Raw genomic sequence first — 60,948 nt, 5'->3', positions numbered from 1 at the left:
TGGCAATTCCTCCTGCAAGTCTCGTTCATTTCATAGGTGAGCCATGCAGATGCATTCCCAAAACAGATGTGCCCCGCGCCGCAGTGCCTCCGCCGGGTGTTTGTTAGCAGGCAGGTTGCGATCTCTACGGCTGCTTTCCCCACAGGTAGGCTTCCATTCAGCTACACTCCACATAGACGTGTTTCAAAGCAGATGTGTCCCATCGGCGTTCTTACACATCCGCGCAGATGTCTTCTTTACACGTTAGCTCTCATGCAGGTGTGTCCCACATAGGTGTTTTTTCCTTAGAGGCTCCCCATCCCCGTCTGCCCAGGAGAAGAGTGCTTCATACACCGATGTCTCCATGCCTTGTGTGTTTCCACACCTGGACAATTCTACAGGTGTGCCGGCAGTGCAGGTGAGAGACCGCTTTTACACCTGCGCGCTTACACTTCTTTTTACGCCTTCCGATTGTAGGATTGGGTTCCCGTTACAGGTGCGTCCGTGGCGCGGCCCCGCCCCCGCTAGGCCCCGCCCTCTCATCTAGGCTCAGGTGCAGAAGCCGGAAGTGCGCTCCCCTCCCAGGTGAGTGACTAAACTTTCCGGGTCACGTGAGCGGGCGGAGCTGGAACAGTGCGACCCAGCCACTGACCGACGTACCGAGGGTTCGAGCGAAGGACCGGCATCCAGACCCGGAACAAGGTCGAAGGCGCCCGGACCAGGTAGGGAGGCAGGTCTTGCGGCTGGGTCTGCCGCCCCCTCCCCCCTCCCCTCCCCTTCCCCTTACCCTAGCCCAGGAACGCACCGCCCCGAGTTAATCTTTAATCTCTGACCTCTGGCGGCGGGGCGGGGCGGGACTCGCGGGTGGCCGGCACGGGTCGCTCTTTCCAGGGGCCTGTGCCTGGATCCGGCTCCCTCCCCCACGCCCTGGCCTTTCTCCTTCAGCTCCCAGGTGCGGGGTCGAAGGTACCCCCGTCCGGAGATGCGGTAGGAGAGGCGCCCGCGACAAGCCCCTTCCCTGTGCCACCAGCCTGTCACCCGGCCCATGGCGAGCCCGAGCCTGGGGCCGCTCCTGGCGCTCGGCCTGCCAGTGCTGCTGGCCCGCTGGGGCCGGGTCGGGGGGCAAGGTAGGTACCGGTCCGTGGTGCTGGGGGTCTGGGCTCTGAAGAGCTGTGTCCATGGAACACTGAGAGGTCAAGAACCCAGAGCGGGCATGTGATGCCTTGGGAGCAGGAGTCGATAGAGTCAGAGCTGGAGGGTTAGAATTTCTGTGTCCTTCCTTGGACGGTTGGAGTTGGTCTAGGAGAATTCCTGAGTTGGGTGGAATTGTGAGCTGCCGGGAGAGGAGGCCTGCGGGCCGGAGTCTCAGTAAGGTTGAGGACTTTGGGGAAATGCGAATCAGGAGGAAGCCTGCCTGGGGCTTTAGACCCAGGTTGAGCAGACTGGCCTAAGGTGTGGACCCTGCCTTTCTGCCCTCTATTCTAGTTTCGGGTGCCTGGGGGGAGGTGTGTGAGTCAGACACTCCGGGGAAGTACAGGATCCGCCCAGCTCCTTAAGGCCTGAGGGAGGGCCGGGGAGGTGGGTTGTGGGGGGGAAGGGTTGGGTTTCCGGACACTATCCATTATAATAGCCCCCAACTCAGTGCAAACTGCAAACTGCTGTTGGTTGATTACAGTGGGGCCATCCCCTTCATGGAGGGTACCCACAGAATGAAAGACTCAGAAGGGCAGAGTTCTAGTGAGGGGAAATGCCCAGGGATGATGAAGATGTTTCCAGATGGGAAGGAATAGATGGGTGTTCATTCATCTTCTCTGGGGCTTCCCAGATGGCTCAGCGGGTAAAGAATCCACCTGCCATGAAGGAGCTGTGGGTTCGATCCCTGGGCCAGGAAGGTCCCATGGAGGAGGAAATGGCAACCCACTCTAGTATTCTTGCCTGAAAAATCTGGTGGACAGAGGAACAGCTTAGCAACTGAGCAACTTAGCATTGTCTTCTCTACCACTCCCCAGCAGTTTCTATGACGCCGAACACTTCCACAAGTGTGAACACCACCACTCCGCCTTCTGGCCCCAGCCCTGGCTCCAATGGAGCCCTGGTGAGTTGAGTTGGGAGGGTGGTATACAGGGGAGGAGGGCAGAAGGGATTTTATTGAGGAGTCCCTCAGGTAGCAGATGGGAGGGCCTAGACTTTCAGGGGTGACTGGTTGGGTTTGGTGGGGGGAGGCATTGGAGAACCCTGTGGGAGAGACCAGAAGGCCAATTTGGCAAATGAGGAGACCGAGAATGCCTGGAAGGGAGTGAGCAAGAATACCCTGTCTGGCAAGGTCAGGAGCCCCCTGTGCCTCTCAGGCAGGGAGAGAGGGGAGCTAGAAGCTTGGGTGTGGCAGGCACTTGGAAGGAGGACCCCAGACACAGCAGGTGGAAGAGGCTGGGAGCCCAGGTATGATAGATGGGGATCAGGAACCCTGGGGGAAGGAACCCAGTCACCCAAGGCGGCAGGTGTTGGGGGAGGGGATTACCATCCCCAGAGGCTTCTTGCGGTCAGGGGGTGGACAGGATGTCCAGGTTCAGGGGTAACTCACACCCGTCGCCCCTCCCCCGCAGTCACAGGAGGCCACCACTGCCATCATCGTGGTTTTCTCCCTCCTGGCTGCCCTGCTCCTGGCTGTGGGTCTGGTCCTGCTGGTGCGGAAGCTACGGGAGAAGAGGCAAACAGAGGGCACCTACCGGCCCAGCAGTGAGGAGCAGGTGGGTGCCCGAGCTCCACCGCCCCCCAACCTCAAGCTGCCGCCCGAGGAGCGGCTCATCTGAAGGCTGGGGCTGGCCGCAGCCACCACCACTGCTCAGGACTGCCCGGCGCTCACTCTCTCACAGCCACCGAGACACCGGCCTCTGATGGTTCCGGAGGACTTGGGGGGCCACGGGGCACCTGCTGGGCGGGCCCTGCGCAGCATGCCGCCTCTGCTTGACTCTGCCTGCAGTCGGGGTGCCAGGGCTGGGGACCCACCTCCTCGCTTGCTGCACCATCGGTTATCTGTCCCGCTGCCGCACAGGCCCGACACTCCCCCCCTCTCCTTTCCTTTCAGTTCTCCCACGCAGCTGAGGCCCGGGCTCCCCAGGACTCCAAGGAGACGGTGCGGGGCTGCCTGCCCATCTAGGTCCCCTTCCTCTACCCATCACCCTTCCTGGTTGTGTGATGTTGGGGGAAGGCAGAGCCCTCCCTGGGCAATCAAACCCACCCAGTGCTTAACAATAGAAGGGAAGAAGGTGCTTCTAAGACTGTGTCCTTGATGGCAGGGGACACTGAGGCTGCTCACTTTACACATATATCTATATAGTGGGTGGTGAGATATTATAAGACCTTCCTGTGGGCTGGTAGGAGTAGGAATTAGCCTAGATGAAGGAGACTCCTACAGGGCACATAGGCTGTTGGGAGAGGAATTCTAAGTTCTCAAGGTTCCTAGGGGCTGGGAGGGCTTCCTGGAAGGGAGGGGCTTTTAGCTGCACCTAAGAACCAGCCTGAGGTTGCCTCAGGAGGGGAGGTGGTGAGTGGTGTGGGTTTCTGAGCAAAAGAGGGCTCCCAGATAAACTCCTCAGGAAAACCCAGCTTTGGGCTCTTGAGGCTTTATTAACAAGGGGCCAGAGTCTCTCCCAGACCTTTGGTCCTTAACCTTCAAAACACTTTTTAAGCTCAGCGACTCTGGGTCCACTCCTGGCCTGGGGTTCCTGCCAGTTGCTTGCAGGTGCAGCTGGTGACCTGGGGGCTTCTGGCTCCTCGAGGGGCTGGAGGTGAACTGTGAGCAGGCCCTCTGAAGGTGGGGCTCTGGGGTTCTCTGGAGAACCCAGATCCGAGACAGAATCAAGGGCTTGGGATGTCCAGGTAACACCCAAGTTGGGCTCAGGTTGGGGGCTTTCTGGAGGGCTGGGCTGGCTGGGTGCTGCCAAGAGCTGGGAGCAGGGGTCCTCCTGGGCTGTGGATTCTTCAGTTGCTTCATGGGGAGGGGAGAAGCAGAGAGGCTGGGGCTCTGTGGGAGAGGATCCAGGGTCCTCTTTGCTGCTGGGGTCTGCAGAAACTGTCAAAGACTGGGATGGAGACTCGATTTCTGGGCTGGCCTCTGAGGGCAGTTGGCAAGTGGGGTGCTTCCCGGAGCTTGTGGCATCTGAAGGCTGGGGGTTGTGCAGAGGCAGCAGGGACAGGGACTGGGACTCTGGCAGTTTGTCGTCGTCTGCTTGCCAACTTGATCTTCCCGGTATGTCAGGCTGGGTGGGGACGGGAGATGGGCAGGTTGCTGGCTTTTGGATGAAGCAGGTGCTGGCAGGTTGGATGGACAAATGAGGAAGGACTTGGGGGCCAGGGAGTGGGGGCCTCACCAGGCTGAGGCAGCTGTCCAAGTCTTCTCTGTGGCAGCAGTCTAAACTCTGGCTGGGCCGCAGGCTACCGGTCCGCATGGTTCTCGTGCTCAGGCTGTCCAATATCTCACTTAGCAGATCCAGTTCTTCTCCAGACCCCAGGAAGCTGCCGTCTAGCGCTTCCTCTGCCCACGGGTCCTGAGCATCCTCTGGGCTCAGGGAGGGTGTCCTGGGTGAGGATGGGCAGCCTCAGGTTTCTGCCCCAGACCAGCTGCCCTGAAGTGTCTGGAGTCCAGGGACCCACTTTCCCATCAGTCCTGGCCCCCACTTCCAACACTATCCAGCCCCCCACCCCCTGCCTTGGAGTCTTACCTCTCTTCCAGGGACTCAGAAGGTTTCTCTTCCAGCCTGAGTCTCCTGCTAGGACCACTCCTAGGGCGAAGGGGCCGGTTCTGCAAAGGACATATTTGGGGGCTGGGGGTGGGGCCTCAGGAGCTACAGAATCGGGGGGGCTCTGTAAATGGGAGGTGGTGTGGGCATCCCATTTGGGGGTAGTTGAGATGTCTGGTTGGAGGCAGGGAATGGGGAGAAGGACTTGGTGATAATTCCAGGAGTGTGCATTGGCACTAGGTGTGAGGGGGCTTACCTGTCCAAAGTGCTGGGTGATAGGCAGGCGCTGCTGCAGGCGATCTGAGCGGCTGGTGAGAGAAGGGGCCCTCAAGGAGCCCCCTCTCTGCAGGCCAGAGTCCCCTTCCTAGGAAGAGAGTGGGTAAGCCAGGAATGCTTCCCCCCACTGCCCCCTGGCGTTGGCCACTGACTTTACCTTGTACATGAGAAGACTCTGCACACCCTTCAAGCCACTCTTCGCCTATGGAGGAGCCAAAAGAGTGATTTGACACGGGCATTTGAGAACCGGGCCCTCCACCTCCGAGGACAGATTCGTCTTGCCATCTGCTCATGGGTGTCTCAAAATACATTCAGAATCCCCCTGTACCAGCTAAGGAGTCAATATAGACATGGCTCTTTGACTAATACAAAAGGAATATTCCCCGAGGAGATAACCCCCAAATGAAACAGGGAGTGGCAAAGCTGGAACGCCATAAAAAATCAGTGTGTTCAAAAGCCGAGCAAAGAATAAAAATTCAACAGACGGTTCTGAACTGCGGGAGCTGGTCCCAGGAAACTTTTGGATTTGGGAGAAAAACAAAACACTAAGCATGGAAGCAGGAATGTTAGTGTCTCAGAAGGAATACCCCAAGATGTTTGCCAAAGAATCCTGGTGATCATTTTTAAATAGGAAAGACGTGATCTGACAAATGTGAAAGAACACAGTCAATGGAAAATAAAAGTAGGAAACATTGCAAGTGGTTTAACTGTTGGTTCAGTTCTGATAAATTGTCCTCTAAACGGGAGGTTAAAACATCCTCTGGCTTGGTCACCCTGGTAACTGGTCTGTCCACCCCAGCCTCACCGAGCGGTACATGTTCTTGACAGCTGGTTGGGTCTTGGCCTTGACGGAGTGCAGAAGGGCACCACCCCCTTTCTGTGGAGAGAAAGCCAAGGAAGAGAGGCATAGGCATGTGGGGTTATCCCAGATCCCCCTGCCCACCTGGGCTGTGTGTTGCTGGAAAAACTCTTCTCCCTCTCTGAATCTTCTTTTTTATTAAATAAATTAAAAAACTGAGTTATAATTTACACACCATACAAGTCACTTGCCTTAGTTGCACAACTCAATGATTTTTGGTAGGTTTACAGTGGTTGCATAACTATCACCATAGGCATAGAGGTTTTTTGTTTGTTGTGTGCTTTTTGTGTGTGGGGGGGATGTGGGATTTTAGTTCTCTGACCAGGGATCAAACTCCCCTGCCCTCTGCATTGGAAGCGCAGAGTCCTAACTGTTGGACCGCCAGGAAAGTCCCTCTCCCTGAGTCTTGATTTTTTTCACCTCTTTCTATAAATGGGTATACTGAGGATGGCTATGGGTTTAATCTTGCGATAAACACTAAAAGTGGTGGTACTACCTTCAGGTTGTCTGCCCAAAGCTGGTAGGAGCGGAGTGTCCCTGCAGAGAAGAGAGCAGAGAGCATAGCATTTTCAGGGTGGGTGGGCTTAAGCGGGGGCACTGGTGGGGTGGGGGCTCTGAGGCCAGGTGCAGAGCTTACCTGAGGAGGCCCCACTACAAGTGATCTCCTGCTCGAAGAGGTCTGAGAAGCCTTCACCTGTGTTCAGCTTCTCTAGTCGGCCTTCGATGAACTGGGGGTGTGGGAGAAACAGGAAATCAGGGTGCCCAAAACATTAGAATGCGAATTCTAGGGATCTACTCCCATCAAGACATAGAAGACATCCTTGGCCCCACCCTTCCCCAACATGAGGCCCCAGGAGTCTGGAGCCCACCTCAACAAGCCAGAGGTCCGCCCCTCCCCACCCCAAGTCAGGATCTGTCTTCAGGGACCAGACTGTTGCTCACAGGGTCGGAGAAGTAAGACTGCCACTCCACACATGCCTGCCACCTCTCAGTGACCCTGGGAAGAGGTCGACTCCACCTCCAGGGACCCTAGAAGCCAGTTCGCCCTGAAGGACACTGAAGTTCATCCAACTTTCTCCCAAGAACCCAAAAGTCCGGTTCCCCCTCCCCCTCCTCCCATCCCTAGGGTCCAAGAGGCAAGTCTGCCTCCCTTCTCCGCAAAGGGAGTCTGATACGAACTTCCATCCTCCATCCAGGAGGCCCCCACGTTAGGACTCCATAATTTGGTTCCAGCCCAATCTCCTCAGGGACCTAGAAGTAAAGCTTATCCCTAGGAACTCAGGTCAGGGGCTTCCATTTTTAGAGATCGAAGAATTCATGCCTCTTCCACCCGGGAGACCCTGCAGTAGGGGGTCCGGCGGGGCCAACTCTTGCCCCGCCTACTGAAGCCAGGCGTCCATCCCTCTAGCCCCAGCTCCGCCCTCTGGGATGCGCGCATCAGCGCCCCTAGCCCCGCCCCTCCGGCCTCAGCCCCGCCCCCAAGGCTCGGGCCCACCTGTTTGAATAGCTGCAGGTGGACAGCCCGCCGGTGGAAGGCCTGCAGCGGCGCCCCGGGTTTCTGGGCCAAGAAGGCTTCTTCACTGAAGGTGACAGGCTGGCCCTGGAAAAAGGACTCGAATTCTAAGCTCCTCGCGGCTCTCCTGGATCCCTTATTCTGCCTCCCTTATTCTACCGTTCCTCTGCGCGGCGAACACTGATGGAGTGCCTCTGTGTGCTTGAACTCCAGCAGGACTTCATGGGCAGCAGGGAGGACCTGGGCTTTTACCCGGAGGGAGGTGGCAGATGGGACCTGACTCATGCTCCCAAGTGACTTCTGGAGGTTGCGAGGAGGTCAGACTACGGAGCGCGAGGGTGAGAACCCGGAGAGGGGACTTATAGAGACTCGATGAGAGCGCTGATCCAGGCAACGAACAAGGGGGCCAGACTGGAGTGGAGACGGAGGAGGACGAGAAATGCACAGTTTCCGGCTGAGCGCAAGGGCAGAGCTGACTGGAACATCAGATTCTCAAATGATCGAACTCCCCGACAACCTCTTTATAGAACAGTTGTGAGAAACTGGGGGTAGGGGTGGGAGGGTGTCAGGGTTGAAAGTCAGCAGATCAAAGCCCTGGCTTCAACACCCACCTGCTGTGGGTTTTCGCCAAGCCTTGGTTTTTTCATATGTAACTGGGGCCATAATAGTATCCCTCTCATTGTATTGTTATGAGCATTGAGATAATAAGAGCAACTGTAAAACTTAGTGTTTATCTACTGAGACGTGCCAAGCACTGTCCGAGCATTTCAGACACTTAGGACCTTTTTGGGTGGGTACAATTGGGGTCCCGTTTTACAGATGAGCAAACAGAAGCGCTAGAGAAGGAAATGGCAACCCACTCCAGTATTCTTGCCTGGAGAAACCCATGGACAGGGGAGCCTGGAGGGCTATAGTCCATGGGGTCGCAGAGTCGGACACGACTGAAGCAACTTAGCACGCAAACGGAAGTTCAAAGTAAGCACTCCGTAAAAACTGGGTATTATTATTCTGAATCCTGCAGGCACCCACGGGGCTTCTTCCTTCTCGTTCCTGCTACTCACCGGGCTGCAGACTAGGGCATCGCGGTACCCTCCGAAGAGCAGGGACTGGGCTTTGAGGAAGAGACGGGACACCCCTTCCCCAGGGGCCAGGGCGACCTTCCTTAGCCGCAGCCTCAGTAGAGACACCTAGGGGACGAGGGGGCAGCGCTGAGCAGGCAGGTGCAGAGCCTCGCCAGCCGGATGTGGCAGGAGGCTGGGGAGAGGGTGACACTGACCACGTCCGAGGGCAGGGCCTCCACGTCGTCGAAAGGTGTCTCCAAAGTATTGGAGTCCAAGTTCATCATCACGACGTCCTCCAGGGCTTTCTCCCGCACTCTCTGCATTGGGGAGTCGGAGGGGGTGGCCGCTCAGGGCCCGAGGATCTCGGGAGGGGAAGGGTACACACTCCGCACCCCCCTCCCCGGTGCCATCCTAGGCCCACTCCCTCTTACCTCAGCGAGACTGGCATGCACTCCGATGAGGTAGGGCATAGGCGCACTGCGGACGACCGAGGGAGCCCGGTCACGCAGGCGCCGCCCCCGGGTCCCCAGGACCCCAGGCTTCTTCCCCAAGCCCTGCCCCCTCCCCAGGCCCCGCCCCTCACCAGCAGTAGTCCAGTAAATGCGGCGGCAGCGTGGGAATCAGCACGTGCTCCCAGTGCATGGGATACAGGAGAGCGCAGGACGCGTGGACACAGGAGGTCAGCTGGGGACGGGTGGAGGGGACCCCTTGGAGTCAGAGCCTGGACTCCCAGCTTCAAGGATTCCTCGCTGGGACGGTGGCTCCCCCGACTTCCTTCCTCGCGTCCTCAGTCTCCTGTCTCCCTCCACCCCCTTCCTCAGCGAATACTGGGTTAGAAGTGAAAACTCAAACGCTTTCACGTGAAGGCCAATAATTCTGCAAACTACAGTGCTGGGGGCAGGTGGTGCCAGGACTCGGCACGTGTTAGTCTCTTTCTCTCTAGGGGGCGAAGCTAATATTCAACTCTCCGGATCACTCTCCTTTAGGGGTAGGACAGCCACCCAGCCCACCAACCCCATCCTGAAAAAAGCAGAATTGAGCCGGACCTGGTCCCGCCTCTAGGGGTGGAGCAACGGTTAGCGTCACTGACCCCACCCCTAAAGACGTGGAGCTAGAATTCAGTCCCTCCCTGGTCCCGCCCCTAGGGGTGGGGCCAGCTTGCAGCCTCCAAATCCACCGTCCTTCCTCGCTAGGGGCGGAGCTAGAATTTAGGCCGCCTGCGCTCACCCTTCGTGGGGCGGAGCCAGTCTTGTTCCGGCCCGTAGTGGGTGGAGCCTGGACTCAGCGCACCAAAGCCAGACTATACAGCATCCCACTCGGATTTCCCCCAACAAGGTGGAACCAGGGTTCAACGCAACCATGACCTTCAAAGGCGCAGAGCCAGGACTTTGTCCTCGGGTCTCGCCTAATGGGGTTAGAGCTAGGAATCCGCCCCAGTTGTCCCACCCCTAGAGGCCAAGCGAGGCCTCTGTCCCTCCCTGGCCCGGCGACCCCCGCCTCACTGTGCTCAGTTTGCTAGATGTGAGCAGGACCCTTCGCTCTGCCAGGAGGGCGGCGAACAGTCCCACGATGTTCTCGTCGGTCACCGCCACCACCAGCTCCGTTAGGTTCCTCTGAAGAAAACAGACAGATGCTGGACACGAGGGACCACAGGATCTCACAGCCCCCTCCTGGTTTCTGGACCTCTACCCTCCCCGAGAACTCCCTCCCGGGGTCTCTACTCACATTCTCAGGAATGGATGGCAGGCGGCCGGAGTCGGGGGCCACGAAGCAGGACAGCTAGCGAGGGATTGGGGGAACAGGGGGAGGGGGAGGACCGATCAGTCAGTGTATTTTCCTCACGTGGATCCCAACCTTCCAGGGTTCCCCATCTCTGCTCACCGACATGTTCTTCCCAGGGACAGGGGGCTGCAGGCCTTGTGCACTGGCAATCCTCACTCCACTGCCCTGGGGGAGAGGTGTAGAGTGTACTCCTCAGGGCCTGGGTACAGCCTATCCCGCCACTGGAGGTCCGCCGTTGCCCAGGGGTGAGGAGTACTCACCAGCTCTAGACCTATTGAGGCCTGGGTCCCAGGAAGGGGCTGCTGCAGCAGATTCAGAAGAAGTTCATCCACCTCTGAGACCTGGGTGGGGGTGGGATGTCTGAGCCAGGACGTGGGTTGGGGACTCTGAGGGTCTTGACTCAGGCTGGGTGGTCTGGGAGGAGTTAAGGGGCCCTGACCTGGGTGAGGCTGAGGGCTTGGGTGGGGGGGGGGGGCTGGGACTTCTGCAGAAATGACAGGGAGGGTTGGTCTCACTTGGTTTTGGGCCAGGAGGTCCCCCACTGTGTTCAGCAGCTTGTAGAACACCTCAAACCAAGGCAGGTGGCTGTGGAGAGTGGACACAGTTTCCATGTAGTGCCCCTGGGCAGAGGCCCCAACCCCCACCCCCAGACCCCCATCTCCCACACCTGAGGATACAGAGACAGCTGAGAGCACCAGCCCGCAGGCGGCAGAAACCAAACCTGCGAGTGCCGGTCAGATCCGTGAGCGCGAAGGTGAAATGCTGTACAGCGGTGCTGGGGGGCTCCCTGGGGGCAGGAAAGGCTCTCAGAGACCTGGGCATCCCACCCCTGTGAACCCCGCTCCCCTCCATGCCCCTGACAGTGCTCCTTATACTGTGTCCATCAGTCAGGGGCCCTGGGCGTATAGGTCCCTAGTTGACAGGGTCCCTGGTTCTCTGAGTCCCTGGGTCCCTCTATCCCTGGTTCTCTGAGTCCCTGGATCCCTCAAGTCCCTTGTTCTCTGAGTCCGTGGATCCCAAAGCCCCTGAATCTCCAAGCCTCTGGGTCCCTGAGCCCCTGGGCCCCTCAGTCCCTGGATCCCCCCAGTACCTGGATCCCTGAGGCCCTGGGTCCCTGAGTCCCTGGATCCCTGAGCCCCTGGGCCCCTCAGTCCCTGGATCCCCTCAGTACCTGGATCCCTGAGGCCCTGGGTCCCTGAGTCCCTGGATCCCTGAGCCCCAGGGTCCCTGAGTCCCTGGATCTCTGAGCCCTTGAGGCCCTGGGTCCTTGAGGCCCTGGATCCCTGAGGCCCTGGATTCCTGGACCCCTGGATTCCTGGGTCCCTGAATCCCTGGGTAAATGAGTCCCTTGGTGTATAGGTCTCTATTTGTCAGAGTCCCTGGATGTCTGAGTCCCTAGGCCCCTGAATTTCAGATCCCTGGGCATATGAGCTCTGGTGTCTGAGTCTCTGGGTGTTTGGATCCCTGGGTCCTCGGAGGTCTGCTACCTTCCATACCTTTCCACATCAAAAGGGAAGCAGAATTTAGGCACCATCTGCATAGATTCCTGGGGATGAAGAGAAGCACACACTGCTTGGCCACTCGGGTTGGGGCCCACTGCAGAGCTCCCGGTGGTGGTCCGGGTCTGAGACACTGGGTCCCCTCCCCCCGGGGAACAGGCCCTGGCCCCGGGGGAAGAAAGGAGCCAGCCTGCATACCTGGTCCTGGAAGTCTGGGGGGAACTGCCGCAGGATGGGGGGATCTGCAGGGAAAATGAGCTACTAAGTGCAGGGCCCCAGGCCCACCCTCCATCTCCCCTCCTCCAGCGACGGCCCCTGACTCACCTTCTTGCAGGGTGGCAGGGTAGGCTGCTTCGAAGAACCAATCAAACAGGGCAGGGGGACCCCCTCTGTGGGACAGAAAAGGGTTTAGTGGGTCCAGGGACTTGCTTCTGTGTGTGCCCGCACATGTGTGTGATTGTGTGTGTGTGTGTGTGTATGTATGTGTGTGCAATTCTATACTGTGTCTGCCTGAAAAGATCGGACTCTCCAGGTAAGACTGTGTGCATGTGTGACTGAGCCAGTGTGAAGGCGAATAACATCCTCCTTTTCTTGCACAGCCAGTCGGGTCACTGGGTATACGGGCGAGGCCCTGCCCCAAGACTTCATGGGGGCCTGGGGACTGACCCCAGGTTTCCTATCAAAGGAAAGAGGGCAGTGTGCCCTGCCCTGATCCTCCTGAGCAGCCTGCCATCTCTGTCTTCCTCCCCTGACCCTCTCCCTCCACCCACCGTGCAGAGGCTTCAGGGACTGAGCTCAGAGAGAGAGAGACAGAGAAAGAGGTTGGGGAGGAAGTGCAGACACACGGTCCCAGACATGGGGACCTCCTCATGCTGAGCTTCATCCTCACACTGACATAAATCCCACACAATCAATCATACACACACAGACACGCAGAGTCCCCCTTCCCCCACTGCTGACCCCGGAAGCTAGACTCCCCATCACTGAGATGTATCAAAAGGCACATGCTCAGAGGAACAAACTTAATCATACAGAGGGAGAGGGAGAGAGAGACCTGAGTGGCCTGAATGTGCCTGAGAACAGAGTCCAAACTGTAGGCCAGCTGAGTCCTGCTCTGATTCCATCTACCTGCCCCTGTGGCCCACGGTCCCTCCCGGGCCTGCCCCAGCCCTCAGCCCCAACCCAGGCCTGGTCTGGGAATCTTGGTCCAGAGGATGGGAGAGGGGGCAGCTCTTACTCGGCTGTGGATCCCATGGTCCCTGGAGGGCTGGCCCAGCAGGACCCTTTCCCCAGGGGTCCTGGGTGCCTGTGCTTTCTCGGGGCTGGGCCCTGAGCCGTCTCAGCTTCCTGTGTGGCTGAGAGAGGAAGTTTAATGGGTGACGTCCCCAGAGGAAGGCTCCTGCCCCCACCCACTGTGAGAGACCCAGGCGTCCTGCCTTCTAGCCTTCCGCAGGATGGGTGGGCAAGTGGTCTGTAGGCTCAGAGGCCAGAACCCCCCACCCCCCAGGTCTGCCAGGCTGGGCCATGTGTGGTCCCCACCATCACACCCAAACCTTCCCTTCTCTGTAGCAGCCCAGGACTCACAGCTTGCCTAAAATGCTTCCTCTTCCTTCAGCTCTTTTCACTTTGGTCCATCTGCACTGGCCATTCCTTATGGTACCGCCAGAGGGAGCCAGGATGGAGAGTGGACACGGGGGGCGCCAGGAAGGTGGATGGACAGCAGACAGAACTCAGGCACCAACAGGCAACACACACATGGCCAGGAAGTGACCTCCACAAACAGGCCAGAACAGTCACAGACCGCAGACAGACACAGAGAGATACCCAATTATAAAGGCAGCACACAAGGTGACGAGTACAGAGGGACAACACACACATAAAAAGTCCTTGTCCATCCAGATGACAGGTGCAGGGGGATAACACACAGCTTGCACCCAGCAAACAGCTCCAGACAGAGACAACAGACACACACACAGACACCACAGTTGTCAATACAAATGGAATATCAGAGAAACAGACCCAGGCAAGAGACAGAAATGCACAGGGCACAGATGTAGAGTAGTACCAAAGGGACAGACATGGTCAGGGCCCAACCTCAAGTCAGATTCATAGCCAGACATAGTCACACACACACAGAGAGACACAGCCAGACACACCCGAACAGTGTTGCAGACTCAGAAACAGACAGACACCTAGGTGGACAGATGTCATGTTGAAAAACAAAGATCCGTAGACACACCAAGGCAGGAGACATGTATGGTCATGCACATACATGCAAAATCCCACAGACCGGGACTTCCCTGGTGGTCCAGTGGCTAAGAATCTACCCTCCCAAATGCGGAAGGCTTGGGTTCAATCCCTGGTCAAGGAGCTAGATCCCACATACCACAACTAAGAGTTTGCATGCCACAATAAAGACCCAGTGCAGCCAAATGAAATGAATACATATTTTTTAAAAAATTCCAGAGAGTCAAAATGCAGCAAAGTCTTCAAGACTCCTAGGCTCCCTGCAAGATATTGAGAATGTCTGTGTGGATAGAGGCATGCATTTCCACGAGTCCACATGTGGCCTGGCGTGGCCTGGGGTATCTGGGGTTGAACATGGTGTCCGTGTGCCTGTAGAATTTGTGTCTACTCCATCAGGCTGAGTGAGAATGTGGATGACTGGGGATTTTCCTTCTGTGCCTGTCCATATGACTGTGGGTGCAAGGGTATTTCCACTCTAGGTGGTGGGGGGTTAAGTTAGTGCATAAGCATATGAACACACACACAGATATATACACACATATTCAGCCCTCCAAAGCCTCCAGCCAAGATGTAGATGGATGAGGCTGATCACAGCTTGGTCCCCTCTTTCTAAAGGGAGCTGGATCCCAGTCAGGGCTGGGGATCAGGGGTACAAAATACCCGGGTCATCCCTCTCTGCTTCACCCTTTGGGGCCTTGCTATAGAGTGCATATTTGTGGGGCCCCCTGAATTTACATGCTGAATCTCTCTCTTTGTTTTGGTGTGGGCAGCCAGGCTTGATGGATCCAAGTTCCCTGACAAGGCATTGAACCCAGGGCCGTGGCAGTGACATCTCGGAGTCCTAACCACTGGACAACCAGGGAACTCTCAATGCTAAATCTTTACCCCTAAGGTGATGGTATTAGCAGGTGGGGAGTGGGTCTTTGGAAAAATGACTACATCATGAGGGTGAACCCCATGAATTGGATTAGTCTCCTCTTAACCCTGAATTTTTGTTAGAAAGACTGAAGCTGAAGCTCCAATACTTTGGCCACCAGATATGAAGAGCCGACTCACTGGAAAAGACCCTGATGCAGGGAAAGGTTGAGGGCAGGAGGAGAAGGGGGCAACAGAGGATGAGCTGGTTAGATAGCATCACTGACTTGATGGACATGAGTTTGTGCAAACTCTGGGAAATAGTAAAGGACAGAGAAGCCTGGTGCACTGCAGTTCACGGGATCGCAAAGAATCAGAAATGACTTAGCGGCTGAACACCACCACCACCAACAGACTCATAAAAGAGATGCCAGAGAGATCCATCACGCCTGCCACCATGTGAGGACATGGCAAGAAGACTGCCATCAGTGAACCAGGAAGCAGGCTCTCACCATAACTTCCGGCACCTTGATCTTGGACTTCCAGTTTCCAAACTGTTTCCAAAGAAACGTTTGTTATTGATAAGCCACCCAGTCCATAGTGTTCTGTTAACGGCTGGAAGGAACTAAGGCATAACCTTTGCAGACATATTTCAAATCCTTCTTCATTTCTGAAACTCACTCCAATGCAATCCAATGGCAAACCCATGGGGTGGGAAAGAGAGAAGAGCTCATGCTCCTTTGTGAAAGGGGGACCCTATCTGTCCTTGTTTCTGCATCTTTTTTTTTGGCTCTGCTGTGCAGCATGCAGGATCTTAGTTCCCTGACCAGGGATTGAACCTGTGCCCTGTGCAGTGGAAGCATGGAGTTTTAACCTCTGAACCCCCAGAGAAGTCCCCTCTTTCTGCATTTGCATCATAAGTAAACATGGTGCTTGTTTCAGAGATCCCATGAAGGTTTAATGAGAGATTTCACGTGATATATTTATCACGTGATATAAAGTCACGCCTGAATCAAGCTTTTCATGTGTTCTGTCCATGATTAGGGGAGACAGGTCAGGGAATTGGTTAAGAGAGTAATTTTGGAGTCAGAGATACTTGAGTTCAAGACCTGACTTAGTTCTTTAACATCTCTGTGACCTTAGGCAAGTCATTTGACCTCTCTGTATTAGTTTTGTCTGGCTATGTAATCTATTACCCTATAGTTTGTGGCTTAAAAGAACACACATTTAGGGACTTCCCTGGTGGTCCAGTGGCTAAGACTCTGCACTCGCAATGCAGGGGGCCTGGGTTCAATCCTTGGTCAGGGAACTAGATCCTACATACCGCAACTAAGCATTCACATGCCACTGCTGAAGATCCCACGTGCCGCAATGAATGTGTTACAAAGATCCCGACCTGACACAGCCAAATAAATGATAAATATAAAAAAGCACACATTTATTATCTGACAGTTTCTATGGGGGCCAGGACTCTGAACACCGCCGAGTCAGGTCCTGTACTGCGGGGTCTCTTTGCTGTAATAAGGTGTCAGCGAGGCTGTGGTCCCTTCTGATGCCTCAACCAAAAAAGGATCTGCCTCCAAGCTCACAGTGGCTGTTGGCAGGTGTCAGTTTATTGTGGACGGAGCACCCCAGTTCCTTGCTGGCTGTCGACCAGAGGCTACGCTCAGGTTTTTTTTTTTTTTTTTTTTTTTGCCATGGGGACCTTCCCAACCTACTTCTTGCTTCCCCACAACAAGCAAGCTGAAAAGGCAATAGAGAACTCATCAAGGCAGAAGTCACAGGCTTTTGTAAGGCAGTCTCAGAAGGAGCATCCCATTGCCTTTGTCGTATCCTGTTGAGCAGAAGAAATCTCCAGGTCCAGCCTGTGCTCAATGGGAGGGGAGAACACAAGGGCATGAAGAGAGAGACGGGCATCATTGAGGGTCATCTTAGAAGCCAACTTCCACCTTCCCTGTGTCTTTGTTTTCTTGTTTTATCTTTAAAATTAAAAAAAATAATAATTTAGGGACTTCCCTGGTGGTCCAGTGATTAAGAATCCATCTTGCAATGCAGGGGATGAAGGTTCGATCCTTGGTCAGGGAACTAAGATCCCACCTGCCTCAGAGCAACTAAGTCCCCACATCACAACTACTGAGCCTGAGAGCCACATCTAGAGAGCCTATGCGTCGCAATGAAAATCCCACGTGCCAGAACTAAGATTCAACACAACCAAATAAATATTTTTAAAATGAAAAAAAAATTCTGGTCACCACATGATTAGTGGGATTTTAGTTCCCCGATCAGGGACTGAATTTCTGCCCAGGCGGTGAAGTTCAGGTTCAGGGACTGAATCTCACCCCTGCAGTAAAATCAGAGTCCCAGTGACTGGACCACCAGGGACATCCCTGTTTCCTTCCTTTGAAAGTGAGAAAAGATGGGAATTCTCTGGCATTCCAGTGGTTACAACTCTGTGCTTTCACTGTGGAGGGCAAGGGTTCAAACCCTGGTCAGGGACTAAGATCCCGCAAGCCACGTGGTACAGCCAATAAATAAATGAATACACTTCATCCATCTTTATTTATTTATTTTAAAAATAATTTTATTTATTTTTAGCTATGCTGGGTCTTCACTGGTGTTTCTCTAGTTGCAGCAAGCAGGAGCTATTGTCTAGTTGCTGTAGTTGTGGCTCCTGGGCCCTAGAGCACAGGCTCAGTAGTTGTGGCTTATGGGCTTAGGTGCTCTGTGGCATGTGGGATCATCTCGGACGGGGGATCGAACCCATGTCTCCTGCACTGGCAGGCAGATTCTTTACCGCTAAGCCACCAGGGAAGCCCCATACATCTTTATTTAGTTTTTTTTAAAGGAGGAAAAGAATACACCTCACAGTGTGTTGTGGAGTCTCATTGATTCACTTGCTCCTTCATTCAGCAAATAATTACTGAATGTCTGTGTGGCATAAGCTGGTCTACACATGTGGTGAGCAAGGTAGACAAGGTTCCTTGAAGCTTACCTTTCAGTGGGGAGGGAAGGGGACAGACAAAAGAAACTAGAAATAGACAAGATAATTTGCATTAGTGAGAGGTGCTATGAGGGAAACACCTGATAGGAGAAAACAGAGGGAAAGGGACTAGGTATAATTTAGAGTTGCCAGGGCAAGGCTGCTCTGAGGAGGTGTCCTTTGACCTGAAACCTGTGGAGAAGGAGGACCCAGCCCTGTGCACACCTGGGGGAAGAAGGAGCAGGAACTGCACGTGAAAAGGCGCTGCAGCTGCATTGAGCTAAGCACACAAAGGCCACTGTAGTTTCACCTGCAGGAGGGAGGGGGAAGGTGAGGAGGTTGCCGTCATCAAAGTAGAGACCAAGGTGAGAAGTCTGGGTTTCAGTCTGAGTAAGATGGGAGTTGTGGGTGGGAGGGTTATTATTTGCATACAAAGGCTCCTCTGACTGCTGTGGGAGGAGGACAGTGCCCGCTGGGGGAGGGGGTGGAGGCGGGAGTGGGGGTGGGGTGGCAGGCAGCAGGGAGCCCAGGGAAGTGAGGAAGGCGATTGACTGGGTGAGCAACAATGGCAGCTTAGACCAGAGTGTAGATGGGAGGAGTGAACTCGCTCAGTTGTGTCTGACTCTTTGTGACCCCCATGGAGCCTGCCAGGCTCCTCCATCCATGGGATTCTCCAGGCAAGAATACCAGAGTGGGTTGGGAAGGAGAGGAGGGGTTAAAGTCCGGACACATTTTGGAGACAGAGACAACTGGATTCAGCAAAAGATCCGAAGAATGTTTTGGGTCTAGAAAACAATGAATCAAGGCTGACTTCTTTTTTTAATCTTTTACTTTTTAAAAATTTATTTTTAATTGGAAGATAATTGCTTTACAAGAGCTTCCCTGTTGGCTCAGTGGTAACCAATCTGCCTGCAATGCAGGAGACTTGGGAAATGTGGGTTTGATCCATGGGTCAGGAAGATCCCCTGGAGGAGGGCACGACAACCCACTCCAGTATCTTGCCTGGGAAATGCCATGGACAGAGGAGCCTGGTGGGCCACAGTCCACGAGGTTGCAAAGAGTCGGACATGACTTGGTGGCTAGACAACAACAATAGGGAGTTTTTCTGTGGCCAGGTTATATTTAGGATAAGAAAGACAGCCAAGCTTGCTGCCTAGTTCATCATCTTTCTGCTCCACCGTCCAGTGATGTGATGAGCCTGCTGAGATGGGGATGGTTGCAGGCTGGATTCCCCAGGCTGTCTTCCTCCTGGCTATAGTGGGACCCAGGGAGGGGGCTGGGGCCCCATCTGGAGCTGCTGGTCCAGTGGAAGAGCTGGGTGGGAAAAGTGAGTTGGCTTTCAGCATCCCTCACTTTCTTTCTGTCTCTCTCCCTCCTAGTTTGCCTTCCTGTGTACCAGAAGCTGGGGGAAAAACTACATTGCCCAGAGTTCTTTGCAGCTTTGGTTCTGGATGCTAATTAGGTTCTACCCATGAGCAATGCTCCTGAGAGATCTGGAATGTAGAAGTGAGACAGAACAGTGTGTGTGTGTTTAATTATTTTAAAATAGTTTTAAGTTCATTTTAATTAATTTTGTTCAGTGTCCTAGTGGATCTATCTCTGTCATTTTGTGGGTGTTGGGGTGGCGTGTTTTTTTTTGGGGGGTGGTGGTGGTGTTTTTTAACTCAGTTATTTCCGGTGGCAGCCCTCTGATTCTCCAGTCTGCAGAGGAAGCTGCTCCCAGGGTGGTGTTCCAACCTACTCTAGGGCTACACCAAAGAGGGCCTCATAGGCAGCAATATCAGCATCACTTGGGAGCTTGTTAAAAATGCAGTTTCTCCCCTTCCTCTTGCCCCTTACTGAATCAGAGATTATAAGGTGGAACTCAGGAAGCTGCGTTCATACAAAGCTTTCCTGGTGACTCTGCTGTGCTGAGTCACTCAGTCACGTCCGACTCTATGCGATCTCATGGACTGTAGCCCGCCAGGCTCCTCTGTGCATGGAATTCTCCAGGCAAGAATACTGGAGAGAGTTGCCATTGCCTTCCTCCAGAGGATCTTCTGGACCCAGGCATTGAACCCACTTCTTTTGTCTCCTGCATTGGTAGGTGGGTTCTTTACCACTAGCGCCACCTGGGAAGTCCCCTGGCACATCAAATTTAAGGGGCATTGGCTTACAACCCTCTCTCTCAGCCCCTCCAGAGATGCTGTAAGCCCCTAAACCCTCCTCTAAATGAATTATACAGCCTCCAAGTGGATGCCTGGGAGCTCAGCAGGGTCCTCCTGCTGAGTATCCACTCCCTTTCTACTTATTATGCCTGGAGTTTCCCACAATGAACACTGGCTGATAAAGTGCCATCAGAGTTCTTGACCTAAACTATCAGTTTGAATCCCAGGTCACTGCTTCATAACCAAGGGATCATGGGCAAGAAACTGTGCTGCAAATTGTAATTTCTAAAGATGGTCATAGTTGTAGCTTCTGTTCCACATGCTGTTCTAGAATCTTGCTACTCAACCCTCAAGAGTTGGAGTCTACAGCCTATCCTCTGGAACCTGGACAGGCCTTTGTGAACACTTCAATTTAGAGCAAGTGACCTCTAAAGGTGTTAGAAAAATGCAATAGGAAGTTTGCTGTTGGAGGAACCCAGCCTGGGCAGATCATGGAGAGGTCCTGACACCCTCCTTCTACCTGCCCCTGCTGAGCTCCCAGGAATCCACTCGGCAGCTATGTGAGAGTCAGTCACCTTGAAAGGAGACCCCTCAGCCTCCAAGAATATTCTGTAGCTGATGCCACAGGGAGCACCAATAGGTTACCTTTCCAAGCCCTGCCCAAATTGCAGATTTGGGAGCAAAATAAAAAACTGCTGTTGCTTTAAGCCCCTAAATTTTGGGGGGGTGTTTAGTTTGTATGCAGCAAAGGCTAACTGATACACTGTCTGAAAGCTCAAGTCTTTTTTTTTTTTTGGCCATGCCATGCAGCTTGTGGGATCTTAGTTCCCCAACGAGGGATTGAACCTGTGCCCTGTGCAGTGAAGGCAAGGAGTCCTAACCTCTGGATCACCCAGAGGTGATTAGGTTCGTTGTGCTATCTACACTTAGTTGCTCAGTCATGTCTGACTCTTTGCGACCCCAAGGACTGTGGCCCACCATCCTATTTCGTCCATGGGGAGTTTCCAGGCAAGAATACTGGAGTGGGTTGCCATGCCCTCCTCCACAGGATCTTCCTGACCCAGGAATTGAACCGGAGTCTCCTGCATAGCAGGCAGATTTTTTTACCAGCTGAGCTACCAGGGAAGCCTGATTAGGTTCATTGGTAGAAACTGCATCCAAACCAGGGAAATTTCTAAAAGCTCAGATCTTACAGGGTTGGTGAGAGGGTTATAAGACATGTATCAGGCCTTCAAAGTGCTTCAGTGTTAGTGACCATTACTCTGGCATGACTGCCCGAGGCACTACCCACAGCTACCATCTCCCCAGCATCCTTTTCTAGAGGCTCCCCCTTCAACTTTCCATACTTGCAAGATGCCCCACAGAGAGTGGTGGCACCTCCATCACTAAGCACCCACCCAGTACCAGGTACTATGCCCTGAGTCCTTACAAAAATCCTTGAGGTGTGGCATGGGAGGAAAACATGAGCCCATTTTACAGGTGAGGGAGTCGAGGCTCAGAGTGGGCAAGCGTCTTGCTCAACACTACAGGGTGAGTTGGTAGCATAACCCGGTCTTACTCTGCAATCACTGTCCACCCCCAGATTAAAAGTCCTTTCAGCTCCCAACTCCATCCCACAGGGAGAGGAGGGGCAATGAAAAATACACTTGGCAGAACATGGCAGGATAATTAATTTATTGAGAGTGAGGCAGTGGGGAAGGTCAGGGAACAGCCTCTCTTGCCCACATGCTCCAGGGCTTCTTTCTCCCCAGCAGCACCCTTGAAAAGCCAAGGTTGGCAGGAGCTGAGGGGAGTGAATTTAGAGAAGTGGGGCTCAGGGGATCCAGAGAGAAGGAGGGATTGGAGGGTGGGTGGAGCTTGTGGGGTAAAAGGTGAGGCACATTGGGAGAAGACAGGCTCAGAGGGAGGGGGCAAATAAGTCAGGGTTTATAGGTCTGTGGGTGTAAAGGGGGGTGGGGGGGCCTGAGGGGAGGTCAAAGGTGGAGAGGTCAGGGGTGAAGGAGGGGTCACGGAATTAAAGGTGGGACTTGTGGGGTCGGAAGTGAAGCAGGACTCATGGGGAGGGTGTTCAACGTGGGAGAGCTCAAGGGCGGGGATAAAGTGGGGCTCAAGGGTCAACGGTTGGCCAGGGGAAGAGGTGCAAGGTTGTAGGGTCAGGGGTGAGTCAGGCTGGGAGGTGAAGCGGGAATTCTCCGAGGTCAAAGGTTAGCCTCTTAGGGTGTGGAGGTGAAGTGATGGAGGCGCCCTAGGCCACCTCCTCCTCGGCCTCCTCCTCAAACTCGCCCTCCTCGGCCGTGGCGTCCTGGTACTGCTGGTACTCGGACACCAGGTCGTTCATGTTGCTCTCGGCCTCAGTGAACTCCATCTCGTCCATGCCCTCGCCCGTGTACCAGTGCAGGAAGGCCTTGCGCCGGAACATGGCCGTGAACTGCTCCGAGATGCGCTTAAACAGCTCCTGGATGGCCGTGCTGTTGCCAATGAAGGTGGCGGCCATCTTCAGGCCGCGGGGCGGGATGTCGCACACGGCCGTCTTCACGTTGTTGGGGATCCACTCCACGAAGTAGCTGCTGTTCTTGCTCTGCACGCTCAGCATCTGCTCATCCACCTCCTTCATGGACATGCGGCCCCGGAAGACGGCGGCCACGGTCAGGTAGCGGCCGTGGCGTGGGTCGCACGCGGCCATCATGTTCTTGGCATCGAACATCTGCTGGGTCAGCTCGGGGACGGTCAGTGCCCGGTACTGCTGGCTGCCCCGGCTGGTCAGTGGGGCGAAGCCGGGCATGAAGAAGTGCAGGCGTGGGAAGGGCACCATGTTCACGGCCAGCTTGCGCAGGTCGGCGTTGAGCTGGCCCGGGAAGCGCAGGCAGGTGGTGACCCCGCTCATGGTGGCCGACACCAGGTGGTTGAGGTCCCCGTAGGTGGGGGTGGTTAGTTTCAGGGTGCGGAAGCAGATGTCATACAAGGCTTCATTGTCGATGCAGTAGGTCTCGTCCGTGTTCTCCACCAGCTGGTGCACGGACAGGGTGGCGTTGTAGGGCTCCACCACCGTGTCCGACACCTTGGGTGACGGCACCACGCTGAAGGTGTTCATGATGCGGTCGGGGAACTCCTCGCGGATCTTGCTGATGAGGAGGGTCCCCATTCCAGACCCTGTACCCCCGCCCAGGGAGTGGGTCAGCTGGAAGCCCTGCAGGCAGTCACAACTCTCAGCCTCCTTCCGAACCACGTCCAGGACGGCGTCCACCAGTTCGGCACCCTCTGTGTAGTGGCCTTTGGCCCAGTTGTTGCCGGCTCCAGACTGGCCTGAAGAAGGAAAGGGAAGGGACACCCAGGCTGATATGGGGAAATCCCACGCTCCACCCCACTCCCTGTCATCTAGTAGTTAATTCGTAATAAGAAAATTATTACTATTACTATTTATTACGAGCTGGTCTTTGGGTTACATCCTTGCTTCCCATCACCCAGCAGCTAGAAGGATTTTTTTGGGAAAGAATTATTTTTATTTATTTGGCTGCACAGTCAGTTTCAGTGTGTGGGATCTGTTTCCTGATCAAGGATTGAACCTGGGCCCTCTGCATTGGGAGCACGGCGTCTTAGCCATTGGACCACCAGGGAAGTCCTGGCTAGAAGGATTCTGATGAAACCTAAATCATGTTCCACCTTAGCTCAAAACCACCCCCACTTCCTCTCTTTCAGTAAAAGCTCCAGTCCTCTCTGAGTCCCACAAGACCACCCCCGCCATACCCTTCCCTCCTCCCTCTCTCCCCCTCGCTCATTCCGCTCTAGACACACAGGCCTCCTGGCTGTTCCTCCAACACACCGAGCCTGGTCCTGCCCCAGGGCCTTGGCATGGGCTGTACTCTCTGCCTGGAGTGCTGTTCCCTCAGATATCTACATGGTTCCTCCCTCTTTCCCCTCCTTTAGGACTTAGAGGCTCTGCCTGACTAATCTATACAACTGCAAATCCTCCCCATTTCTAATTCCTCTTCCATACTTGATTTTTCTCCATGGCACTGATAAACTTGTTCTTTTTTTAAAAAAATTATTATGCTTATTGTCTGTAATCTTGCAGGGGAATGCAAGCTCCAGAGGACAAGGATTAGGATTAGACTATCAGCTGGTATTTTTGTGAACCGGTAATATTTCTTCTTGCCCCTTCTCTGCTTCCAACCTGGTCCGGCCCCCTTATCACCCATCTGGATCAGAACAGTGGCTTCTGCGCTGGTTCCCCCAGCAGCAGCCTACAGCCTCTCCACCATCTGTTCTCCTTGAAGCCACTAGAGGGCGCCTGTGAAAACCCGTGTCGGGTGCCACCCCTCCTCTGCCCGCGGCCCCTCCAGGGCTCCCATCTCCCTGGGATAAAAACCAGTATCCCATGCAAGGCACAAGGTCCTACACAACCGGCGCCATCCCCTCCGTGTCCTCCCCTTCCCCCGCTCACATGGGCCTCCTCACTGTTCCTGCCCCAGGGCCATTGCACCTGCTGGTGCTGTTGCCGCCGCCTGGAATGCTCTCTCTCAGGTATGACTGAAACTCTCATCAGATCTCTGTCCAATGTCACCTCATCCAAAAGAAAAGGATTTGAAGTGGCGGTCTGGCTCCTGAGTCCACACTTTTACCACCACCTCCCCTACCTCATCTCTCAGAGGCCACAGGATCTTTTGGCCCAAGTGAAGCCACCCTTGATCATCCAAGAATCCCTCACATCCTTTGGCCAACTTCACGTAGTCTCTCCATAGCCATTTCCTGAGGATTTATTGTGAGCCCCACCCACACAGAATCATCTTTATCTTCCTGAATCTTTCTCAAATCAGACAGGGGAAGTCACTTGTCCAAGGTCACACAGCTTGTCCTGTCAATCCCTAGACTCCAGATTAAACTACTGTGTACTAAGGAGGAGAGGTGCTGGGGGGGAGGGACAGCCTGGGCTCTGAAGTCAGGTGGGGGAGTGCATTTAGCTTGACCTAGTGCATTTGCTAAGTTGTCTCAGTCATGTCTGACTCTTTGCAACCCTATGGACTGTAGCCTGCCAGGCTCCTCTGTCCATGGGGTTCTCCAGGCAAGAATACTGGAGTGGGTTGCCATACCCTCTCTTCCAGGGGATCTTCTTGACCCAGGGATTGAACTTGGTCTCCCTTGTCTCCTGCATTGGCAGGTGGGTTCTTTACCACTAGCGCCACCTTGGAAGTCCCTGGGAACCTTGCCCGAGAAGTATGAGGAAAGTTTTCCTAGAAGGTTGTTCAGTGTGTGCATGCCCTTGAACTTGAGGGCTGCAAATGTGTCCATTGTCTTTGCCTATGCTGCTCCCTCTGTCTTGCACACCTTTCCTCTTTTCATTGACCTTTGTTTAGCCCAAGTCCCACTCATCTTTTAGGCTGAAGACATCAAGAGTGATCCTGATAATAAAGCCTACAACAAAACATCAAATGCTTATGAATTTTTTCCTCTGTGCTAGGCATTGTTCTGAGTTCCTTATACATATTAGTGGCTTTAAGCCTCTCAGTCTTGAAAAGAAAGTCTCTGTATTAACCCTGTTTTAAAGATCAAGAGACTGAGGCACAGGAAGATTGTAGGGCCTTTCCAAAATCACCCAGTGGATTCAATCAGTGATTGAGTTTGACTTTTTTTTTTCCTTCTCTTCCCATTTATTTATCTTCCCAGCTCCCTCCAGCAGGATGTCAGCTGCAGGGGTGGACAGAAAGCTTTGTTTGTTTTGCTCTTGGCTATATTCCCAGGGTGGGTACAGAAGGGCCTGGGGTATGCAGTAAGTGCTTAATAAGTATTTGTCAACTGCATGAAGTGGCAGAGCTGGGATCTGAACGCTGCAGTCTGGCTCAGGTCCATGGGTTAAATTAAAATGCCACCTCCTCTGGGAAGCCTTCTCTACCCTGCACTTCGCCTGTTGTGTCAGATGCCTCCCCTGGATTCCCACAGTGGCCTGTGTATCCGCTTTCCCCGCTGGGCTCTGAGTTCCTCAGTCTAGATGCTAGGTGGAGAATTTTCACCAAGCATGTGGAAGTGAAAGAATTGGGGGGAGGGGGGCGCTTCCCTGCCTGTGCCTCACGGTGACTCACCAAACACAAAATTGTCAGGACGAAAGATCTGGCCGAAGGGGCCAGAGCGGACAGAGTCCATGGTGCCCGGCTCAAGGTCCACCAGGACAGCTCTGGGCACGTAATTTCCTCCTGCAGAGAAGCAGATGGACAGCAGCTTGGTTAACTCCAGGAACCAGTGCCCAGGCCCCTCCCAGGCCCTCTCCACCCCCACTCTGGCCAGGTGCCTCTGCCCCTTACCAGTGGCCTCATTGTAGTACACGTTGATTCTCTCCAGCTGGAGGTCACTGTCCCCGTGGTATGTGCCCGTGGGGTCAATGCCATGCTCATCGCTGATCACCTCCCAAAACTAGAGAGGGGGAGGGAGAAAGGACCAAGAAGGGGTGTCAATGGCCAGGCCTTCCCCCACCTCCGTCTTCTGAGCTCAGGACCCCCAATCACCTCCCTGGTTGCCATCTGTCCCCCAGCAAGGTGAGTGGGGGGCCGGGACGCAGAGTGGGCAGGCGAGGATGAGGCAGCAAGTACGGAGCGGTGGGGGCGGGGTGAAGCAGATTCAACACCCCAGCCAAGACGGCCGGTGGGGGCAGCTCTCCCGGGCTGCTGCCGTGGGCAGGGGCGGGGTCTCTTTGTGCCTGTGGAGGGGCCAGCGGGCCAGCTGTGAGGCCAGCTGTGGCGAGCGGACAGAGGCCGGGCCCCACCCCCATCAGCTCTTTGTTTCCCAGCTTGGCCCTGCCCTTCGCGCCCCTCCCCCACCGTCCCTGGGGTGCTGGCTTCCTGGGGGACCTGGCCCCCCCACAGGCCCGGGGTGGAGGAGCTCTGCGGGGCTCAGTGGACCGCGCTCGGCATCCTCCCCGGGCCCGGTTGCCCCGCGCACCTTGGCTCCGATCTGGTTGCCGCACTGGCCGGCCTGCAGGTGCACAATCTCCCGCATGGCGGTTGCGCTGATGCTGGACGCGGCGGCGCTGGTGCTGATGCTGCGAAGGCGGCGGCGAAGCACGGTCCCTGCGCCCCCGGGGCGCCTCTATATGAGCAGGCGGGGCTCGCGTCACGGCCCGGTCACCGGCCCGCTCCGCCCCCTGGTCCCGCCCCGGGACGGAGGGTGCGGGGAGGGAAGGATATCCCTCCCCTGCCTCCCGGAGACCCCCGTTTCCCCCCAGCTCCAGGCAGTGGGGGCGAGGCCTCTCGGGCGCCTCAGTACCCCGTTCCTCCGTCCCACCCCTCCCGCCACCAGCCGGGCCTGGCAACCTGGGATTTGTCGGGATTGGGCGGGGAGGGGAGGGGAGCAGCGGAGAGGGAGGGAGAGAGCCCCGTAAACGTGCAGCGGGGAGATTCAGCCGCTCCCCTCCCCAACCCCCGCCGCGAACGACCCTGCCTCAGTTTCTCCGGCCCAAGCCTCCCTTCCCATCCCGTTTCGTTGTCATTCTCCAGAAACGCTCGCCTTAACCACGAGGGCTCGTGGTGGCGGCCGCACTGGCCGCTCCAGAGGAGCCGACTGTTTGGGGAGGTGGGAGGCGGTCGGTTCCTGCTGGACTTCTCTTGAAGCTGCGTAGTAAGTAAAACCGCGATTTGCCTTCCCTGTTCGACTGAGGATGCTTCTGGAAGCCGACGGAGGTGTGTGTGTGTGTGTGTGTGTGTGTGTGTGTTGGCGGGGCGGGCTGTGCGCTCCCCCCCGGACACCTCTATTGGGCTCTGAGTCTGTCGCAGGTGGGGTCATCCTCAGCGTTGCCTGAGGTCGAAATCAGTGATTAAGACTTACAGATGGATTACAGATTGCAGGGGAGTAGAGGGCCCCTCCAAGGTGGGGGTTGCCTTGCTGCCCCCAACTCGGCACCTCCCTGTTCCATTGTTACAATTTATTACAAGTCATCGCCCTGCCTTTGCATTTCTAATTAGTGCATGACCTTGCACAGGTCACTTGGCCTCCCCCTGCTGAATTTCCTGCGAGATGGAACCTTCAAGAATGCCTGCCCTCTAGGCAGTTGGGAGGGTCCCAAAGCCGGCCCCAGGGTCCCCCGGCAGAGCGAACAATAAGTTGTAGCTATTGGTATTACAATTATTATTGTGACACTGGGCTAGACTTCCAGTGCTGCCCCTCTTGGGGCCAGCTTCTGCTGGCAGCCTCCCGCTGTGACATCCCGGGAAGCCTCCACATCCTCTGTGGCTTCTGGCTACTTCGGGGTAGGGGTGGGGTTGGCCAGGCCCTTGGACTGGGACCTCACAGTTCTCACCAGTGGCTTCCGATTTTGTGGTTCTCCACCGGGCAGGGACATTTGGCAATGTCTGGGGACGTTTTTAGTTATGCCTAAATGGTTTGCGTGTGCGTGTGTGTGTGTGTGTGTGTGTGTGTGTGTGTGTGTGTGTGTGCATGCTACTGGCACCTGTAAGTGGATGTTGCTGAACACAGGGTGCACAGATAGGACAGGCTCCCTCCACTATAAGAATTATCTGGTCCAAATATCAATAGGGCTCAAGGCCAGGGATCAATCCCCAACCCCCAGGGTCTAATGCCTGATGATCTGAGGTGGAGCTGATGTAATAGTAATAGAAATAAAGTGCACAAGAAATGTGATGTGCTTGAATTGTCCCCAAACCTTCCGCCGACCTGTCCTGGTCCATAGAAAAATTGTCTTCTATGAAACCAGTCCCTGGTGCCAAAAAGCCTGGGGACTGCTGTTCAAGGCTAAGAAATCCCGTGTTAATTATTTGAGAAAAAAACAAGATTGAGTGGGATCTTTAGGTTCACACTAGACACCAGAGCAATGCAGGAGACCTGGGTTTGATCTCTGGTTAGGGAAGATCCCCTGGAGAAGGAAAGGGCAAGCCACTCCAGTATTCTTGCCTGGAAAATTCCAGGCAAGGAATTTTCAAAGGAGCAGAGGTGCCTGGCATGCTACAGTACGTGGGGTTGCAAGGGGTCGGTCATGACTGAACGACTAACACAACAACAAGACACCAAAATAAATTCCTGATGGATCAGATCATACAAATAGGGGTGACCCCCCTCCCCCTCCCCCCAGGATCTGTGAATTACTTCCTCTCTCTCTGATTTAAATGTGGGTAGCATCCTGGGACTTCAGTAGGTCACATAATTATGGAGCACATTCTCTTGGGGGAGCTCCACAGAATCCCCTAACCCAGAAATTCTCAGCTGGGGGTGACTCCCCCTCCTTTACAACCTGGGGTTGTGATTGGCACCCAGTGGGTGGAGTCTGTGGAGGCTGCTCACTGGCCTACAGTGCACTGAAATGGCCCCTGCAGCGAAGAATTATCTGGCCCCAAAAACCAACGGCAATAACCAAAGTTGAGAAACGTGACTGAGACTTTCCAGATTATCAGACATTGTTATAATTGATCCCTGGGATATGGTTTCCAGATTGATATACGAAGTCTATCAATCCATGTTAATATCTCTCAAGAATTCATAAACCTGGTGTTGACATTTCATTCTTTAATATAGCAAGAAAACATAAAAATATAAAAGTGGAAGTGGCCCTGCTGGGAGGGGCTAATTTGGGGTTCAGCCCCAGGAAAATGGGACTTCCTGTGTCACCCCTCCAGGGCAGGGCTGATCTGGGGTCAGGACAGAGCTCCAAACAGGTGGGGCTTCCTGGACTAGCCCACCTGGGAAGGGACAGCCCCGCCGGGGGAGCACAGGCCCTGGAAAGCAGAGGGTGCCCTCTGTCTTCCTCTGTGTCAGGGCATGCCTTGGGGTCCCTGAGGGTCCTCGGGGGAGGAATACAGAGAGGGAAAGTGGGGAGGAAAGTGGTACCCACGCAGAGCATAGGTGGTTCTGGGACTTGTCATTGCCTGAGATGTAGAAAACCTGCAGGGATGAAGCCAAGAGAGGTTGTGGGCTGACATCACCTTCCTTCCATGGCCATTCTCCCACCCCAGTCTGGCCTCTCCTGCATTCCCGTCCTGGGAGATGAGGAGTGCCAGGCATACCCAGGGGCTCCCAGACAAGCAGACCCTCCCTGCACCCAGGTGTCCCACGGCATCACTTACTACCCAGAAAGCCATCAGAGCTCCCTGCAAGAAGCCGACCAAAGCATCATAGGGGTGGTGCCAGTGGTCCAAAACCCGGAGGTAGCCGGAGAGCAGAGCCAGGCACAAGAAAAGGAGCTGGATGGTGGGCCGTAAGAGCCAGGTTTTCCGTCCCCAGGAACCGGCCTGTATGTAGAACTGGAAGGCGGGTGGCAGTGCCTTGAAACCCTGGGAGAGGGTAATCAGAGGGACTCCACCCCGGGGCTACATTTTTGTGCCCACCCGTGTTTTCTACCTGAACCTGCCAGTTTTGTATGGAAATATATTTCAGCTTCTAAAGAGGGTAGGGGCTGTGTCCATCACTGTAAGAGAACTGTGTGCTCTTAACTACATGCTAGCATTGGGAGAATTGTTAGGTGGTGAATGATTTCCTAAGAGTCAGGTGAGACCCTCCGGGCAGGCACTGCCACTTCCTGCCAGGGTCAGGTCTCCGATTGAAGCAGGTCGGCCTCATTGGCGCACCCTCAAGGAGCAGAGTTTGGGCTCTTGATTTTGAAATGGAAAACAGAAAAAAAAAAAAAAATCCCATCAGGTGAAATTTACTTCCTTGAGATGAGCAAGCAGAATGGGACAGCAGTGCTTGTATGTTTCAGGGAGAGATCAGCTGTGGGCACTTGAGGGACACTTAAGAGGTGGGGGAATTCCCCGAGATCTAGACTATTCTGTTCACAAAATTGTCCACTCTGTCCAAAAATCAGAGCAAGGCTGGCCTCTGAGGTGTGTGTGGTCTGTCTGTGCACGTTGGCATGTTGGCGTGCACCCAGTCCCCCAACCACCGCCCCATCCTGGGGACGAAGTGAGTCTGTTTTGCTTGTTATTAATGATTAATAGTGACCTTTAGGCCAGCTCCTGTTCTAAGTGCTTTGAGGGTATCAGCTCATCTATGTGTTAACTCATGAAACCACAACCCTAGGAGGCTAGTGCTATTTCCATACAGATGAGGAAACAGAGTTTCAAGGTCTCACCCAATGTCACACAAAGTTGAGGCTGGGAATAGAACATGTACATTCCACCTCCAAAACTCTGCACTTTTATCACTACAGGAAGCTGTAATTACTTTGTCTTAAAATACAAAGGGGCAGGGGTGGTTTGGGGGAGCTGGCAGTTGAACCCACTGTCCCTCAGGGAGAAAACATTGCTGGTGTGGAGGCAGCTGTGTGATCATCACGTGCCCCCGTGGCTGGAGCCTCTGTATTGTTGTGTCTGCCCACCACCGAGCTTGGGTGCTTTGGGCTGGCTCTAATCCGCTTCTGCCACCCAAGTCTATGCCCCTGGGTTGTTGGCCCCTTCCCAGAGGCAACTCCCTCCGCCCCCCTGCTTCCCTTCCTGCCATTTTATTACCTAAATCTTACTCAGCTGGGTCTGGGGTGACTTCCCTTCCTGCTGTCCTTGGTGGAGCCCAGTCCTGGGCACAGACCCAGCCTGGCATGAGCCCTCTCCAGCTGCAGGGGCAGGGGCCGGGGGCACAGAGGGTTCTGCAAGTTGCTATTCTGGGACCAGGATGCTGAATGAATCTTAAGAGGAGATGGGCCCACCCCACTCTTGCCCTCCTGACTCTGGGGGAACACACAAGCCCTGTGGGAGCTGTGCCTGGCACTGCGGGCACCGACCATGGGATGGTGGGGGCGGGGGGAACAATGGAGCATTTTCTGGCCTTGCTGGGTGTGCAGCTCACCTCCCACCAACACTCACCACCGGATACACCATGCAGTACATCCCCAAGGAGGCGTTCTCAGACTAGAAGGACATCCTGAGGGATGGGCAGGGGGAGTATGGATATCAGCTGGGGGTGGGGTGGGGTGGGGTGGGGTGGGGGCACCTCCTGGGTTCCCCTCCCTGACCACCCACTCGCCTGGCATTGAGGACATCTTCAGGATGCCCTGTGCAGCTGTAGTTGGTGATGTAGCCGTTCTCACAGTCAAAGGAGGTTGGATCGGGCAGGCACGTGGCCAGGAAGTGGGGCCACAGTTGACCTGTGGTCATCTTGGCGATACTGGTCAGGGAGAAGCTGCCCAGGCTGCCAAAGATGAAGGCGCCCAGCTGCTTGTAGATCATGGCCACGTAAGTGGTGCTCATGAAGGCTGGCGAGCTCAGCTGCAGGCCCCTGACCTCAATCAGCTCTCCCAGGCTGATCTGTGGGGCCGAAGTGGATGGGTGAAGGGGTCACTGCTGAGGGCAGGGGGTGCAAGGAGGGAGGGAAATCCTCCATGCTTTATTGCATATGGAAGGGAGGCTGTTGTTTCCCACCAAACCAGCCAAAGTGTGGGTCTTCTCATTCCATCACACACACACACAAATGGGTAACTTCTCCCACCCCTTGTGTCTGAAATGGGCAAGACTCCTAAGCCAAGGAATATGGCTTCCCGTTATCACCAGGGAAACGGGGGGGGGGGGGTCCCATATCTGAAAGGGGTAGGATTTCGATATACTAGGAAAAGAGGCAGGGCATGGCCCTAGCTTATATCAGACATAGGTAGGATTTTCTGCCCTACATCTGAAAGGAGTGGGACTTCCTATTACACCAGGAGAAGAGGTGGGACATCTCCTTAGTTTATGTCAGACATAGGCAGGATTTCCTGTCCCATATCTAAAAAGGGCAGGAGTTCCTGTCATACCAGGAAAAGAGGTGGGACATCTCCCTAATTTATGTCATACATAGGCAGGATTTCCTGTCTCATATCTGAAAAGGGCAGGACTTCCTGTTATACCAGGAAAAGAGGACAGACTTCCACCCAAATGCTGGAAAATTGTAGAACATCCCCTGTCACCAGGAGGAAGAAGCAGGATGTTCCATGTTTGAAAGGAGGTTTCCCACCTTCCCAGGGGGCAGGGCTGCTTCCTGCCTTCTGCATAAAGGGTGGGTGGGGGCTTCCCAGTCTACTGGGGGGAGGCGGGGCTGAACTTCCTGTTCCATGCCTAAAGCAGAGAGGGGGTTCTTTCTGTTATAGTAAGTCAAAAGTGGGGGCTTACCCTGTCCTCAAGGAAAGGGGTTTTATGCCATTGAGCAGTGAAATGTCCCATTTCAGTAGGAAAAAGAGGTGGTATTTACTCCCGCTTTAGATCTATAATCCGTGGGGGTTTCCATTTTGCCAGAAAAAGGGGTGAACTTGCTCATAGTGTGTCACCACAGCCTGAGGTGAAAGTGGCCAGCCTCTTACCGTGAAGATGGAGATGAAGAAGCCCATCTTCATGAGTGCCGAGTCTTCGATGATATAATGGGCCATCCGGGGGTACTGGATGGTGGTGTCATTGCAAAAGAAGCCCTGGATGTGGGGTTCCAGCAAACCGGTCTCACTCAGCACAACGGGGAGGCTGACTGCAGGGGGTGGAGATGACCCCACTCATGGACGGGTCACCTGAGGTTGACTCTCCTTAGGCCTTCTGCCAGGCTGTCCTCCCAGCATCTCCACAGCCTGGACACGGGGACATGGGCAGGGAGGACAGTCTGGCCAGGAGGCCAGAGGAGGCCAGAGCCCCAGAGACCCATTCACAGGTGGGGTCTTGGGAATGAGGTGGGTAAGGGGTAAGGATAATGATGGAAGGGATAAGGGTGGAAGGGCTCACTCTTTCCGTATGTGTGTGTGTGTCCTCATGAATGCATGTATATGTGTATGACTGTGGCTCTGCATGTCTTGTGTGTGAATGTGTATGTGTGCTGATGGATACCTATGTCTATGTCATGTGTATGTGGTGTGAATAGGTGTTTGTGGTGCTCATGAGTACATGTCTGAGTGTGTGTATGAGAGAGAGAGAAAAAAAGGAGGTTATACATTGTGTCCGTGGATGTGTGGGTTGCGCTGGTGTGTGTGGTCCTGTCTGGTATCTGTGTCTCTTCCATGCCTATGTGGATGGTTCTGTGGCTGATCGAGCTGGGAGAAAATGGTAGCAAAGTTGTGTGTGAGCAGCATCTGAGGCGCCTCACCTGACACTACCATCCTGAAGTCAGGCAGACCAGGGGGCCTGTCTTCCAGCAGGTATAGGCCTACTCATTCTAAAAGCCTATACCAGGCCTCCCTCCATGTCTTGACTCTGTCATCCACTGAAGCCTAGTGGAGTCAGGCAGCTGGAACCTAATCTCTCACCATCCCCAGCTCCCTCTCTGGGCTGGAAGGGCCAAGCTAGCATCCCAGCCTGGCCTCCTCATCCCAGCAAAGGAGCTTTGGTCACTAGTTCTACACACTGGGGAGCTGAGGGTATTGGTCTGTGCCAGTCACACATCTGGACCCCAAGCAAGCTCAAGTCACATGGGTACCCACACACCCAGAATCTGACACATACAATTATACAACCACACAGTCTGACCCAGACACCCAGATTCAGATGTACACACACAGACATATAACAGTATACCCACAATACACATAGGCCCATATAGACCCAGACATAAAGCTGGCTACACAAATACCATTGGATGGACCACCTCCCCAGATGCATAGTCACAGGCTCCCATAGATCAAGTGCATGCATAGGAGTCACCCACAGTGAACTCCCCCGCCCCCCCTCACCAAGCCAGTACAGCATGCAACACTGCAATACACTATGCAACTCAGAGACCCAAAGGGACACACACATACATACACACATGTGTATACACACACAGAATTATACATTCACATGGATATAAGTGCAACCAGACCAGCCCCAGACATACAGATAGACCCAGGGGCTTGCACACGACATACACATAGTCAAAACGTACACAGAGATATATATAGTAGAAACATACCTCCCACCAGACACATAGACAGACCCAGATACACAACTCAAGAAGACTTACAGCACATAAAGTCATATGCAAGACTGAAAAAAAAAAAGATGTGCAGCTGGATGCTGACCCCAGCATCCAGATTCAGGATGACAGGCAAGCACACAAAAGCCATTCTTGTGGAGAGTCCCCTTCTGCTCCCTTTGCGCAGAGTCTCATTGACCCAGACATCCCAGAAATATGCTGATGACACAAATGTGAAGACACACAGCCCAAGCACACACATTAGGGCAGGCAGCCAGCCCCAGGCCTAGCAAACCTCAGATAAAGACACACAGGAAGACAGACTCCCTCCAAGGCTTCTTGGGTGTCCACATGGGGCAGGGGCTCAAGGATGGTAGGGAGGGGCTCACCCAGCATCAGACAGAATAAGTCCAAAGCCACCAACAGCTTGGCAGTCCAGGAGTGTGGCAGCAGATGGAACAGGGGCGTCCTGTGCGGGTCTCCCGGCCACAGGCACTGGTATCGGACCACCAACTCAGGCAAGGCCAAGATGGTATGTGGTAAACTGACTGACTGTGGGGAACGAAGGGGTTGGCATGCCCATGCAGACTGGGATTAGAACTCAAGAGGCACCTGGTCACAGTGGGGGAGAGGCTGGTTTGAATGGTGAAGATCAAGGTGGGTGGGGAGAGGTCCCATTGCAGGCCAGTAACTAGATGGCCAAGGAGACAGGGCAACCCTGAGAATGGCCAAGGGGGTGGGACCTTCCTGAGGATGGCCTAAGGGTCAGAGGAAACTGAGGCCTCCCTGAGTCCATTAGTTGGGCGCCCCATCCCATTCAGGGACTTGACTGATTTTGGGGTAAGGTCTTGAAAGTTTGAGTGGGGTCTGGAAGAAGGTGGAGAGGAACAAAGTGGGTGGGGGCTAAGTGCTCAGATAAAATGCTCAGAGACCAGAGGACTCCAGAAAAGTCAGACTAGGAGTGGGGATGGTTCAAAGACCTGGACTGGGAATGGGGCAGAGAGTTCTGGAAAAGTGTAACCCAGGACAAAATACTGAGACTGGAGTCTCCAGGAAGGTCAGACTAGGGAGACAATAAAAAGGCGGAGCCTGGGGAGAGGGCAGTGCTGGCCCGAGAAAAGTAGAAAAGTGAGTGGGTGAGAGTGGGCAAGGCCTTGGAAGTTGGTCTGAGAAGTGGGCGGAGCTTACGGGAAAGTGGGCGGGACTGGAGGGTGGGCAGGGCTTGGGACAATGGTGTCTAGGAAGTGGGCGGTGCCTATGGTGAATTACAGGGAAGTGGGAGGGGCTGGTGAATGGGCAGGGCTTGGGATGCCGAGGGCGGGAGAGTGGGCGGGGCCTGGGAGAAAGGGAAGTGGAAAGGGCTTACGAAGTATGACAGGGAAGCGGTGGGGCTTGGGAGTGGGCAGGGCTTGGGAGACTGGGGCAGCTCTGCGAGGGGCAAGCCCACCGTTCTCAGGGTCCCGCTGGTCAAAGTCATATCGCAGTTGACGAGAGTCCTCCTGGGAGAGACGTCTCCGTGCTGGCGATTGCAGACCTTGGGCGATTCCCTGGTGGTCATTCTCCAGCTGAGAGCCTGGTTGGGCAGGGGGGACCCTTCCATCTCCATCAACGGCTGCCCTGTCCCTCTCCGCCACGCCGGGAGTCCTCGCCGCTCCTCATTGGTCCGGCGTGGGCCAATGGGAATTCGCCTCCGGGCTTACCCTGTCTTTTCTGTCCCCGGAGCACCGTCCCCGCGGGGACTCGGGGTTGCACCGAGTGGGGATGGGTGAGGGTCTTCAGTCCCACTCCTGCTTCCTATGCCCTGTTCCCGCGTCCAAGACCCAGTCTGGTCCCGTTCCAGCCGGGCTCCGCTGTCTCCCTTTCCCTGTTCCACGCGCCTTTCTCCGAGGTTTTCAGTAGCCGCAGAAGCATCTTTTCATCCTTTCAGCCTAGACACCCTCCTCCCACCCGCCCATTCCGTGAAGCCCTGGACCGAGGCGCTGGGTCCACCAGGGGTCGCCCGCGGCCCACAGTGCCAAGGAAAGGGACCCAGAGTTTCCTTAAGGGAGGGAGGGAGGAATAGGCCCCCAGAAGGAGAGCCTGGGGGGGTGGATCTTTGGTGGCTCAAAGACCCTGGATCTTCCCTGGGGGCGGGACCTGTGTTTCTTTGGTTGTGCTCCCTTGTATTTGTGTCTTTGCCAGTCTTTCCAGGTCAGCCTGGGTCAGTCAGTGTGTGACTTAGGTGCCTTTGGTGGTCTTTGGGCATCTGATACTGTGTGTCTTTGAATGCATATCCCAGAGTCTTCAAGACTCTCTCAGGCTATGTGTTAGTGGGTATGTGTGACTCAGGGCATGTGTGACTTTTGTGCTGTTGTGGCTAGCTTGGGCAGCTATGTGTCTAGTATAGCATCTCTGGGCATGTCTTAGTGTGTGACTGTGTGTATGCCTGTATGGTGTATCCCCACCACTGTTCTGGTATGCATGTGATTGTGGGTCTGCTATGGTGTGTACTTATCTTCTTGGGTCTATATGCTCTGAATATGTATCTGTTGTGTCTCTGTGTGTGTCTGTGGCTAGCTTTGGTGGCTACTCTTGTGTATCTGTGATTATATGTCTCAGTGTGTGTATGTGTATGTGTTGTGTGTTTGTGTCTGCCTTTGTTTGTGTAATTGTGTACTGCCTGAATTGGGATGTCCTTTGTACACCAGTGTCTGTCTGGTGGCTGCCTTTCTGGGCCAGTTGGAGAGTCCCTTCCAGGTGTTAGCCATGCTGGGGCTTCCTTCCTGGGACAGGCTGGCTTGCTTCTCAGCAGAGTGAGCTGGCTTCTCAGGGACCGGGCCCTCTGAAGGGTACCCAGGGCCTGCCCTGGTATGCTTGGGTCTTCCCCATCCCTGTGTCTGTCCACTGCCATTAGCAGGGAAACACCATTTCCTACCTTTGATGTCACTGGTGTGAAAATTTTCCCTTCCTCCAAATAGACCAGGTCACTGGTTTCTTTCTCTCTTTTTTACTTTTTCTGTTAAATTGTGTGTGTGTGAGTGTGGCCACTGGTTTTTCTATGTGCTCATACCTGACCACGATTCTGTACGTAACACACACACACAAACCAAGACAAAGCAAACGTGGAAAATGTAAGTGGGCAGAAGCTTATACAGTGGAAGGTTCATGATCTCTTTTTCAGATAATTCTCCTGAATACCTTTAGCTTCCTTCCTTTTTTTAAAAAATTTGTTTATTTGACCACCCTGGGTGTTAGTTGTGGCATGTGGGATCTAGTTCCCTGACCAGGGATCGAATCCAGGCCCCCTGCATTAGGAGTGCAGAGTCTTACCAGGGAAGTCCCCCACTAAGCTTCTTATAAACCTTCCAGATGTGTGCTATGCAAATATGTCTTTGCTCTAAAACCAAATCCGCATTCTTTGTTTTCTTAGCCCTTAGAGATCGCTATCGGGCCCCAAATAGATGACTCAACCTCCCCCATGGCTTGATTACTGAACTGATTCTATGAGTGATAATCTGACCATTTCTCTTTCGATGACACTTTTGACTATTTCCATTCTGAATTCTTCCTGCCTCTCTTTTGGCCCAGACATCTGCACTCGTTTCTGGACCCTGGTGCTTCATCTACAGGATCAAATCCCTACCTACAAGTCGCACAGAGGCACCAGACCGTCAGCCTCAATCATGCCAGAGAGCACTTGCTGTATGCCAGGTGCCATTCTGGCTTCCGATTCAGGACAGTAATCCTACGAGGTGGTCCCTGTATTAGCTATACTTCCCAGATGGGAACCTCGAGGCAGAGAGGTGAAGGCATTTGCTTTGAGACAGAACTGGGATTTAAAGCTAGCTATGCATTGAGACCTTCTCTTATTCCCATTTCAGTTCAGTTCAGTTCAGCTCGGTCGTGTCTGACTCTTTGCCACACCATGGACTGCAGCACACCAGGCTTCCCTGTCCATCACCAACTCCTGGAGCTGGTGTGAAAAGCGAGGCTCAGAGATGGGATCTTGTGCCATTGTTGTTCCTCAACTAGAAACACACTGGTAGGTACATCCCCTCACTACTACTTTGCTTATCCTGAACACTCATTATGTTGGAAACATACAGTTCAACAGTAGCTGGGTAGGAACCCCAACTCCACAAAGTCTAATGGCACCATCATGCCTTGTCATATTTACACAATCTGGCAAGTACATTCACATGCTGGGTCTGTGTTTCCCTGGCCTCCCCAGGGTCAAGGAGACTTGGACCCAGCTTTTCCAGAGACCTAACCTGGAGAATGTGATTCCTCTCTCAGTTTCAATTTCCTCCTTCAACACGTGTGGACACTCCTTCAGCTCAAAACCAATCTCACTCATTTCTTTTCTTCTCATTTTTCTTTTTTTCTTGGTTTACAACCCCCTGCTGTGTCCCATGCCCTCTCACTGTGCACTTACCCAGTAATCACTAAAGATCTCTTTCAGGCTTTGCCTGTGGGGACACGAAGGATCCAGGCCAATGGACTTCATACAGGGTGGCGGGCAGTCAGGAACTCAGAAGGAGGTGAGTTTGGCTAGGAAAAATCAAGGCATACTTCCTAGAGGAGGTGCCTGTTTTTTGGGCGTCTGAGAGGGGAGAAGGGTCCTCCCCCCCTCCAACTACTTCCTGCCCAATCCCTCCCTTGAGCCCTGAAATGGCAATGGTGAGAGAATTCAGGTCCTTCCTCTAGAGGGGAGGGAAACCAGGGCCCACTCTCTCCTGGGGAGACAGCTGTGCACAGAGGTGCAACTACTGAACCATGGGGTGCTAGGCAACTGATACTGAGCGCTCCATGGTGGGCGGGGCTGTCTATGTCATATGTCCCGACCACAACAATGCGTCATGGCGCTCCCTGGCTGCGGCCTGCACCTTCCCCAGGCTGCCAGGCCTTGTTCCCCCACCCTGGAGGGGGTATACAGAATTCTGCTAAGCTCCTTGGCATCTAGAGTTCAGAAGTCACTGGAAGTCCTTGACTGTGACTTTGACTTTTGGAGTCTCAGTTTTTTTGTTTTTTGGTTTTTTTTACTCCAGCCATTGGAATTGTAGAAAACTCAGTGATCCAGCTTAACTGGAATGAACCTTTGCCATGGGCCTGCCACTGCTCACAGCAAGTTTTCAGCTACCCTTTAAGATTTACTCTTATTCCCATTTAGCGATGTGAAAAGTGAGGCTCAGAGAGCTGAAGCAGCTTGCCCCAGACCACACAGCAAGACACTGGAGGGCTGAAACGCAAGACTGTTAGAGCAGGGGCAGCAAATTTTCCACTGAGAGACCAGAGAGAGTAAACATTCGGGGCTTTGTGGGCCAAACAATCTCTGTTTGGCCGGAACATTGCAAAAATCACCACAGACTGTATGGAAATGAATGATCATGGCTGTGTGCTGATATAATTTTATTTGTGGACACTGAAATTTGAATTTCACATGATTTGCACCTGTCAGGAGTCTTCTTTTGACTTTTCCCAGCTGCTTCAAAATGAAAACACACAAAATGTCAGTGAACTAAGGTTTTTCCACCTCTGGAATCCATGCAGGTAACTATTATACTTCATTGATTCCTTTATTCAATAAATACTATCAAGGCCTATAATTTTCTAGGTACTGGAGGTAGCATGGAAACCAGGCAGGCAAAGATACTCCTCTTTGGGACTTAACAGTTTCTTGGGGCAAAACAACCATGAGCAAGTAAACAAACGAACAAGAATATCTCACGTGGTGGAAACTGCTAGTAAGGAAATTTCAAGGGGTGATGTAACTGGGGCCTGAGAGAGAGACACTTTCATTTGGGTTGTCCGAGATGGTGCCTGGGAGTTCTCTGAATTCCTCTTTTTTGTCAGCTCAGGCAAACCTTGTCTGTGAGCTGCCTTGGGGTGGGGTTTAATAATAAACAGAATGGCCCATGGCCTGTGAGCTTCTTGGCAGAGCGATGGTTATCTGGTGAAGCCTCTTTGTCCTCAGAATCTTTGTATCTATCTTCCTGACTGGTCAAGATTCCTCTGAGAAAATATCCCACCCATCCCCATCTTTCAGGTCCTGGCTGCTGGGTAGGGGGCGAGGGTCAAGGTGGGACAGTTTCAACTCTTGCATTCAAGTTCACACATTTGATTCACACATGATCCTAGCATGATTCTTCTGTTATCAACTGCATTCCTCCCACCAGAAATGTTGAGATTTCCGTGGTCTGGAGGGGAAAAAAAGGCAACCAAGAAATGGTTGTGTTTCCACCCTACTGGGGAGCAGAGCTGGTATCTCTTTTGGGAATTTACTTTCAACCAACGCTTCTACTTTAGCTGCCACCTACCACATCTCTTTTGGAGTTGGCAGGAGGTCACCAATAACTGAGGTGTGAGACATGGTGGTTGATGGTGGTATTTTGCTAGGGAATGTGTATTTGGCATTCCACCCCATGGCTGACATGTTTTAGTTTAGGTTTTAAGACAGTCCCTTAACTATGGTTGCAATGAGATTTTGGGAGACAGTAAAAGTAGGCGCTGGACTTTAATTCATCCTCTTTACTCAAAAGGACAGCTGACCGCAGATCTGGGGGAAAGAACATTCCACGCGTTGGGGACAGCAGGTGCGAAGGAACAACCTTGGTACAACGCAGTGGGTTCTTCAACTTGGGCAAGTGTCAGAACGTTCTTGAAGGCTCCATCAGACACTGACTGCACGGCTTCAGTTCCCAGAATGTCACTACATCTGGCTGAGGTGCTAGAATTTGCAGAGCTAGCAAGTCCCCAGGTGATACTGGTTGGGCACCGCGCTTTTTTATAAACCGCTAGTATTAACGGAAGCGTTTTACACCTAGGTGTCAACAAGAGCCAGTATCATTAGTGTTTTCTCCTTTTAATTCCTCAGAGAGGCTTAATACAAGGTTGAATACAGGGCCGCTATCCGATCTTTGTTCAGTTGAACCAAAACACCCCTCCCCCCATTTCCTGGGCCGCTGGTGGACGGGTGAGATCAATTCCCGGGTCCATTCTCCCTTGTGCTATAGGGGAAGTGAGACCTGAATGAGGATGGCGAGGTCTACCCTGCTGGTCTGGGCAGAGCCGGGCTTCTATGGGAGCCCAGGGCTTTTCTAGGGCTGGCCATCTGTCAATCCACGGTTGCTTCCTCTTTTGGGGCAGAGTTTTGGCCGCATCTCCGCTCCTCCTCCCGCCCCCGCGGACACCACGGGAGCGCGAACGGGAAATTTGAGTTTCCTCCGCCTAACTCAAGATTGTCCCTTTCCTACAAGGGGAATTTCTCCACCTGGACTCTCCAGTCTTTTGCTTGTGGGGTCCAGGGAGCCCCTGACGGGAAGCGTCTAGGTGGGTGGGTGGGGGCAGGCCAGGGAAGGTCCGGGGTCGCGGGAAAAGAGAGGGAAGTAGAGGGAGGACTACGCAGAGCACTCGGGGTTCCACCGGGAGGACTTATGCTCCAGAGGACAAGCGGTCTGAGGCCTGGCTCTTCTTTGACTCCTCGAAGAAGTGCTGAGTTTAGGGGAACCCTGGGGAAGCCCCAGTGCTGAGGGGGGCTCTAGGGAGGGATAAGAAATCGGGGAAAGAGACAAGAGAGAGAAGCAGAGAGGCGAGGAGATAACCAGGGAGATGCAAGAGAGATAACTGGGGATCAAGAGGATTTGATGGAGCAGAGCGTGGAGAGCTACAGAGAGAAAAGAAGACGGAGAGAGATTCAGGGAAGAGAAAGTTGGGGAAAGTTTGGACCGAAGTTGGCCGGGGCGGGGCGGGGCCACACGGGGCGGGGCGGGCGGGAACCAACCTACCCAGCGGGTCGCTGGGATCCCCACCGGCCACTCCCCGGAAAGCGGGGCTTAGCTATAAAAGGCCGTGCGCTGGACCCAGCTCGCAGCCGCCCGCAGCCGGCCATGCACTCCAACACAGTCGTCACCCCGGACCTCGAGGCCCAGCGGTCGCCCGCGTCCCCGGGTCGCGTCTGCAACCCGCTGCCCTGGGCTCTGAGCGCCGCGCTGCTGCTGCTTGCCGCTGCCTGCGCCACCTGCTTGGTGCGATTCTGGGGCGTCCTCGGGACCCCTGCCTCGCCGGTTTCCAGTCCCGCGCCCAGTTCGATTCTCCCCGTGGGCCTGGAGCAGACTTCCGACCCCCACGCCCGCCTCCCCAACTCTCCGCAGGTGAGATACTGCCCGATCTGGACCCCGAGAGAGACATGTACCCAGCCCCGGGACCCCTTCTCCATCCGCGTCCCCGCCTCCCGCGAGGTCTTTTCTGCGCCCCAGGCCGAGGGTAGAGAGACCCACCCCCCGTCCTTCTTGGATTTCTGAGGGCACCAATTCTTTATCCAGGTCTCCAGGGGGGCGCCATTCTAATCCTAACTCCTCGTGAGACCCCATCTGCACCCCGGGCTTCAGATGGGGACCGTTTCACCAACGCGCACCCCGAGGGACACTGTCTGCAACCATCGGGGGGTTTCCCTTTTCTTTCGTAACTCGCGGAGAACCTCGGTTTTCTCCCGGACCCGTAGGGTACTCTCCTTTCTCCCTCAAGACTGCAGTGTCAAGCCCCCTGGAGGGACTGTCTCCTCATTTCCGTTCTAAGTCTTTGGGGTCCTTTCCTTGCAGACGGCCAGGGCTGGGGCAGCGCGCGCGCGCGTGTGTGTGTGCGCGCGCGCGCGGGGGGTGGGTTCTTTTGGAACGGGAAGGGACTGGACTGGACCATAAAGACTGTAGGCTCAAGGCCTGCGCAGATCCCGGGGACCCCACTTTCCAGGGGGCTGCGTGTTGCGAGTAGGAGGACCTTTATCCACTTTCCATTTGTCCTTTCTCTCAGCAGGGAGTGTTCGCGCAGCTGGTGGTGGCCGATGGTGGTGAGTGACTCCCTAAAGATTCGGGGGAGCGGGGGGAGGGTGCACAAAATGGGAGAGCTCCGTGAGAGGGAAGCACCCCCACCCCCCGACCCAATCTGACCTTCTTTCCCTCCCTTCTCTGAAAAGCTCCCCATACCCTCTTAGAACCTCGGCTGTCCCTCTCCGGGTCTCCTCCTCCTCTGAACTCCATCTGTGTCCACCTCAGACCCCCGCCCTCTTAATGCTGGGCCTGGATCCGCGCAAATCTCAGCCGGGTCGGCTCCCTCCCACCGGACTCTGGGAGATCCGGAGCCCTCCTCCCCAGCCCTGTTTCCCCTCCCTCACTTCTGGAAACCCTGTTTACCACTCACTTCCCTTCCCGGCTTCCGGAGACCCTCCTCCTCCTTCTTCTCCTCCCTCTTCGGGAGACTTTACCTGTTCCCTCTGCCCCTTCCTCTCCCAGACTCTGCTCCCCAGCCTCCCTCTGTAGAGGGTCCCCCTTTCCTCTCCCTCTTCTGGGGACTCTTCTCCCCAGCCCTTTCCCTCCCCCTTCCGGACTCTCCTGCAACCTCCTCTCCTCTTTTTGAAATTCCCTCCTTCTTCACTCTCCACCCCTTTCTCTCTCCCGTTAGCTTTCCTCTAGGATCTTCGCTCCTTCCTGACAAGCTTCGCTTCCCCGCCCTCTCCCTCTCGTCCGGCCTCCTTCTCAGTCCCTCCATTATATCCCCTCTCGGCCCCCCCCCCCCCAAACCCCTTCCTCCCATCCCTAGGACCCCCCCTTTCCCCTCCATCATCCTTTCTGGTATTACATGTCCTCCTCCTCCTGGCTCCTGGAAGTCTCTCTCCCTCCACCGACACTCCGTCTCACCCCTCCGCTTCTTCAACCTCCAGCTTTCTGAGTCTCTCCCCCCTCCCTCGGAATCCTTTCCTCCCTTCTTAGCCCCTCTTTCCCCTCCTCAAGCCCCACTTCCCTCCGAGACCCTTTTCCTTCTCCGAGTTCCCTTACCTTTCTCACAGACCCCTCCCCACGTCTGCCTCTCCCTTAGAGCCGCCCCCCCTTTCCCAGGGCTCTGCTCCCCGCCCACCAGCCCTGCACCGCCTGCTCGGCTAACCCTCCTTCCCCTCCCCTCCCACAGCACAGCTGACGGAAGGGCCGGTGCAGTGGCGGAGCGAGCAGGGGTTGACAGGTGTGACTCTGGCGCCAGGCGTGCACTATGACAAGCACACCCAAGAGCTGGTGGTCCCCGAGGCCGGAGTCTACTATGTTTTCTTGCACTTGACCCTGAAGCGCGTGATGGCCAGCAGCCACAACAGCTCCGACTCCGTCTCCGTGGCCCTGGACCTGCAGCCTCGCCAAGCCGGGGCCGCCCTGACCCTGACCTTGGCCTTGCCGCCCCCACCCTCGGGGAACTCAGCAGCTGGTTTCCGGAGCGGCTTGCTGCACCTGGATGCAGGGCAGCGCTTGAGCGTCTACCTGCGCCCCGCCATCCGGGAGCCTCTCTCCTGGCAGATCTCAGCCGAAGCCACGCTCTGGGGCCTCTTCCGCGTGGCCGCCCAAGTTCCCAGCGGACTTCCCTTGTCAAAGCTCACGTGACCCCAGGGCTAGGTGTCACCTCCTGGAACAAGACTGCATCTTCCCTTCCTCCTTTGGGGCCCCAGGTGACGGGACCCAGCTCCTCTACCTCACTGGGCTGGCCAGGGGTCAGTGCTGCTGACCGCTTCCTCCAGGATCCTCTGGGTCCCTCGGTATTTATTCTGAGCTGAGCTCAGACACTGTACATTATTTTAATCCATTCAACTCATATTTATTGAGCTTCTGCTCCACGCCAGGCACTGTACAAGGCTAGAGAAATAGGAGCAAATATAATAGACCCTCTCCCCATCCTTATTTATGTTAATATGTGAGAAATAGAGACTCATTTCCAACCCCTCTCCTCCCCACTCCATGGGACTCATGGGGCTAACTTGTGGGAGGGGGTCCAAGTATCTATGCTGCGTGAGCTTTATTCACTCATGCAAAATTTATCAGGCACTGTTTTAGGTGTTGGGGATTCAGCCAGGAACAAGATAAGACAAAACCTTCAGCTTTTGCCCAGCTGGTGGTCTAATATGCTGGCTTTACACTATGACTGTGTGTGACCCTGTTTAACTGGGACATACGGGAGGGTGTGAGGTGGTACCTGATGCTGGATAATAAAATATTTTTATATATTATGACTGCTATATATTGTACATTTACTAGACAATGTGAGTTATCTTGAGGCTTCAAACTGCTCTGTGCCTTAGGCATGGGATTTTTGTTATTCTCGTGATCTTATTTCTATGCCCTTGAGATAGTTTACCTCTACTGTATCTGGCAGTGGAAATACTGTATAATTCCGTTTTGCAGGACATTGCTTGTCAACTCCGTGTTCAGTGTCACCACACTAGTAACTTAAGATGGACCATGGTGATGGTATTTACACTAGGGGAAGCGGCAAAGCTTACAAGTCCAGTATGATGTACTGTTTGTTGATTGCCTACACTCAAAAGTGCTGGGAAAACAGATGTTCACCATGCAGATGACATTTATGTGGGTTTTGTCTGTAACTGTTATATTGTGACTAGCACACAAAAAAATCGAGGAAGTCTTTCTATAGTGCTGTCAAACCATTATCTGATTTAGCAAAGAAGTTCCAAGCATCATCAAAAAGCAAGTGAAGTGTGAACACACATCTTGATTGTTTCGTTCCGTCTCTGTGTCTAGAGGAAAATATCAGCCTCCATTCGCTTGTTTCTCACCTGTAAGCATAGATTGGCTTTGGGTTACAAGAGTGGAAAAAAAAAAAAAAAACATGAGAAAGTTGTTCTGTGACACTCAGTTTTGGCTGTATGGAAGCAGTGGGGAGTATCTTATTTTATTGCTGGAGGTTGCATGCTAAACATTTATGCCAATAAAATTTATAATAAATACAGATTCAATTCTCTTTTTTTAAAAAAATTTACTTTCATTTATTCATTTTGCTGCATTGGGACTTAGTTGCAGCACTTGAAGACCTTTTGATCTTTCTTTTGAGCACGTGAGATTTTCAGATGTGGCATGTGGAATCTAGTTTCTTGACCAGGGATTGAACCCGGGCCCCCTGCATTGGGAGCTTGGAGTCTTAGCCACTGGACCACTAGAGAAGTTCCTCAATTTTCTGTTTCATGAGAGCTGGTTGTTAAACATTTGCTAGCACACCACTGTCCTGACCAGTTCTCCCAACCCCCCTAGTTTTCCCATCATGAAAATCTGCCCCTTGGCCCATTTAAGCCAGATGGACCTTGGCTCCTGGGGCTGAGGTGGGCAGGGAGGTTTCCATAGAGCAGGTGACCTTGATGGGGACTTAAGAGGAGAGGTGGAGGTGAGGAGGAAGGGGAAGAATTTTGCCCGTGGTAGACAGCCAGGAGGGAGTGTGATGGGCAGTGAAGATGAATTTCATTGCCTGACCCATCTCTACTCCTTCTCAAAGAGTTCCATTCCCCACATCCCTTCTGAGTGAATAGAACTGACAATTAACTGACAACCATGAATATGGGCATGAAAGTGAAAATGTTAGTTGCTCAGTCATGCTTGACTCTTTGCGACCTCACGGACTGTAGCCTCTATCAATAGAATTCTCCAGGCAAGAATTTTAGAGTAGTTTGCCATTCCCTTCTGCAGGAGATCTTCCCAACCCAGGGATTGAACCCAGGTCTCTCACGTTGTAGGCAGATTCTTTACCTTCTAAGCCATCAGGGAAGTCTCAAATATGGGCATATCTATCATTAAATTATGAAAGTAGCTCTATGCTAATTGGCAAATACCTATTACTCCCCACCTCCCTTTGTTGGAAGCTTCCTCGGGACTCTGGGATGGCCCTGATAACCCCAGGATCCAAAGTGTTAACACTGAACGCACCTCTGGGATTGGTGGGGGAAGGGTGTAGTCCAGGGGCCAACTTCAAACCTGATTGGTCAATCTCTGGCTACACTGAGTGCAGTGAATGAGTGAAGTCACTCCGTAGTGTCCAACTCCTTGTGACCCCTTGGACTGTAGCCTACCAGGCTCCTCTCTCCACGGAATTTTCCAAGCAAGAGTACTGGAGTGGGTTGCCATTTCCTTCTTGGGGCTACAGTGTTTGTTTCCAATTTTAGTGATCATCCCTGGCGTCATGTGGTGCCACTTCTCGGGCACAGTTGATTGGTCAGGGTAGATACATGACTCGAGCTGGGCTGATCAGATTTGCTTGGCAGGAATGCAGCATGCCTGGCCCCCTGCTGATCTAAAGTAGTAGTCAGGAATCGGAAGCTGTATGAGAGAGAGGCATGGAAGGGCCCGGGGCAGAGAGAGATGGGTGGGGACGTGTGGACGAGAGCACAAGACCCTGGTGCCACAGGGGAGCCACCTAGGTTTCCTATTTCTGCGTGTTTGGTCCCTCAGTCTTGTCCGACTCTTTTATGACCTCGTGGACTATAGCCCACCAGGTTCCTCAGTCCATGGAATTTTCTAGGCAAGAATACTGGAGTGGGGAGCCATTCCCTTCTCCAGGGGCTCTTCCCCATCCAGGGATTGAACCCATGTCTCCTGCATCGCAGGTGGATTCTTTACCAACTGAGCTTGATATCAGGGAAGGCATTGAGTCGGTGATGGCATCCAACTGAGAGTTAATTCTCAGGTAGGTTGATAAGAAGTCCGGGGTCCCCGAGGAGGAGAAAGGGGTCTGGGGCTCTTGAGGAAGAGAAAAGGACAAACTTTTTTTCCCCTATATTCCTTAGTCTGTCACATAAGATGTTATTTTCTTTAAGCCCAAAGCTGATGATTACACAAGGAGACAACTCATCTTAAGCTCCATACTGAGGATTATATAGCAACAATGTATCTTGCCCAAGGACATGTTTCTCCTTTTTAACAGGAATCTTTTGGCTAATCTTGTTATTTTACGTGGGAGTGGTTCAGGTAAGACCTTTCTATTGTTAATTCTAATCTTTTTAATTTAAGACTGTTTGTTGTGGGAGTTGGTCTGGTAAAAGTATATAAGGCCTTGATAAGACTAGCAAGGGGGCACTCTCCATCCCCCTTCTGATGTCAATGTCAGAAGCTTTCTCTGTCCTTTTTATTCTTTAATAAAACTCTCCTACACTCAAAAGCTTTTGAGTGATCAAGCCTGGTCCCTGATCCCAAAGCTAAATCTTTTTCTTTGGTGATCACAAATCCAGCATCATTCACCATAAGCTATCACAGCCATCTCATTCTCTGTTGCTCTTTTCTCCTTTTGCCTTCAGTCTTTCCCAGCATCAGGGTCTTTTCCTTGCCTTGCAGCTAGGCTACTCACAGGAAGCACATGAATTTTGGGGGGACACTATTCAACATCTAGTGTGTTCTCTTGCAGGTGGGGCATGAGAAACTTGAGTGTGCTCCCAGGAATTTCTTTCTGGGGTGCATTCTATTCTGCCAAATGACCTCGAAGACGGTGTCTCCAAGGGTGCAGTCCCCCAAGGCTCTCTATATCTTTCCTAGTGGCTTTGGGATTCCAGTGTCATATTGTTATGTTGGGGATGAGTCTGAGGTCCCTAAGTAGAGACCTATAGCCCCTCCCACCAAAGCAGCCCACCAGGACATGTCTCCAGTGATGGAGAAGGCAGAGTGGAGAAGCCCAAAGCCTTGTATCAGCTTTTCGTGTTGGGTGTATATGTTTTGGGAGAAGTACAGTGAGGCAGGAGTAGGGATGGGTCTGTAGAGCATGTTTTATTTTTTATTATTTACTTATTTAAAAATTTTTTGGCTGTGCCACTCAGCCTGTGGGATCTCATTTCCCCAACCAGGGGTTGAACTCACAGCTCCTGCAGTGGAAGGAGGATTCTTAACCTCTGGAACCACCAGGGAAGTTCCAAGCAAGCTTTCTTTAGTATATGTGCTGCCGAAGCGAGCACAGAGCATGCTTTCTTTAAAAAAAAAGAAATTGCATTAAGATTACAGCATAAGATTTACCCTCAACAAAATTTTAAGTGCAAAACAGAGTATTATTACCTATAGGTGTAATATTGTACAGCAGATCTCCAATCCAAGTACTAACCAGGCCCGACCCTGCTTAGCTTCCGAGATCAGACGAGATCGGGCGCTTTCAGGGTGATAGGGCCATAGACTGTACAGCAGATCTCGAAAACAAATTCAACTTGCATAACTGAAACTTAATACCCATTGAACAACAACACCTCGTTTCCCCCTCTTGCTAGTCTCTGGCAATCATCATTCTACTTTCTGTTTCTATAAATTGACTCTTAGATTGCTCATAGAAGTGGAATCACGCAGCACGTGTCCCCTCTTGGTCTGGCTTATTTCACTGAGCATAAGGTCCTTTGGGTTCAACCATGTTGTCACATACAGCAGAATTTCCTTTTTTTTTTTTTTTAAGGCTGAATTATTTGCCATTGTATGAATGGATCTCATCTTTTTTATCCATCTGTCCATGAACACTTAGGTTGCTTCCCTTTTTTTGGCTATTGTGAATAATGCTACAGTGAGACTGAAAGTACAAATTATTTCTTTGGGATTCTGATTTCAATCTTTTTGGATATGTAGCCAGAAGTGGGATTGCTGGGTCACACAGAACATGCATTTTGGTGTCACGCAGAACTGAGTTCAAGCAGTGCTAGCTAAGCTGTGCATCCTTGGGCAAGTTCCTTCACCTCTCTGGGCTCAATGTCTTCATGGAAAAAGTTTTGTATCTCAGGGGCTCCTAGGAGTATTAAGTCAGTTAATGGGTTTAATGGCATGTGACTAGTATTTGACTCAATATGTGGAAGCTGTTGTTATCATCATATCAGTTGGGTCATGGAGAGATGGCAACTAAGGTTCAAAGTGTCTCAGGTGAAGCGAGTTCCAGGTAGGAAGAACAGCACATATAAAAGGTCAGAAGTGGGAGATCGGCTAGAATAGTGTGAGATGGGGTTGAAGGGGTCAGATCATCCAAGCTTGTGGATGACAACAGCCCAGAGCTTTATTCTGCAGGCTAAGGATTATTATGAAGACAGAGGTCAGACCCTGGAAAAGACCCTGATACTGGGTAAGATCAAGGGCAGGAAGAGGAGGAGGAAAGAGAGCATGAAATGGTTGGATGGCCTCACTGACTCAGTGGCCATGAATTTGAGCAAACTCCAGGAGACAGTGAAGGAAAGGGAAGACTGTCGTACTGCAGTCTACGGATGGCAAAGAGTTGGACATGACTGAACTGAACAATGACAACAGTTCGGATTAGCTGGTTAGATCCTGGAACCAAGCAGGGCTATGTGGGGCTCCTGGGCACAGAAGTCCTGCTGTGTCCCCCATTTCTCTCTTTTTTGATTAAAAATTTTTATTGAGTTTTGACTGCACGGGATCTTTGTTGCTATGCACGCGCTTCTCTAGTTGTGAGGAGTGAGAGCTTTGCTTTGTTGTGGTGCACGGGCTTCTCGTTGCAGTGGCTTCTCTTGTGGAGGAGCACGGGCTCTTTCAGAAAGAAAAGTAAAGATGTGGCAGGGAAGAAGGTCTAAGATTGAGGGCTGAGACTTCCCTAGTGGTCCAGTGGTTAAGAATCCACCTTGTAATGCTGGAGATGTGGGTTTGATCCCTGGTTGGACTGCAAGGAGATCCAACCAGTCCATCCTAAAGGAAATCAGTCCTGAATATTCATTGGAAGGACTGATGCTGAAGCTGAAACTCCAGTACTTTGGCCACCTGATATGAAGAACTGACTCACTGGAAAAGACCCTGATGCTGGGAAAGATTGACGATAGGAGGAGAAGGGGACAACAGAGGATGAGATGGTTGGATGGCATCATCTACTTGATGGACATGAGTTTGAGGAAGCTTCAGGAGTTGGTGATGGACAGGGAAGCCTGGCGTGCTGCAGTCTGTGGGATTGCAAAGAGTCAGACAAGACTGAGTGACTGAACTGAACTGAACTCAACTGGGGAACGAAGATCCCACATGCCCGCGAGACAACTGAGTCCACACACCGCAACTAATGAGCCCGCTTGATGCGAGGAAAGATCCCTTATGACACAACTAAGACCCAGTGTAGCCAAATAAATAAGTAAACAAATATTTAAGATCAAGGGCTGCAGAACTCTATCATCCAATAGATAATCTGGTTCAGTGGGAAGCCAGGTTGCCCAGAAACCTGAAAAGGAGCAGCCAAAGAGAAGAGAGGAAAATGAGGATTCCAAGGCATCTCTTTCTAGAAGGAAGTAGTGGTCAGTGGTGTTTGATACTGCTGACTGTCAGTTAAGACGAGAACTGAAAATATTTACCGGATTTTGAATCATCAGATTCATGGGTGGCTATGTTTAGGGGTGTGATCAAATCAAGTTGCATCAGGGTGGCTTGAAATTAGTAACAAGTGAAGAATTTGAGATTGTCTCGACAGACACGGTCTTGAAAAAATTTAGTATTTGGAAATAATTTCAGATTTAGAGAAATTTCATTGTTACACAAATAACAAAAGGACCAAGATTCCCTTTACCCAGATTCACTCACTCTTCACATTTGGCCCCTTTTGCTTTGTCGTGTGCTTTCTCTCCTCGCTCCCCCAAGCTGGATGTATTCATTTAAGATGAGTCAGATGAGATCAGGATTATTAAGAAACAGAACTGGTGGAAACCACATCCTCAGAGGTTGGGGCAGTTCTAGGAATTTCCCAAAGGTAGTGTGTGTGGATTTAAGAAATGCGAGGAAGTTTGGGGGCATTTATCAAGGTGATCACATAGAAAGAAATGTGGGTAATGCTACATTAGCTGTACTCATTTCTTTGGCCCGTGTTCTAAGCATACTTCCCAGGTGGTTCAGTGGTAAAGAATCCACCAGTCAATGCAGGAAATGTGTGTTTAATCCCCGGATTGGGAAGATACCCTAGAGAAGAAAATGACAACCCACTCCAGTATTCTTACCTATAGAACCCAATAGACAGAGGACCCCGGAGGGCTACAGTCCATGGGGTTGCAAAGAGTCGAACTAAACAACAGTAACAACATGCTCTAAGCAGATCCAACTGATATAATTTGCTCCTTGGCTAAATCAGTGAATAAAATATATCCAATATGTTACAACTTGACTCCTCTTCTGAGTTAAGTTATAACAAATAGAACAAGCAGTGGAATTGGAATATTCTTCTTTTAAAAAAAAAAATTACTTAATTTTTTAAAACATTTTGTTGTTGTTGAGTTGATAAGTTGTGTCTGACTCTTTGGGACCCCATGGACTGCAGCATGCCAGGATCCTCTTTCTTCTACTATCTCCCAGAGTTTGCTCAAATTCATGGCTGTTGAGTCGGCCATCCTCTGCCATTCCCTTCTCCTTTTGCCTTCAATCTTTCCCAGCATTTTATTCATTTCTTTATTTTATTTTTGGCTGTGCTTGGTCATTGTTGCTGCCCTTGGGCTTTGTCTAGTGGTGGTGAGTAGGGGCTACTCTGTTGTGGAGAGCTGGCTTCTCATTGTGGTGTCTTTTCCTGTTGTGGATCATGGGCTCTATATGCATATGAGATTCAGTAGTTGCAGCATGTGGAATCTTCCCAGACCAGGGATCAAACCCATGTCCCCTACATTGGCAGGTGGATTCTTTACTGCTGGACCACCAGGGAAGTCCCTGAATTTGTCAAACAAAAGATGAGCAGACAACTAAGAATCACCAGGAATGTGACCAAGATCAACATTATGAAAGAAACATTTTAAACTCCGCAAATCAGAAAAGAATTGATACCTGAAGAAATAGAGCTAATAGAACAAGTAAGACCCCTAGAAATATTTTTTCAGATTAAATGACATTTAAATACTCCAATATTAAAATCTATAAGGATATGCCCTCAAATTTGAGTCAAGCTTCCAGAGAGATGAAAGTTTAAAGATTAAATGCCATTGTCTTTGAAATTCAAAGATACTAAAGTGCAAAGGGATTGACCTACTGAAGTGAGATTAAAGAATACTTTTTCATTCTCTCATTTGTTTGTTCAACAAATATTTACTGAAAGTTTTTAATGTACTAACAATTTTTCTAGGTGCTAGGGATTCCTGAGGAAAGAAAACAGACATGGGTTCTCTCTCAGGTAGCTTACATTTTAGGTCAATCATTAACTGTTTTTGTAAGTGAAGTTTTTTTTTTTTTTTGCTATATATATATATTAATTCAAAGTGAATCGACAGGAATACACCGTAAATTATCAACACTCACCAAAACAGTCACCTGGAAAATCTGCTTTTTGTTGCAAAATGCAGAAAGTTTGGTTACATTTAAATCACTGAGAACTAGAGAGAAGCATATCACAAACCATACTTCATCCATAAGAATTTTTCCAGTCCTTACTGAAATATTTCACAGTGCAATTGTGACATGGCAAACTAGTACAGCACAGAAGCAAAAGCAAAAACAAACAAACCAAAGAAAGAAAGCCACAAGCCCAAAATTGTTAAACAGTGAACAGATCAAACTGGAAATCAAATCTATATCATTGGATGCTTTAAAACAAGTCTTCCTACACCTTGCAGTGTATGATTTAATTTTTACTTAACACAAATCAACTTTAAAATTAGTAGTAGAGATTTTTTAAATGAAGAAGTTTTGCTACTGCAGTAATATAGTTAAATACCCTGAAGGAAAAGAAAGAAAATATCAGGATATTGATTGAAAAACAATTTGTAAATTAAAGTAGTATGCAAATTTTCTTTCATTTAAAAAAATTTTTTTTTATTTATTTAAAAAAAAGAAACAAAGATGAATATTTTTAGTGATAAAATGTACAATTCACAAAGAAGACAGACACCATAAACCATTAGACACCTAACAACAGAGAAATGAAGATACATAAAGCAAAAATCAGAATAAATATAAAGGAAAAGAAAAAAGTATATAATCATAGTGAGACATATCAACATTTCTCAGAATATTTTATCAAGTACAGAAAAAAAAAGAATAGGAGCATCTTGAATGGTGCCATTAATAATTTAAATATAATAGGTTTCTATTTATATTCATTTACATTAATCTTATATCCTACACAAATATGTTTAAAATTTTGTATCTCATACATGCAAATTTTCATCTTGGAAGTCATGCAGTGGTTTATTTTGAAAAAAATTAAAATGAAAGGAAACTAGTGAAAATGGTTATAAAGAGGTTATAAATTCAGATTCTTTTGACAATAGGCTAAATTTAAACTTCTGCAGATTCTTGGATTTTTTTTTTCTCTTTAAAAAGCCCACAATTAGAATCAGTTAAGAACAGTGTGCTAAACTCAGGTACACCTTTATAAAAAAGGACTGTTATATTATGAAAACATTGAATTCTATCATTCACTGTCAATTTAACAAGACATTTCAGTCTTGGAACTGAAATACAGAAAATATGATGTTCCAGGGTAGTAGACACAGTCCTGAACAACAACAACAAAAAAACTGTGCCAGTTTTGTACCTGGTACAAACATCAGTCAATCTTTTGCACTTGGAGTTTCTGAAACATCCACTGCCAGCCCTGATTCTTCTGCAACAAGTGAGCAGATACCAGTAAACTGCTGGACTAGATAAATAAAATTAGAAAGCTGTGCAGGGCAGCAAGTTTTCTTAAATTGTGACTCAATCACTTTTCCATCTGTAAATAATCTTTTAAGTTAATCTTAGGCAACTCTTTTTATGTGTGAAAGTGAAAGCGTTAGTCATTCAGTCATAGCCGACTCTTTGCAACCCCATGGACTGTAGCCCGCCAGGCTCCTCTGTCCACGAGGATTCTCCAGGTGAGAATACTGGAGTGGGTTGCCGTGACCTCCTCCAGGGGATCTTCCCGACCCAGAGACCAGACTCACATCTCCTGCGTCTCCTGCATTGCAGGCAGATTCTTTACCCACTGAACCACCTGATAAGCTGTTTTTATGTGTAATAAATATATGTATTTCTATTTATATAAAATGCATAGAATTGACTGCTGACAATACTGAAACTTGTGTGGAAAACTAAGTCCTTCATGTTCAGCGTGACTAAAAATTGTACTGCTGGTTTTTATTTTATAATTTATCACTCTATTAAAATGAATATCAGGAACATTTATTTCATTGATGATTATTAAATAAACCACTGTTTGCATTAATGGCATAAAGAAAAGTTTATCAGTGATTAATTTATTGTCAGAGCAATACTAGATCTGTACTAGTGGTATGCAGTTCATTTATCAAAGAAATGCTGTAAATCCAAAACACTGGGAGAGCTTTACATTCAAATGCTTTGTCCTGTTTATTCCAGTAAATGATATAAGATTATATTCTGTATTTTTAAAGAAAAATGTTAAATCAAGCCTGTAAGAAACAGCTTTCTTAAGTGTCTACAATGCCAGTATGAAAATAAAAAATTGTTTCATCGATACATCCAAGTTTTTTTATATGCAGTGATGAGCACTAACATTTATAGAGCTAAAACACTGATGCAAATAACACACCCCAAAATAACATATGCAACTATTTTCCATCACTTACAGTACAGTAGTTACAGTGACACTCCAAACAGAAAAGCAAAGTAAAAACTCAGAACCCCAGTGAAGTTTATTTTAATTAATTAATTTATTTGACTGCACCAGGTCTTAGTTGTGACACGGGGAATTTAGTTACCTGAGCAGGAATCGAACCTGGGACCCCTGCATTCGGAGCATGGAGTCTTAGCCACTGGACCACCAGGAAAGTGAAATTTTTATTGGAACATGGCCATGATCATTTTTTATGTATTGTTTTTAGTTGATTTTATGCTTCAAAGTAGAGTTGAGTAGCTGTGACAGAAATTGTATGGCCTAAAATACTTAGTAAGGAAGTGTCAGTCAGTCAATCATGTCTGATTCTTTGTGACCCCATGGACTGTAAACCTCCAGACTCTTCTGTTCACACAATTCTTTAGGCAGGAATACTGGAGTGAATTGCCATTCCCTTCTCCTGGGGATCTTCCTGACCCAGGGATTGAATTCAGGCATCTTGCATTGCAGGCAGATTCTTTACCATCTGAACTAGCAGGAAGCTGGACCTTTACAGAAAAGGTTGCTGATCTGTGTTCTAGATAACCCCCAATACAATTTTATATTGTATGAATGCATATTAATGAGTTCTCCAGAGAACCAGCAAGATATGTATGCATATAGAGATTTATTTTAAGGAACTTACACTACTATGGAATTTTGCAAGTCTGAAATTTGCAGGGCAAGCCAGCAGGGTGGAGAGCCAGGGAAGAACTGAGGTAGTCTCAAATCCAAGGGAAGTCTGGAGGCAGAATCACTTCTTCCTTTGGGGGACTTCAGTCTGGTTCTTTTAAGGCCTTCAACTGATTGAACAAGGCCCACCTACATTATGGAGGGTAATCTGCTTTACTCAAAGTCTAATTATTTAAATATTAATTGCATATAAAAAACACCTTCCCAGCAACATTTAGATTGATATTTGACCAAGTATCTGCGTACTGTGGCCTAGCCAAGTTGATATAAAATTAGCTATCACAAATGTTATGAAAAAAATATATGGGGGGATGTTTCGGAGAACGAAGGAGGTTTACTTTCAAACAATGGCCAGGGCTATTTTTTAAAATATTATTTATTTATTTGACTGCACCGGGTCTCAATTGCAGCAAGCGGAATCTTTGATCTTCATTGCAGGCATTAATTAGTGCTCAGTCACTTAGTCATGTCCAACTCTGTGCAGCGCCATGGACTGTAGCCCCCCAGGCCCTTCTGCCCATGGAATTTTCCAGAAAGAATACTGCAGTGGGGTGCCACGTTCCACTCTAGGGGATCATCTCCTGCATTGGCAGGCAATTCTTTACCACTAGCGCCACCTGGGCAGCCCTCATTGTGGCATGTGGTTTCTTTAACTGTGTGATATGTGATCTTTAGTTGCAGCATGAAGGATTAGTCGCAGCATGTCAGATCTTTTAGGGGCAGCATATGAATTTTTAGTTTCAGCATGTGGGATCTAGTTCCCTGACTAGGGGTCAATCTCTGGCCCCCTGCATCCAGAGCATGGAGTCAGCCACTGGACCACCAGGGCCTCTAGAAGGTAACAGATGAGCTGGGATTCAAGTGGTAGGAATTCAAGACATGGGAATATCTGAGGAAAAACATTCCAGGTAGAGGCGACAGCAAGTGCATATGTCCTAGAAACAAGTCAGGTGTGTTTGAGGTCCAGAAAGACCAGTGTGGTGGACAGTAGTGGGAAATGATGATATTGGTGATATTATGAGGGCCTCATGTGTAGCTTTAAGGGTTTGGCACAAAACAGCAACCATTTTCTTTTGCTCATGAATTCAGTGGGTGAGGAATCAGGGCAGGGTACACTGCAGCTGCTGCTGCTGCTAAATTGCTTCAGTTATGCCCGACTCTTAGTGACCCAGGGACTGCAGCCTGCCAGGCCCCTCCATCCATGGGATTTTCCAGGCAAGAGTACTGGAGTGGGGTGCCATTGCCTTCTCCACTGGGAACAACTTAGTTTCTTCTCCACAATGCCTAGTGTCTAGCTGGGAAAACTCAAAGGGTTGAAGGTGGGGGTGACTTCAATAACTAGAAGTTGGAACCATCTGGAAGCCTGTTCACTCATAGGTGCTTCTCCTGAGATGGATGGTGGGAAAGCTCAGCTCAGTTAGGACTATCAAATGCCCTTGTCTTCTCTATGTTCCTTGGGTTTCTCATGGCATGGCAGGCTCGCATGGCAGATGGATTCCAAGAGGCAGGAAGTAGCAGCTTCCAGGATGCTTCAACACTACACCTGAGAGTCACTTTGTCACCTGCCACTGGGCTAATCTTCCTGAGGGTCCACCCAGGTCCAAAGAGGTCAAGAAATTGACTTTGGAGGGCCAAGTTCCACTTGCAGAAAGGCCCACTGGCATTGGAGTTGCTCTGCAGCCATCTTTGAAACATACCATCTGCCATTCTACCTTGAAGGTTTGTGGGTAGGATTTAATAATATGAAGCATCTTAAGTACCTAGAGAAGACTTCTAGTTCCAGGGAAGGGGGAGAATGAAGTATGTAGGATGAAGTACAGACCAGAAGGACCCACTCTAAAAAAAACATTTTATTATTATGTTTTTTAATTTATTTGGCTGCCCCAGGTCTTATTGGTGGAACTTGGGCTCTTAGCTATGGCAGGCAGGATCTAGTTCTCTAACCAGGGGTTGAACCAGGTCCCCTGTATTGGGAGTGTGGAGTTTTAACTGCTGAATCACCAGGGAAGTCCCAAGACCAACTCTTATTAAATTTACTTATTTATTTAATTTTAAATGAAACAAAGATGAATGTTTTTCATTATAAAAGGTACTATTCACAAAGAAGACAGACATCATAAGTCATGAGATGCCTAACAACAAAGAAACAAAGATACATAAAGCGAAAATCAGAAGAAATATAAGGGAAAAGAAGAAATATATAATCATAGTAAGACATATTAACATTTTTCTGAGAATATTTTATCAAGGGCAGAAAAAGTAAGAATAGGAGCACCTTGAATGATGTCATTAATAATATAAATATAATAGATTTATATTTATATTAATCTTTATACCCTACACAAATATATTTAAAATTTTGTATCTCATACATTCTTATTAGATGTTGATAGGGCATTTAGAAAAACTGGCAAAAAGATAAACATTATTAAATTTCAAAAAGTAGAATTCTTTTTTTTTTTGTAATTCAGCTATACATGCACACATATATTACTTTTGAAATTATTTTCCATTATAGAAAATTACAAGATGTTGACTATAGCTCCCTGGGCTATACAATAACCTTTGTTGCACATCTATTTCTTTTCAATTAGAAATCTAGCATTCTGTTTATACTAAGCCAAACAAGTGGAATCAAAATGCCAAGACTGACTCTTGACCTGCTAGATGCTAAGCTCCATGAAGGCAAGAGTTTCTGTTTATTGAAGTTCACTGATGAATCCCAGGGTTCAAGGATAGTGCTCAATATTGAGTAGGTTTTCAAAAAATATGGGGAATAAGGAGAAAACACACAAACTCCGGCATTTCAGGGAACCACTCTAGGGCTTCCCAGGGGGCGCTAGTGGTAAAGAACCTGCCTGCGAATGCAGGAGATGTGAGAGATTTGAGTTCAGTCCCTGGGTTGGGAAGATCCCCTGGAGGAAGGCATGGCAACCCACTCCAGTATTCTTGCCTGGGGAACCCAATGGGCAGAGGAGCCTGGTGGGCCACAGTCCATGGGGTTGCAAACAGCTGGACACGGCTGGAACTTCTTAGCACACATACACCCTAGGGAAAGCAAAAGAGAGGCTTTCAGTTCTTAGCCTGGCTTTGCAGGATTAGGAGAAGATATCCAGTCCTTGGAAAGAAAGTTACGACCAACCTATGGGTCATATTACAAAGCATATTAAAAAAGAGAGACATCACTTTGCCGATAAAGGTCCATCTATTCAAAACTATGGTTTTTCCAGTAAGCATGTATGGATGTGAGATTTGGACCATAAAGAAGGCTGAATATTGAAGAACTCATGCTTTTGAACTGTGCTGGAGAAGACACTTGAGAGTCCCTTGGACTGCAAGGAAGTCAAACCAGTCAATCCTAAAGGAAACCAACCCTGAATATTCATTGGAAGGACTGATCCTGAAGGTGAAAAACTCCAATACTTTGACCACCTAATGTCACGAGCCAACTCGGAAAATACCCTGATGCTGAGAAAGATGGAGGGCAGGAGGAGCAGGGGACAACAGAGGACTAGATGATTAGACAGCATCACCGACTCAATGGACATGAGCAAACTCCGGGAAATAGTGGTGGACAGAGAAGCCTGGAGTGCTGCAGTTCATGGGGCAGGAAAGAAGCAGAGATGACTTAGCAATTGAACAACAAACAATCTAATCTTCAGAATCCCCCACAAGAGGGAACAAGAAGTGTGAAGTGGGTGCATTCATGGAAAAGGTCTGAGACAGCCCCAGAATCCTCACTGGGCTGGCTGGTGAAGGTTTTTCTCTCTCCATGTGTGGGTTTAGGTCATGTCCGATTCTTTTGGACCCCATGGACTGTATCCTGCCAGGCTCTTCCGTCCATGGGATTCCTCAGGCAAGAATACTGGAGTGGGTTGCCATTTCTTTCTCCAGGGGATCTTCCTGACCCACGGATCGAACCTGCATCTTTACATCTCCTGCATTGGCAGGTGGGTTCTTTAGGACTAGCACCACCTGGGAAGCCCTTTTCCTCCCAAAGTCAGGAAGTAAAGACTGGAGGAAGTGACTTCTTCAAATGGGAAGACAGTAATGCAAGATTTTAAGGAACATGAAAACTGAAGACAACCAAGCACCACTAACCTGGAGGAGGGAATGGCAACCCACTCCAGTATTCATGCCTGGGAAATCCCATGGACAGAGGAGCCCTGCGGGC

At 51.3% G+C, this 60,948-nt stretch overlaps 5 protein-coding genes and 1 non-coding gene across 8 annotated transcripts; 3 read left to right on the top strand and 3 right to left on the bottom strand.

Moving 5' to 3' along the window:
* Window positions 1-564: 564 nt before the first annotated feature.
* CRB3 (crumbs cell polarity complex component 3) lies at window positions 565-3,629 on the top strand. 2 transcript variants are annotated; one of them, XM_065917921.1, is made up of 5 exons: window positions 565-701; window positions 925-1,106; window positions 1,992-2,074; window positions 2,583-2,726; window positions 3,065-3,629. In XM_065917921.1, the coding sequence occupies exons 2-5, from the start codon at window positions 1,025-1,027 to the stop codon at window positions 3,134-3,136; spliced, it is 381 nt and encodes a 126-aa protein (XP_065773993.1). In that variant the 5' UTR covers window positions 565-701; window positions 925-1,024; the 3' UTR covers window positions 3,137-3,629. The 2 variants fall into 2 exon arrangements, with proteins under 2 accessions (XP_065773993.1, XP_065773992.1); XM_065917920.1 differs by having other exon boundaries at window positions 1,989-2,074; window positions 3,065-3,625.
* A 6-nt stretch (window positions 3,630-3,635) lies between these two features.
* On the bottom strand, window positions 3,636-13,057 carry DENND1C (DENN domain containing 1C). The gene is made up of 23 exons (XM_065917922.1): window positions 12,946-13,057; window positions 12,033-12,097; window positions 11,907-11,950; window positions 11,706-11,755; window positions 10,877-10,996; window positions 10,725-10,794; window positions 10,470-10,550; window positions 10,309-10,374; window positions 10,153-10,206; window positions 9,930-10,040; window positions 9,011-9,111; window positions 8,859-8,904; window positions 8,643-8,744; window positions 8,428-8,553; window positions 7,349-7,453; window positions 6,491-6,581; window positions 6,350-6,390; window positions 5,800-5,871; window positions 5,152-5,196; window positions 4,975-5,082; window positions 4,701-4,780; window positions 4,350-4,557; window positions 3,636-4,238 (listed from the first exon to the last, which is right to left on the bottom strand). The coding sequence occupies exons 1-23, from the start codon at window positions 12,960-12,962 to the stop codon at window positions 3,645-3,647; spliced, it is 2,397 nt and encodes a 798-aa protein (XP_065773994.1). The 5' UTR covers window positions 12,963-13,057; the 3' UTR covers window positions 3,636-3,644.
* Window positions 13,058-16,046: 2,989 nt separating this feature from the next.
* Window positions 16,047-16,119, top strand: TRNAA-CGC (transfer RNA alanine (anticodon CGC)). The gene has a single exon. It is a non-coding gene; the product is annotated as a tRNA-Ala (tRNA).
* A 5,483-nt stretch (window positions 16,120-21,602) lies between these two features.
* Window positions 21,603-27,101, bottom strand: TUBB4A (tubulin beta 4A class IVa). Its single transcript, XM_065917919.1, has 4 exons — window positions 26,865-27,101; window positions 26,231-26,339; window positions 26,012-26,122; window positions 21,603-23,240 (listed from the first exon to the last, which is right to left on the bottom strand). The coding sequence occupies exons 1-4, from the start codon at window positions 26,919-26,921 to the stop codon at window positions 22,183-22,185; spliced, it is 1,335 nt and encodes a 444-aa protein (XP_065773991.1). The 5' UTR covers window positions 26,922-27,101; the 3' UTR covers window positions 21,603-22,182.
* A 4,604-nt stretch (window positions 27,102-31,705) lies between these two features.
* LOC136156872 (phospholipid phosphatase 3-like) lies at window positions 31,706-36,384 on the bottom strand. Its single transcript, XM_065919119.1, has 5 exons — window positions 36,211-36,384; window positions 35,153-35,315; window positions 33,193-33,350; window positions 31,883-32,167; window positions 31,706-31,771 (listed from the first exon to the last, which is right to left on the bottom strand). Exons 1-5 carry the CDS (start codon window positions 36,367-36,369, stop codon window positions 31,706-31,708), a joined length of 831 nt encoding a protein of 276 aa, XP_065775191.1. The 5' UTR covers window positions 36,370-36,384.
* Window positions 36,385-42,606: 6,222 nt separating this feature from the next.
* On the top strand, window positions 42,607-46,513 carry TNFSF9 (TNF superfamily member 9). 2 transcript variants are annotated; one of them, XM_065933479.1, is made up of 3 exons: window positions 42,607-42,892; window positions 43,551-43,584; window positions 44,700-46,513. In XM_065933479.1, the coding sequence occupies exons 1-3, from the start codon at window positions 42,629-42,631 to the stop codon at window positions 45,155-45,157; spliced, it is 756 nt and encodes a 251-aa protein (XP_065789551.1). In that variant the 5' UTR covers window positions 42,607-42,628; the 3' UTR covers window positions 45,158-46,513. The 2 variants fall into 2 exon arrangements, with proteins under 2 accessions (XP_065789551.1, XP_065789540.1); XM_065933468.1 differs by having other exon boundaries at window positions 43,548-43,584.
* Window positions 46,514-60,948: the final 14,435 nt, after the last annotated feature.

Source organism: Muntiacus reevesi, chromosome 1, assembly GCF_963930625.1.
Source record: "Muntiacus reevesi chromosome 1, mMunRee1.1, whole genome shotgun sequence".
Lineage (NCBI taxonomy): Eukaryota > Metazoa > Chordata > Mammalia > Artiodactyla > Cervidae > Muntiacus > Muntiacus reevesi.
Note: the sequence above shows the minus strand (reverse complement) of the source record. Positions and strands in the feature narration are given on the sequence as shown.

Bases quoted from the DNA above. Each gene is read 5' to 3' on its own strand.
- CRB3 (XM_065917920.1), top strand. From the start codon at position 1,025: ATGGCGAGCCCGAGCCTGGGGCCGCTCCTGGCGCTCGGCCTGCCAGTG. The intron at 2,075-2,582 runs GTGAGTTGAGTT...CCTCCCCCGCAG, and splicing joins CTGGCTCCAATGGAGCCCTG to TCACAGGAGGCCACCACTGC. The intron at 2,727-3,064 runs GTGGGTGCCCGA...CTTTCCTTTCAG, and splicing joins GGCCCAGCAGTGAGGAGCAG to TTCTCCCACGCAGCTGAGGC.
- DENND1C (XM_065917922.1), bottom strand. The intron at 9,112-9,929 runs GTGAGGCGGGGG...ACCCGTCCCCAG, and splicing joins CATCTAGCAAACTGAGCACA to CTGACCTCCTGTGTCCACGC. The intron at 5,872-6,349 runs GTAGTACCACCA...TTCTCTCCACAG, and splicing joins TTTGGGCAGACAACCTGAAG to AAAGGGGGTGGTGCCCTTCT.
- TUBB4A (XM_065917919.1), bottom strand. From the start codon at position 26,921: ATGCGGGAGATTGTGCACCTGCAGGCCGGCCAGTGCGGCAACCAGATC. The intron at 26,340-26,864 runs GTGCGCGGGGCA...CCCCCTCTCTAG, and splicing joins GCAACCAGATCGGAGCCAAG to TTTTGGGAGGTGATCAGCGA. The intron at 23,241-26,011 runs GTGAGTCACCGT...TTCCTTCTTCAG, and splicing joins TCCTGACAATTTTGTGTTTG to GCCAGTCTGGAGCCGGCAAC.
- LOC136156872 (XM_065919119.1), bottom strand. From the start codon at position 36,369: ATGGAGATGGAAGGGTCCCCCCTGCCCAACCAGGCTCTCAGCTGGAGA. The intron at 32,168-33,192 runs GTAAGAGGCTGG...TCGGCCCCACAG, and splicing joins TCTTCATCTCCATCTTCACG to ATCAGCCTGGGAGAGCTGAT. The intron at 31,772-31,882 runs GTGGGTGGTCAG...ATGTCCTTCTAG, and splicing joins ATGTCCTCAATGCCAGGCGA to TCTGAGAACGCCTCCTTGGG.
- TNFSF9 (XM_065933468.1), top strand. From the start codon at position 42,629: ATGCACTCCAACACAGTCGTCACCCCGGACCTCGAGGCCCAGCGGTCG. The intron at 42,893-43,547 runs GTGAGATACTGC...CCTTTCTCTCAG, and splicing joins GCCTCCCCAACTCTCCGCAG to CAGGGAGTGTTCGCGCAGCT. The intron at 43,585-44,699 runs GTGAGTGACTCC...CCCCTCCCACAG, and splicing joins GCTGGTGGTGGCCGATGGTG to CACAGCTGACGGAAGGGCCG.